A 72,089-nucleotide genomic window follows, 5' to 3' on the forward strand; every position below is an offset into this window, starting at 1 on the left:
TCCGTCAATGCGCTCGTCCAGCTCGATGTTGCTGTTGTTCTCAGGGTTGGGTAGTCGGCTGAGTGTGTCTGCCAGGACCATCTGGTTTCCTGGTCGATACGTGACCTCGTAGTTGTATCCTTGTGTTTTTATCAGCATTTGCTGAAGCCGTGGCGGGGCGGCATGCAGTGGCTTTGTGCATATGGTAACGAGGGGTTTGTGGTCTGTAACTACAATGAATGACTTCCCATACAGGTAGGTATGGTATCGCTGCATTCCATAGACTATGGCCAGCATTTCTCGCTCTATGTTGCTGTACCTGGATTGGCAGTCGTCCAGTGTCTTTGAGCCAAAAGCTATGGGTCTTTTGTTCTGCACTAATGCCACACCCAGTCCTCTCTGTGATGCATCGACCTCAAGTGTCAGAGGTGTGCTTGGATCATAGTACTTCAGGCAGTCTTGTTTGTTGATAACTGATTTCAGGTCCTCAAAGCTCTTTTAGTGGTCAGTGTCCCATGTCCAAGGCACGTCACTTTTCAGCAGCACCCTCAGTGTGTGTGCTTTGTCTGCGAACTTTGGGATGTAGGGTGACAGGTAGGTCAGCATCCCCAAGAATCTGCTCAGTTCATCTTTGTTCTGGGGTGTCGGCATTTTCTGGATGTCCCTGATTTTGGCTGGGTCAGGTTTGATACCTTTGTCTGTGTACAGGTTGCCAAAGAATGAGATGCTTGTCTGTTTGATTGTGCACTTGTCACTGTTGAACACAATACCTGTCTTGGCTGCTCTCTCCATCAGGTTGGTCAGGTTCCTGTCATGCTCCTCTTCGCTTGCTCCGTAGACTGCGATATCATCGGCTATGCTGACGACACCATCGAGCCCCTCCAGGATTTGGTCCATCTTTGCCTGGAAGAGATCTTGAGAGACACTGAGACCAAATGGCAAACGTTTCCAGCAGTATCTACCAAATGGAGTTCGGAATGTGGTTAGCAGTTGTGACTCTTCCTCTAGGTGTATTGACCAATATCCAGCTTTTGCGTCAAGTTTGCTGAATATTTTTGCATTTGCAAACTTCGGGTTCAGTTCCTCCACAGTAGGAATCTTGTGTGGGCATCTCCTAAGGCTGGCATTAAGCTTTTGGGCGTCTAAGCATATGCGAAGGGAACCGTCTTTCTTTGTGCTGTATGCCAGACTCGAGCACCAGTCTGTGTGCTGTTCTACTTTTCTTAACACATCTTGTTCAACTAGATTATTCAGTTCATCTTTCAGTTTGTCTTTGATGTGAATGCTGCACTTACGTGGTGGGTCTATGAATGGTTCAGCATCCTTTTTCAGGAAGAGCTTGGCCTTTCCACTGAAGTTGCCAATTTTGTCAAACTGGTCTGGGTATGCTGTCTTTAGGTCTGCGCTGTTAGATATGGTCATTTTGGGTTTTGTCTGTCTTGTGTTGACTTTTTTCTGGTTTGCATGTCCTTTCTCGGTCACTGCATCTACATTGACAGTCACTAGGTTTAACAGTTCACGTGTTGGCAGCCCAACTATGGCTGGCCCTGGTACGTCTACAACATAGAACTTTGCATTGATCCATTTGGATTCTTTGTACTGGCATGGAATGTCAATGGTGCCTAGGCAGGGGATGGCGTGACCACTGTATGCAGATAGCCTCCTGTTGGTTTTTTTCAGTCGTTTCTGGGTGCATGCATTTTCACCGTACATCTGCTTGAAGGTACGCAATGGGAGTGTGTTGCCTGACGCACCTGTGTCTATCTTCAGACGTAGTGTGTATCCACGACCAGGTAGGTCAGGTGGTGTCACCTTCAGGACTGTGTACGCCTCCTCTCTGGCCGGCTTGCTGTCTATGCTATGCATGCACTTTTCACTGATAGTTATGGAGTGGAACTGTTTCTGGTAAGTACTTTCGTTCTCACTGTCTGTTTCACTGCTACTCTCTACAGCATGTATGCGAGTCCTGCTCTGTTGCTTTTTGTCTGTATAGGTTTTGTGCTTGTGCTGTTCGTCTTGTGGTGTGTGGGACTTACTTCCCCCGCTCCTGCTCTGGCTGGAGTGTTCCTGGCGCTCTCGTTTGGCCTTCCTGCAGCACCGCTCCCAGTGACCTTTTGTGCCACACGCATTGCATTCATCATCATATGCAGGACATCGACGTGGTTTGTGGCTTCTCCCACAGTTACGACATATGCGGTCCCTGTCCACAGCGTGGATTCTCTCATTGTGTGGCAGGCTAAGTTTGTCTAACTGTTCATTGCCTGCTGTCAGGGCTTCGTATTTTCGTCCCTCGGCCAGAACCGCTGCTAAGGAATATCCTTTTGGTTTGCTGTATAGATCATTCCTCAGGGCATCATGGGGAGTGCTCGCAATAATAAGCTCAATCATACGCTCGTTAAGCTCTTCGTCTGAAAACTGACATTTCTGTGCTAGTGTTCTGGCTCTGGTCACAAAATCATCAATATTCTCATCTGGTTTCTGTCTGTGTTGCATCAGTTGCAGTCTATGGATTCTGAAATTTACGTTCAACTTTAGCTGTTTTTCAAAGAAGTCCCATAGTTTGGCAGGCTTTTTCTTTTCATCATCAGTGAGACCACTGGCGTTCAGTCTTTTTAATCCTTCATCTCCGATTCCACGACATATTTTCCTAGCTTGTTTAGCTGCGCCATTTATTTCTTCATCTTCTAAATACAGAGTCATTTTCTTTTTATACAGCGAAATTGCCTCACCCAGGTCCGGGTCTGACCAATTCATCGTCGGTAGATGCGATGCCATGACGTCTCCTGTTACTAGCTAGCTAGTTAGCTTTGCGGCTAGCTCAGCTCCGGCGCACTCTTGCTTGAATGATGACAGAAATTATCCACGGACAATTTTATCAGTCTATCTTCATTCTTCATAGAGAGTACTTTACCGCTGCCACCATGAAGTAATACTTGGGGTAGTATTGGTCGAGGATCAATGACCACACCGGGTTATAGAACTCAGGTTTAATCGTGGCTCAGTAGGCAGACGTAATAACCATACATGGTAGTGGTGTAACCATAATAACAGTCCGGGTAGTACATAACACCTAGTGTAGTTCCAGTGGATATACATGGCGTTATATCACTACAGGCGGGAACTGGGGGGAATAGCGTGATCCTCCCATGCGCTACATCCGCCTGGTGAAACTCCTCACTGTCAGGTGAAAAGAAGCGGCTGGCAACGCCACATGTATCAGAGGAGGCGTGTGGTAGTCTGCAGCGCTCCCCGGATCGGCAGAGGGGGTGGGGCAGCGACCGGGATGGCTCAGAGAGTGGGGTGATTGGCTAGGTACAACTGGGGAGAAGAAGGAGGGGGGGCATGGAGGCGAAGGCAAAATTTCTTACACCCACAAGCAGAAAAACAGTATTGTAAAGCTCATACTGTGATGCATAGCAGAACCGCTGTGTGTTTGTCATACATCGCTGTGTATTACATTGTGTATCTATAGCTGTATATGATTCCATAGATATCATCACATAATAGATGATGACGGAAAACAAGAAAGGTCATTTATAAATCCCGGGCATAGGTATATGCGAGTCCTGGTCATTGATCTGGATCTGAGGCCGAGCAAAATCATGTGATTTGGTTTAACGATGTGATGTATTTGGATGAGCGTACCTGTGAATGGGATTTTGCATATACCCACTGCAGCATGGCTACGCACCGTCTATGTAAGTTATTACTCTAACCGTGTGAGTTTTTGTTTTTCTCCTTCCACCACACACCTAAGAGGGTGGACTTTAGCTTCTAGCAATCAATGTAAAATAGCAGCCCGTGAGGGCCGGGCATCCTACCAATGCGGGGAACACTCTTAATAAAATCAAATCAAACAATCAAATCAGTCGGTGGCATGTCGGTGTACGTTATTCACGAAGAATAAGCCACAATCACTGACACAGTTACGCTGGCCTTAGGGTCATATAGTCGGGTAAAAAGTAGCCTCGATCATCATCAGCAGTCTTACTCGTCTAAGTGCGACTGCATTTGAAGGATACTCAAGTACCCAATCCCCGGGCTTCTGATTAGTGAGCTATTATATGCTATGTTCAAACCCTAGCACCACTTAGATGGAAGCTGCAGAGCTTCCACGGGCAGTGGTATAATGAGAACGTGGAGATCAACCTCGTGTGTGGTCTACGGATACACAAAATGAGTAGCTTTTTTTGCAAATGTTGCAGCACGTCGCTACACAGAGCCTCGTCAGGATTTCTGCTCTCTCTCTCTCTCTGTCTTGCTAATGGTGGGAAGTTTTAAGGGGATGGTGCTGAATCTGAAGACTAAAGCCCAGCTCCCTGGTTGTGTAAACCTCAGGCAAGGTTTTGCTTACACTCTGCTTTATCCGTGAAGCTTTGCATTGCCTCTTTCATCTCCACGCAGCACCTTGATGCTCCACGTGTCATTAGCTCTGTGGAAATAATGGGTGATTGGGATAAATGGGTATATGCACTGCATTCTTGCTGTGGCATACCTGGTGTGAAGGCGCACACTGAAGCCACTCTCTGTATAAAGCAGTTACACAAATCCAGAAGCCTCATGGAGCTTTATCGAAAGTTCAGTCAGGAAGACTATCTTTTGCATGCATAGACCTGTAGTTATAGTTATCTATCTATCTATCTATCTATCTATCTATCTATCTATCTTCTCAGCAGACGTTATCAGCCACCACCACCAGTGTCTGGACTCCATGGGGGGGGGGGATGTATTATGCTGCTCAGGGTTGATGCCCATCCATTAAAAAAATATCCCCGTTGATTCTAAGTGCTGAAAGCTTTCTTGACATGTATTCATTTCCACTAAATAATCTGTTATGGTAAATAATCATCTTTACTTCATTCACCACGTCTCTCCTGATTGAACTGTTTTTAGTAAGATTCCAGGGATTGGAAAACTTGGAATTAATATTATGCAGCACACAACAATCTTCTATATAATAAGGTGATGAAGTCAATGACTGTTGACAGTGGATAGCACAAGTCCATGTTTGAGTTATCTTTGTCTCCACCACAAATAAGCTGTTCACCTTCTAGTTGAGGATCCGTAATCGGGCTCAGTGTATAACACTACAGAGCCCGATGCTTAGTATGTAAGCATCACATTATATAAGCATAATATATACTGAGCATTATATAAGCATAATGCTCAGTATGTAACACATAGGTGTTATATACTGAGCATTTAATAGAGATAAGCCTATACTGCTGGAATGGCTCTCATTTGGCATGCAAGTGGAGCTGCTAGATTGGCATTGCATCATATTATATGATATTTTATCGGTCATCTTTATTATACGTGTTAACTGAGGGAAGAGCAGATCCCTGCTCTTAATTTCTGCAATTAATATGTCCTTTGCGCTGATTGAATGGGATTTTAATAGCTCTGGGGAAAACTGTGTGAAAAGGGGAAGGCAGAAAAGGAGCCGGGGTATCCCCCGCCATTCACCGCCCCCCCATCTCTCATAGACTCCAAGGTTTTCTAGTTAAATATTGATAGCACCTGCAGCCATCCAATTATACCGCAAAGCAAACAGACACATTCAATAAACAACTCTCTGTCTGCTGAATTTCATGTCAAGAGAAAAATCCATTCTCATTTTATTGATGAAAATCAAAATGTGCAATACAAAGTAGAATGACGCATATTTGAAATAAAGGGATCAATAACACCGGCCTTGCTTATTTTTGTATCCCTGTAGGGGTTTATTGTAAAAGCCTATGGAAAAAAAGGATGCTCCAAAGTTAATACCAAACTCTGACAAATTTCTTACGGGGATCTCCCCCTTGGCTTTTAAGGCAAGCTGTTTGAGCTGGTCTGACTTATTGTCAGCTATAATACATGATGTGTCCCATAGGGTCTTCCTCTCCATAAACTCTTTCCCTTCATTGAGTTTCAGCCTCCCGTCTCCAGCATGCTTGTTAAATAGACACACACATTAGTTTAAGTCATGCTACCTCCGAAGCCACTAGCCTGCCAACCCCAAGCTCCTGCTATTCTTTTAGCCTGTCCTTGTGTGTGTGTGTGTGTGTGTGTGCGTACGTGCGCGTGCACGTGCATGCATGTGTGAGAATAGGCATTGCTGGTTGCATACATTTAACCTCCTGTTCTACCCTACAGTAATCGGTGCAGAAGGATGTACACTTTTTTTCCCTTTTTCCAGCATCACATTAATCGCTTGGTGGATAAAAGAGAAAAAGACAGAGGAGAGAGATATACAATATCTCTTTTTTATCTATCTATCTATCTATCTATCTATCTATCTATCTATCTATCTATCTATCTATCTATCTATCTATAAAACAGAACTATACAGTATGTGTATGAATGTGCCTTAAATTTTAAGTTGTAAGTTGCATAAAATCTACAAGTTGAAGCTACGGCCTGCAGCTCTTCTCTCATTTTGTTTAAATTACTGACACCTATGGTGATATTGGGAACCGTATTGTTGTTTGACCAAGATCCGAGAAATCCCATGAGTCATGAGCACTTTTCTCACAGCTGGACTAAAAAACATGGTCGAACCTGAGTTTTAGATAGATGTTGATGATGTAGCAGGTTGGTCAACGTCCTCTGCAAGCTTGGTCTGACATGTCTACTGTCAATGTTGTTGTCATCTACTGCGTTGCTTCCTCTTCAAATTCAGTGCTGTCAATCTTTCTTTTTTCTTCCTTCTATTATTCTACACAACCATAAAATAAGGAACTACAGAATCTTTCATAAAATGTTGATGTATGTGGATTTGAGCTATTGTCTTCCATAACCAGTGACAGAAAGTATCAATGAGGACATTTGTTTACAGGTAAATCTTCAGAGTTGTAGCTTTACATGAGGCTGTGAAAAAGATAATTGCTTTAAAACAAAATGACCTCCTAAAAAACTTTGCCTCCTTTTGGTACCAGATCTTGGTACCATACCCAATTATTCAAACACAAAATTTTAATTTAGGAAAAGTGCAAAACCTGTATAATAATAATTTTATTTATATAGCACCTTTCAAAAATAAAGTTACAAAGTGCTTTACAACAAAAAAAGACAATAGATGTAAATAAGATGCAGAACTTAAGATATAAACAAGATTAAATAATATAGATATTTACAACAAATACCATCAGTTAAAAGAAAGCCATAAGATAAAAGTGAGTCTTAAGAGGAGATTTAAAGGAGGATACTGAGTTTGCCTGTCTGAGATCTCCAGGTAGGGAGTTCCGCAGCAGAGGGGCCTGAACAGCAAAGGCCCAGTCCCCCTTAGTGACAAGTCAAGACTTTGGAACCATCAGCAGGGCCCTGCTGGAGGATCTCAAGCAGCGATCAGGCTCGTAGGGAATTAGCAGATCACAGATATAGGCAGGAGACAGACAGTTCAAGGCTTTAAAAACTAATGGTAACATCTTAAAATAATTCTAAAACACAAGTAACCAGTGAAGGGCAGCAAGGATTGGTGTAATGTAGCCATGTTTCTTAGTACTTGTTAAAAGCCTGGCAGCAGCATTTTGTATCAACTGCAGTCTTTGGATGTTTCGCCTGCTGATACCAGAATAAAGTGTATTGCAATGTCATGTCTTCAAGAGATAAAAGAATGGATGAACTTTTCTAAGTCTGCAAAACAAAGGAATGAACTGATCTTTGTTAACTGCCTCAGTTGGGCAAAGCAGGACTGCACCACTTTAGTCACCTAAGCATCAAAGGACAATTCTAAGTGAAAAATAAAACCTAGGTTGTGGACCTCTTTTTAACATTATTAGACAAGACACCCATAGTAGAGGAGAATTTTTTAATGCTAAAGCATACAAATAAAGATAAAGCATAGTGCTGGCCTCCACAGGGAGCAGTTATAATTACATCAGATTTGGAATCATCGTGGCTATGGAAATTGATATATTTCTATGCATGATTTGCCCTAGGGGTAGCATGTATATGGTAAATAAGAGGGGACCTAAAATAGATCCCTGGGGGACCCGACAAAATAGAGGAGCACAAGAGGAGGCGGCATCTCCAAGCATTACAGAGAAGGACCTGTTTGACAGATAGGAGATTAACCAATTCAGAGCCACATCACTGATTCCAACATAGTTCTTCAGACGGCTGATTAAGACATTATGGTCCACTGACTCAAAAGCTGAGCTGAGATCAAGGAGAATTAAAATGGAGTACAGGCCACTGTTGGCTGCAAGTGGCAAGTCATTGGTGACCTTGACCAGAACAGTCTCAGTGCTGTGTAGTGAGCAGAGCAGAAACCAGATTGAAAATTTTCAAAGTTTTGATTTTTATTCATAAAAGAAATCAGTTGAGTAGACAATTTTTCTAAAAATCTTCAATAAAAATGGCAGCTTGGAAATGGGTCTAAAATTACTTAGAATAGAGAGATCTAGTGAGGGCTTCTTTAAAAGGGGGTAAAAAGTGGCATGTTTAAAATTGGAGGGGAAAATACCAGTAGACAGAGAGCAGTTGATAATGGATAAAATATTTGGACCAACTGTCTGAAACACAGCTTTTAAAAACTAAGTGAGAATGCAATCTGAATGGCAGGTGGATGATTTTGAAAGTGCTTTATATGGTTGACAGAGATTTCACTAAAGTGGGTTAATGTTGAAGGTGGGCAGGAGTCAACATCAATCTCTCTGAATTCAGTGTTAAAGTGCTGTCGAATTGCCACTATTTTGTTACCAAAAGTAATTAAGAAAGTAATTAAGAAAGTCTTCACATCTACAGTGGCTTGCAAAAGTATTCATACCCCTTGAACTTTTCCACATTTTGTCACGTTACGGCCACAAGCATAAATATATTTTATTGGAATTTTATGTGAAAGACCAACACAAAGTGGAACACAATTGTGAAGTACAAAGAAAATTATACATGATTTGCATTTTTTTTTACAAATGAAAAACTGAAAAGTGCGGTGTGCAAAAGTATTCAGCCCCCTTTTCTCTGAGTGCAACCAATTGCCTTCAGAAGTTGCCTGATGATTGCTGAATGATCGAATGTTGACCTAATGACTAAATAGAGTCAACCTGGCTGTGTGTAATCTCAGTACAAATACAGCTGTTCTGTGACGGCCTCAGAGGTTTGTTAAGAGAATATTGGGGAGCAAACAGCATCATGAAGTCCAAGGAACACACCAGACAGGTCAGGGATAAAGTTGTGGAGAGGTTTAAAGCAGGGTTAGGCTATAAAAAGATTTCCCAAGCTTTGAACATCTCACGGAGCACTGTTCAATCCATCATCTGGAAATGGAAAGAGTATGGCACAACTGCAAACCTACCAAGACACGGCCGTCCACCTAAACTCACAGGCCGAACAAGGAGAGCACTGATCAGAGATGCAGCCAAGAGGCCCGTGGTGACTCTGGACGAACTGCAGAGATCCACAGCTCAGGTGGGGGAATCTGTCCACAGGACAACTATTGGTCGTGCACTGCACAAATCTGGCCTTTATGGAAGAGTGGCAAGAAGAAAGCCATTGTTAAAAGAAAACCATAAGAAGTCCCGTTTGCAGTTTGCCAGAAGCCATGTGGGGGACACAGCAAACATGTGGAAGAAGGTGCTCTGCTCAGATGAGACCAAAATTGAACTTTTTGGCCAAAATGCAAAATGCTGTGTGTGGCGGAAAACTAACACTGCACATCACTCTGAACACACCATCCCCCCTGTCAAACTTGGTGGTGGCAGCATCATGCTCTGGGGGTGATTCTCTTCAGCAGGGACAGGGAAGATGGTCAGAGTTGATGGGAAGATGGATGGAGCCAAATACAGGGCAATCTTGGAAGAAAACCTGTTGGAGTCTGCAAAAGACTTGAGACTGGGGCGGAGGTTCACCTTCCAGCAGGACAACGACCCTAAATATAAAGCCAGGGCTACAATAGAATGGTTTAAAACAAAACATATTCATGTGTTAGAATGGCCCAGTCAAAGTCCAGACCTAAATCCAATTGAGAATCTGTGGCAAGATCTGAAAACTGCCGTTCACAAACGCTCTCCATCTAATCTGACTGAGCTTGAGCTGTTTTGCAAAGAAGAATGGGCAAAAATTTCAGTCTCTAGATGTGCAAAGCTGGTAGAGACATACCCCAAAAGACTTGCAGCTGTAGTTGCAGCAAAAGGCGATTCCACAAAGTATTGACTCAGGGGGGCTGAATACTTTTGCACACCGCACTTTTCAGTTTTTTATTTGTAAAAAAAAATTAAAATCATGTATAATTTTCTTTGTACTTCACAATTGTGTGCCACTTTGTGTTGGTCTTTCACATAAAATTCCAATAAAATATATTTATGTTTGTGGTCGAAACGTGACAAAATGTGGAAAAGTTCAAGGGGTATGAATACTTTTGCAAGCCACTGTATCTGGGGAGGATTCAACTGGCTGCCTAAGCAGGGGACCAATCACAGAATTTATGGTTTTAAAAAGGATTTGAGGATTTGTTTGTACACTAAGTGGACAGTAGAACTTCTAGAGAAGCAATGGCGACACTGTGTTTATCCTTTTTACATTCCTGTATTGTCTTTTTAGAGTCCTTATTTCTTCATTCAACCATGGCAGAGGACAAGGTTTCGGCTTCTTTTTTTTTAATCCCCCCCTTTTTCTCCCCAATTGTACCCCGGCTAATTACCCCACTCTTCCAAGCTGTCCCAGCCACTGCTCCACCCCCTCTGCCGATCTAGGGAGTGCTGCAGACTACCATGTGCTTCCTCCGACACGTGGAGTTGCCAGCCGCTTCTTTTTACCTGACAGTGAGGAGTTTTGCCAGAGGGACATAGTATGTGGGAGGATCATTCCTCCCAGCACCCCCCCCCCGAACAGGCACCCTGACCAACCAGAGGAGGCGCTAGTGCAGTGACCAGGACACATACCCACATCTGGCTTCCCATCTGCAGACATGGCCAATTGTGTCTGTAGGGACACCCGACCAAGCTGGAGGAAACACAGGGATTCGAACAGGCAATTTGCATGCTGGTAAAGGTTTCAGCTTTTAATATCTAACTTGAGCTAAAATATAAATATATTTAACAGCAAGAGCTGTCAAAAACACTGACAAGCTCTTTTATGGTGAGGCTATATTGTTCATTGGTATCAAAAACATGTTTGAGGCAGTAAAAGCTTGACAGAAGTGAGGAAGAGAGAGTGAATTCAGGGGTGGGAGCAAATAGATGTGAGGGGTTTGGAGTCAGGGGAGAGGAGTAGAACCTGGAAGAGCACTGCTTTGTAATCAGAGATGGCAAAATCCACAAAATTTACATCATCCACACAGAGATCAGGGGAAAGCACAAGGTCAAGTGTGTGCCCTTTTTGTCATGGCTGTAGATTAAGATTAAGATTATGATTGCATTACTGTAATTCCCATTGTATATCACCAATGCAAACAACACACATGCTAGATGTAATGAGAACCATGCACTAGATGGATTGAACAAACTCCTAATATCAGAACCCAAACTATATTTATAGTATTTCATTTAGTGTGTCCACTTTCAAGTAAACATTACACTTGGATAACAGAGGAAATTATGTTTACAACACTTTAGAAATTCATATTGCTTTTTTTATTGGAATATGCTGCTACAAACTTTAAATGGCTTCATGTTCAAACAAATGAAACATCAAAACACATCTTTCTTTAGGTGCTCGGTCAATTAACTACTGAGAGCAATCCAATTTAGGACTATGCTGAAGAAATTAAAACATAGAAAATGATCAAAAATGAGAAAAGACTTATTCTGATTGATCTTGATACTTCAGTTTCGATGCCATAATTGCTTCTACTAACAAACTCTTTGTCTACCCCTCATGTCACCCAGGTGGTATGATGGACTACTTTCAATAACAGTGCCACATTTTAATCAGGCTTGGACGCAGAGTCCTCCCTCATAAAAAGTCTGGAAAAGATCCTAATTTTTTCAACACAGAGACTACTCTTTACTGGGATCTGGTCCAGATACAGTATCTACCTTGCACATTAACACCCTCCCTGAAATCACTTAGATACATAGTGTGGCTGCTTTTGGTGTGTTGAATACTACTACTGCCACTACTACTACTGCCACTACTACAACTACTACTACTACTACTACTACTGCTACTACTATGACTGCTGCTGCAGCTGATGGAACTTGTATTACTGCTGTTATAGCTACTACTGTAAGGCAAACATAAAACCAACTAAAACAGTAACAAGGGTAGGAGAAGATAATCAAAGAATGGCGAGCAGCAAAAAGGAACAGATATTACTTTGTTAACAGCTGGAGTGAGGTGAGTGCAAAGTGGTTGTTTGGAAATGTTAAGGGTATGAATTATGGTTGCCAATACCATGTAAGCTACCTTGATGGGGGTGCTGGAAAAGGTTTTGTTTACCAAGTAAACCAATATAACAAAAATGCAACAATAGTACAAGTTGTACCACAATGACTGAGCCAAAGGGAAAGAAAGGCAAAGCTATTTTGCAACAACAAGACACACGGATTTCTGTTAGTGGACTACAACATTTGGGCCACTCCAAGATGCTCTGAATGGGCTCTGCTACACAGCTAAACAACACCTAGTTGTCCAGTGTGGTTATGGGAGTCTGTGAGTGCGGCTGTAAAATACGATCAGGTTCTTTCATAACTGAAGAGTGTGTGAAATTGGCCAGGTTAGGCACTAAAATGAGGACTGACAACCTCTTTGCCGAAAAAGAGCATGTGAAGGCCTACAAGTGCTTACATTGTTTGTAGCATCACTGCTCCCTGGCAAATCGACTCAGCCCGCCTGTAGCTTTCACAAACTTTCGCTTCAGCAAGCATCAAAATACTGTGAATCCAAATGCACATTGCACTGTGAATGAGGCCCCATCTGGAAATAATAAGATGCCTTTGAAACGGCAAGCATGGGAGGCATCTTATGCAGTCCCTATAAGAGCATTTGGAAGGAAGCAAAACCCCAAATACAAAAGTAGGATGTGCCGGATCAGGTTATATAACTGAAGAAAGGACTTAGGGGCCAGTAGGTGAATATGGGTTTACTTATGGGGCTTTACAAATGATTTCATCTGTTTGACTATGCTCATAAGGTAGATGGCTCTAAAGAGCACCTTATGGAAATGATGTGACATACATACAACTTTTTTAGGCAATATTATGCCCCACAGTGAGTTAACAATTTGTTAAGTGCCCCGAGGGCAGACTTTGCCTTGTTTTACTACTACTTTAGGGATAAGTATAAAGCCTTTTGGCAACCAATGGAGAATGCTTAAATTTGACTGATGGGATCAAGATTTTAGCACCAGTTGTAAGCTTTGTTCTTGTATTTTATACCAGGAGCTGCTGTAAGACCAAACCGTGACATCATACAGTGAGTAAAAGCAAATGACCACAACGCTTCTCACCACTTCATCTCATGATCAACCTTATATCAACAACCTCCTCACATTTATTACGCGCTACAGAACGAGAGTAAATTGTGTCTCGCTTTAATCTCAGGAGAAGAAAAAAAAAGTCTGGTGAATATTGATGAAGCTACATCTTTGTTACAAGCTCTGTTAGATGCTGCTCTAATCAAAGCCTTGCCATGCTGCTAGTGTTGTAGTTTGGTTGATGACAGTCCTTGGAGGATTAAAGCACATCTCCCCTTTGGTCAGAGTCACTGTTGTGAGTCTCCCAATTCAGTCAGCCGTTGGGGGAGAGAACTATCTATGTCATTGATACCTAGCCTCCTGTTGTTTCATGCTAGGCATGTCTCTCTGCCTCCCCGGCTCATCCATCACAGTAAGTGTGAATGGCGGACAGGGACAGGGGGGATCAGAGGAAGGCTACTCCTCAGCCTCCCTTCTCTCACTACACACTTGGTAATCTGTGCCAAGGTTTCTCCCTCAATGGAGAATGGAGACCTTGTGTTTTGCCGCTCCAGATGGGCAAATGAAACACAGCACACACCACTACAACTCGCTACAGTAAGATAGATGGTAAGAGTGCGAGACGGACCAAAGCCGGATAATCTAGTCTTGTCAAAACACTGTGATAATGATGTAATAAATCATTCAAATGCACCGTTAATAGCCAGAGTGATAAAAACATCAATTTTAATTGCACAGTTGTACAACAAAGTCTTAAACAGCATACACTTGACACAAATGGAACCAGGTGACAAAAGGTACAGGTTTTGAGACACCATTGTCAGTGGCAAAGAATCAACACAGAACATTACACAGAAGCCTCGCTGCTGATTAGCTACAAAGTTTGGTTGCCTCATATTCCTCATATTTTGGCTGCCTGGCACTAAAAGCTTGCAGGGCGGTGAGTATCCTGGTCACGTCTGCGCTGGACAGTTTGAGTCTATGGCGGAGAAGACAGGCAAATAGGTCCATGTGCTGAGCCCCTGGAGGCGAGAGGCGGTTGATCCTGTAGCGCAACTCCACCAGCTGCAGCAAGGCCGAATCCTGTGATCCCTGAGTGTATGGATAGTCTATCTGCAAAATCAGGTCCTGGATTGCCTCTGGGTCAAAGTGCATGCTGTATCCAAAAAGCTGCATGTTGTTGACTTTCATGTATGCGATGTTGTTGGAGGGCTCTGTCGCCTCCAGAGGCTCATAATACACTGAGCCATTTCTGTTTCCTCCCATCACTACCCCAGGATCCCTGATACGGCTCCTTAGGTAGAAATGAACAGTCTCAAAAAAACTCTTCCATCTGTTTCCCAGAGTTAATGTCCAGTTATAGCAGTCCAAAGGGATATCCAGCTTGGTCCTCTCCCAGTCAGGGTATCCGTGCTGTCCTATGGGCATTGTCCAGCTCTCTGAATGACTGCCTCCAAAGGGATTCACAAACAGGGAAAACGCGGGGTCCAGAGTGCTGTTTTTAGTGAGGCACACCTGAAGGGACAAACCGAGGAGCATGTGAACACGGTTGGACTTCACTCTGTTACTCTTCAGCGTGAGCAGCATCCTTTTTCTCCAAGACGGGTCAAACCAGGTGTTCAGACGTACATCATTGCTGACAAACACAGCGTGCAGGGTGATGCGTGGTTCACGTCGTTGCAGGAGATAGCGCAGCTCCAGGTCCTGCAGGTCACGGTCACTCTCCAAGCCCAGGTAGGGCTCGGTGGGGTCGGGCACGGTAGGCCGACAGGTTCCTTGGGTCAGGGTGAAGCCCGGGTTGCAGCTGGAGCAGCGCGTGTGGTTCTCTGCTGAGCAGGAGGCACAGCGGGGGCCGTCGCCCACAGAGCAGGGTATGAGACCCTGACAGACAGGTTGGTGGTAGGGACAGGAGCAGCTACGGCTCCCCTCATTGTACACACCGATCTGATTGTTCTCGCTGCAGTACAGGATGGACAGGACATAGTTCAACCAGTGGCGCTGAGGCCTGGGAAAGAAACAACAATTGCGTAAGACATGTCAAGGTTTGAATGCTGCCATATTGGGTATTGCAAAAATTTCATTTCATTCACTCCTCTAAGGAATCCCATTTTTGTGGCAATTAAATAAATCAACATGCCTTTATGATATAAATCAGTGTTTCCCAACATAGTACTCAAGGATCCCCAAGCCTGAAGATCCCCCTCCCCCCTTTTTCTCCCTAATTGTACTTGGCCAATTACCCTATTTTCCGAGCTGTCCCAGCCTTTGCTCCACCCCCTCTGCCGATCCGGGGAGGGCTGCAAACTACCACATGCCTCCTCCGATACATGTGGAGTCGCCAGCCACTTCTTTTCACCTGGCAGTGAGGAGTTTCACCAGGGGGACGTAGCGCGTGGGAGGATCATGCTATTCCCCCCATTTCCCCCTCCCCCCTGAACAGGCGCCCTGACCGACCAGAGGAGGCACTAGTGCAGCGATCAGGACACATACCCATATCCGGCTTCCCACCCACAGACACGGTCAATTGTGTCCCGGAGGTAACACGGGGATTCAAACCCGCGATCCTTGTGTTGGTAGGCAACGAAACAGACCGCTACGGTACCCAGACGCCCCCAGGCTTGAAGGTTTTATTTGTAACCCTGCTTGTAGTTACCATCAATCAGCACTTAATTGTGTCAGATTTGGCACACCTGACATAATTAAAGCAACATAGTGTACATTTTCTATTAATTTATTAAGATCTGGTGTGTGTACACAACAAATTGACTCCTCTGGCACTTCAATAGACCCCTTAATTCCACTTTTAAAGCCCCAAATGGCCTGATGCGACACACATGATCAGCATTATTGCAATACCAGTGAATGAGATATGATCGTTTCTTCGCGCATGGGATACGACGCTCACTAAGCGGCATGATAAATATCAACGTGGGATTTAAGATGTTTTTTCTTCAGCAATGGACCACACATATGTTGCTGCTAACTCCATCACCAAAATGCCAATAATTCTCTCTGGAAGAAGTCTGCAGAGAAAAAAATATCTAAAATCCCACGTTTATTATCATTTCCTCTGCGTGAAGAGACAATCATGTCTAATTTGCTGGTCTTGCAATAATACTGACCATGCGTGAGGCACCAGGCCATTTGAGGCGATAGCAGTGTTATTAAGTAGCGCATTGAAGCACCAGAGGAGTCAATTTGTTGTGTACATAATACAGATTTTAATAAATTAATAGAAAAATTGCACAATGTCGCTCTAAGTGGTATAATATGATTGGTTGGGTAACTACAAGCAGGCCTTCCTATGCAGGTTTACAATGAAAATCTGCAGGACTGGGGGTCTTTGAGGACCGGTTTGGGAAATACTGCATATATTGCTGCTTTTATTCATACGATCATTTATATCATTTATCATTTAAATGAGTTAATACATTGTGAAATAAATTATGGTCAACTCATTACTATAAGATACCATTTTACCCTACTCATTTTCATCACAACATTTTTACATTTGATTTCATTTTAATTGCATATGTTTTATTTGACAATGGCATTTTTCAAAGCACTGCTTTTATTTCATAATGTTACATTTCTAGACAGGGAACCTCATTTTATTTTTACCCTTTTCCATTTTTCATTTCATGCCAACACTTTGTTTCAGAATCGCCCTTTTCATTTCATAATCATACTTTTAATCTATAATCTACATTTAATGGTGTTGTCATCTGTCAGTCAACAAGAGCAGGGGGAGGTCAGACAAGATCATGTGGTTGCTCACACATTCAGGCCAAAGCAACGGTACACCAAATACTGCTCATTAGACAGGCAGAAGTGTTTTTGAGTTGACGCTTGGGTGAGAAGTGTGTTATTTGATGCCATGGCTGAGGGCTAGAAGTCTATTTCTGAGTCACTCAGAAAGGTTGTCAACCAGTTGGATGCGATGCCTTCGCCTCAGTCTTAAAGACGACCGTACCCCCAGCCTGTTGCTGCTGAAGCTGGCACAGACCCAAGTCCTTATCAGAATAGTTTACCAGTAACCCCTGATGCTGCCTGAAAGATAAGCATAACTGACACACAAGTTTGCTGGGGGGTAAGTCTGGCATCAGGAATACACTGCCGGATCCAGGCAAAGTAATCAATCGCAAAGTATTAGCCAATTACTTAGGAATGTGCTATTTGGAAAATTACCATTATGAAATTAAAGTAGTGTCATGAAAAAGCCATTTTGTAGTTTGCAGCTGTAAAAATAATACTTAATAGTGAAGAAATTTGTTAACTTCCATTCGTCCACTATCCAAACTGCTTATCCTGCTCTCAGGGTCATGGAAAGTTGGAGCCTATCCCAGCAGTCATTGGGCGGCAGGCAGGGAGACACTCTGGCCAGGCTGCCAGTCCATCACAGGGCCGACACAGTCACACACTTTAACACCTCGGGACAATTTAGTACGGCCGATTCACCTGACCTACATGTCTTTGGACTGTGGGAGGAAACCGGAGCACCCGGAGGAAACCCACGCAGACACGGGGAGAACATGCAAACTCCACACAGAGGACGACCTGGGATGACCCCCAAGGTTGGACTACCCCGGGGCTCGAACCCAGGACCTTCTTGCTGTGAGGCGACTGTGCTAACCACTGCGCCACCATAAATACAACATTTAAAACTAAAGTCTTCTTTTTTTGGGGTGGGGGGGGGGGATTTTCCCCTTTTCTCCCGGCCGGGTACAATTGGTGAAAATGTGTTAACATGATTATTTAAAAAATGTACTGACTCATATATATTACTGTATTTTATTTCATTTGTACTTATTGCAGCATTTAGTCATATCATTTATATCATAAAAACAAATAATGTATTTGATTTTGACAAAAATTGAATTCCTTACATTTTTTCCATGTTATTCCCACTAAAGAAATTCTATAAAGTGTACTTTGTTCAATCACAACTCACACTGCAGTTTCTCAGCATTCTCTGTGAATTACAGTACAGACAAGAATAAATGCTCTGTCTTTGCCAGAGGGTCCTAGACTCAGCTGTCGTTGCAGAGGCTACCTAAGATCACAATGAACATTTTAATCTGGTGAATTTCCCCTGAGTGGCGCAGATGGGCGGTAATGGGTGGATGACACACACACACACACACACACACACACACACACACACACACATACAGACACACACACTTTTTCTTGCAGCTCTTTTCTTTTTTTCCCTCTTTTTTGAATACTCACAACTGAATGACAATACAGTTAGAGTGCAAATGAGTGGCTAATTCAACATACAAGCATTGGACAATGTTTCATGACACGCAGAGAAAAATGGTCTTTGAACCATGAAAAATGCATCTCATTTTTGTAAATCTTTTTTTTTCATAAGGAGAAGGGGTGTAATAAAGATCTGAAATTGGATGGTGGGCTAAAGACACGGAGCTGCTATTTGATTGCTCATCTGATTGATTGTGTCATTTTCTTCTCTCCCGAAATGGCAGTCAAAAAAAGAAAAGAAAAAGAGTTTGGCTTGTGCTTCCATTGAGAAATGGGTGCAAGAGGAAGAGCAAACAGCAGCCACAACAGTAACGCTACATTTGCATTGTGAGGGTTTGTGGCAGATGGCAGACCACACGTCATGATTTTCAATATTGCATTTTTCAGTATTAATGTCAGTATACTGCTCCATCACTGCTGCTAACTACCATGTCTGAACTGAAATTGCTGATATAATTCATACTTTTTTCAGGATTGAAGCCAAACTGTGTTTAAAAAGAAAAATGTTTGTACCCAAGTGTGTGCACATGCACTGCTTGGCTAGTCTCCAAATGAAGATATGCTTGTAAAGAAGTGAGAGTTTTGTCCCTAAGACCATTCATTTTTTAAAATTCTGTGCAATATTTCCACAAGAGAAGTTTGAACTGTTTTGGAGTGCGGAACTTATTAAATCATTTCGGTAATATATAGAATAACCTGGGCATCAAACATCTCCAAATTAAACTGAAAGCGATAATAAGTTTGAATTTTTACCAGTGTCCACAAGGTGAAATCTCAAATTTATTAGATGCAGTTTGGCAAAAGGAGGGCTTCAAATGTAATGTTGCACAATGTGCTTTTGTGATTGCCTTCCCAAGAAACTGTTTGTCATGGATTTTGTTTAAGGTCATAAGGTCATTAGGAATGAGGGTCTATCCAGAAGGGCCGTATTTTATTAAAGAACCAAGAGCTGCCTTAACCTCTGGATGTGATGCATAACGGAAAAAAAAGAACAAAAAAATAAAATAAAAAATAAAGCTGCTGAAGAAACCAGGTTGTTAGATGAGAATATTTTACATTGATTATAATGCAGTTTACACCTGCAGGGCTATCACGGGGGAAAATGCCAGTATGTCTGCTAGGTGAGCATTGATCCCACTGCCCCCCCCCAGATGGAACAAAGCAAGTGCCTTGCTCCTGTCAGCACTTCTCACCTCACTCCACAACTCCTTCTCCTCAAGTGCCTTTCTAATAAGTGCCTTCTCGCACCGGTGGCTTTCTCTTAGTGCTCCGCGCATAAATCATCTTCACAATTATACATTTTGGGGAGCACTTCAGATTAGCCGGCTCCCGTATTAACATTCCCTCTCCCTGCTCTTCTTCTCTCACTTCTTACCTCTCCCTCTGCAGGACTATTTTGGGCTGCGTTCGGCATCTCTTGCTCAGGCTGAAGAGCTTGTTAGCAGTGCGGCGGGCCTTGGTGAATAACTGGTTGCTACTGGTCTCAAGCTGCCGGTAGCGCTGAAGCAGGTTGGCATCCAGCTTCCACAAGTGCTCCACGACAGATGTGTTTACATCGTAATGGGTTGGCAGTGTCTCAACGAAGTTTTGGAACTCCTCTGGTAGGAACAAAAGATGAATAAGTAAACTTTGGCTTTGGCCGAGAACCACAGGGTAACGTTGACTAGAAATCGGTCTATTTCTTATTGTTTTTTTTGTTGTTGTTTTTTTTTAGAATATCCCCCTCTTTTCTCCCCAGTTGTATCCGGACAATTACCCCCTCTTCTGAGCTATCCCGGTCGCTGCTCCACCCCCTCTGCCAATCCAGGGAGGGCTGCAGACTACCACATGCCTCCTCCGATACATGTGGAGTCGCCAGCCGCTTCTTTTCACCTGACAGTGAGGAGTTTCACAAGGGGGACGTAGCGCGTGGGAGGATCACGCTATTCCCCCCACCTCCCCCTGAACATGCGCCCCGACTGACCAGAGGAGGCAGTAGTGCAGTGACCAGGACACATACCCACATGCGGCTTCCCACCCGCAGACACAGCCAATTGTGTCTGTAGGGACGCCCGACCAAGCCGGATATAACACAAGGATTGAAACCAGTGATCCCCGTGTTGGCAGGCAATGGAATAGACTGCTACGCTTCCTGGACGCCCTCGTCATTGGATTTCTTTTGTTGTTTGGTTTTGTTTTGTTTTCTCAGAAGAATATCAAAGTGTAGTATTCCCAGAAAGTAAGTTTGGCTGTAAATTTCTCTGATTGCAGTCAGAGGAAAGACTTTCACCGTTTGTCATTTCTGTCAGGAGATCTTATGTTATTCACCACATGTTGGCAGCACACACCATCAAAGGAACCATGCTTTAATTAGACATGAGTGTGACTAAAAGCATGAAAAGGCTTTCACTGCTGTCATCAGTCTATAAGCAATATGGGTTACCATACTAGCTAGAAATATATATATATATATATATATATATATATATATAATTTTTTTTGTCAAATGGTAACCAAAAAGAAGTAAAAACAATCTCAATTGTCAAATGTTTTATGGGAGAAAAGAAAAAGCAAAACCTTTTGATCACTTGCAAAAGAAAAGTTTCTCAACTGTGACACAGGCACCTCAATTAGTGTCTTATCTCGCCGTTAAAACAGGAGCTCCACTCATTACATGTCAGCACCTCCTTATAATGCCTGTCTGCACTCTTCCACATCATTTGTTTTGCTTTGAAAAGGATAACTCAAAAAGAAAAGTCTTTCCCACAACCACAATGTATAAACTCCATGGGAATATGTGCTTTAACAACCTGTTTCTCCAGCACATTGCTTAATTTTTTCTTTAAACATTTTTCCCCTTTTCTCCCCAACTGAATTTTTTTAGCCAATTACGCCACTCTTCCGAGCCATCCCGATCATTGCTCCACCCCCCTCTGCCGATCCGGGGAGGGCTACAGACTACCACATGCCTCCTCCGCTGTATGTGAAGTCGCCAGCCGCTTCTTTTCACCTGACAGTGAGGAGTTTCACCAGGGGGACGTAGTGCGTGGGAGGATCACGCTATTGGCTGCTGCTGCAGTTACAAAAGCGCTATATAAATGCAATCCATCAATCCCCCCCCCCCCCGAACAGGCACCCCAACCAACCAGAAGAGGTGCTAGTGCAGTGACCAGGACAGATAACCACATCCGGCTTCTCACCCGCAGACACGGCCAATTGTGTCTGTAGGGACACCTGACCAAGCCGGAGGTAACACGGGGATTCGAATTGGTGATCTCCGTGTTGGTAGGCAACGTAACAGCCCACTATGCTACCTGGACACCCGCTCCATTTTTTTTCTTATTATCAGTTTAACTGGTAGATCTTTTGATTCGTAGTCTGACAGAGAGCATAAGAAAAACTCGCAGGTGGAAAGCTGAATAAAGGTTTAATTGCTTACCGTTAGAAAAAAATCTTGATGCAAGCTCAATGATTAATAGAAAGATGTCAAAAGCTTATTTTCTTTCCACTATAATCCCTGCTAAGTACATTTCTACATATATATTGACATTTTCAACAAACTCTTAAATTGTCACTGCCACCGCCAGCTAACTGCAGTGGCATTTAGAAGACCAGCTCACCAGATTCCTCAAAGTCCTTGTTGGTTAGTCGCCAGCTTTCTCTAATTCGCACGAGGCTGTTCTCCAAAGCTTGCAGGTCGGTATGAGGACAGTTACACTGGGGGAACGCAGGGCCACACTGGCACCAGCAGTCACCCATCTGGCACACAAACTGGCCCTCAGATTTACAGCCGATGTAGTTGAGGGCAGCTTGTACAAAGCGGCTATGTAAGTAGGCTGGCAGGATGACTTGTAGCCCTGCGGAAAACAAGAACGGTAGCAATGCTATCACAATGGCGCCCAGCGGACTGGAGCCATAGTTACATAACAATAACAACTACACTACTACTGCTAATGGTAACAGCAATAATAGTAATAATGGTATGGCACATGTGTAATCAAGTTTCTAAGATGCTGATGCTTGTTGAAGGATGTCTACCAGGAGAAATGAAATCAGATTCATGCATGGCGACATTACTTTTTTTTTCCAATAAGAAGCATTTTTTTTTCATGCTTCAACCATCACCTTGTATCACCTTACCCTCTTCACTCCATTTAAAAAACTTTTTTTTTGAGGGGGGGGGGGTTTCTCCCTTTTTGTCCCCAAATTGTATCCGGCCAATTACCCCACTCTTCTGAGCTGTCCCGGTCGCTGCTCCACCCCCTCTGCCAACCCAGGGAGGGCTGCAGACTACCACATGCCTCCTCCGACACACGTGGAGTCGCCAGCTGCTTCTTTTCACCTGACAGTGAGGAGTTTCGCCAGGGGGACGTAGAGCATGGGAGGATCACGCTATCCCCCCCCCCGCTCCCCCTCCCTGAACAGGTGCCCTGACTGACCAGAGGAGGTGCTTGTGAAGCGACCAGGACGCATACCCACATCTGGCTTCCCACCCGTAGACACGGCCAATTGTGTCTGTAGGGGCGCCTGACCAAGTCGGAGGTAACACGGGGATTCGAACCAGCGATCCCCATGTTGATAGGCAATGGAATACACTGCCACGCTACCCGGATGTCCTCCCTTTAAATATTTAACCTACCATGTGGCTCAAGGTTACCAGAGATTAGAAGAGATGAGAAATAAAAAAAAAAGACGACGACAACCAATCAAACAAACAAACCACAACAACAAAAGACACTGGCTTCCTTCATCCTCAAAAAGCATTCATCATTAATAATGCAAGTCCTCATTAGTGGGTTTGCAACAATGTAGTATAAGAGCGACAGGGAGAATAGAGAAAAACAGCTGTCTATCTGTTGTAGTTCTCTTGCACCTCCTCCACAATTTGGGACATGCACTATACCTTGGAGCTGAACCTTGTTCTCTGGACTGTGAACCAGCACGGAGCTGACGGTGTCCAGGTTGTCATAGTTACTGCATCCAAGCGGTCCAGTTCTGGTCTCCGTCACCTGCGTGAGTAGACATTAAAGACGTGTCAAGATCCCACGTGGTAATGACTTCTGATTTGTCATTTTATCGTGGAAGAATTTTGACTGTTGTCATCGACACGTATTCGTCTCACCTGCCAGGGCAGAGGTAGACATCACGTGTGTTCATGTTTGCCACATGAGATACACAAAAAAAATGAAATAAATAAAAATGGTAAATCTTTTTTTTGGTCAGCACTTGGTCCGATGGCTGAAACCAATCACTGTGATAAAACACTCAGTTTCTTGTCTATTCGCAGATTTTGATTCATCTTACCCTGTGTATCTGGGAGAAATACTTGTAAAGGAGGAGGTTTACGCATCAGCTGTTCATCCGTGAGCGATGAGTCACTCTAAAGTAATACTGAATATGTTTGCATCTTGAACGCCTCCTTTTGACAGACAGAATAATTCTGTGTGATCATCAAGTAGTAATCAACATTTCTTTCTTCATTTCACTTGGAACTGCTTCACTTTTCAAGGCACATCATAGCCAACAGTTGCTCAGACTGATGTTGAACTTAAAAGTTGTAAAACATTTCCCGGGAAATCGTCTCAAAATAGCACAGGTTTGAGCTCGAAACCTTCCAAACATCTTTCACTCAAACACTTACCGCCATACGTGTTTTTAATGAATACCATATGTAAGAGGTGATGCTGTACATTCCTCATAACCTATTCACTTTTCCCTCTCTCTCTCTCTCTCTCTCTCTCTCTCTCTCTCTCTCTCTCTCTCTCTCTCTCTCTCTCTCTCTCTCTCTCTCTCTCTCTCTCTCTCTCTCTCTCTCTCTCTCTCTCTCTCTCTCTCTCTCTCTCTCTCTCTCTCTCTCTCACACACACACACACTCAGGTCTTCAATCTGTCTGAATGCCGCACGCTGCAAAGTGGTTAATGAATGGTAGCCAGCTTGTTCCAAAATTAAATGGATAATATCTCTCATCTATCATGCTGATGCATAACCATAGGAACACACTCTTGGTACAGAGGGGGCACTTGTCTTCATTAACGGCTACTTACTATAACATCCAGGTATGTCCCTCAGGCTGATTAATGCATACACTCTCATACTTTAATAGCCACTTCAAATGGGAAAACGTTTGGCGTTTTATGCTAACGGTCAATAAAACTGCCGTTCTGTTCTGTTTCTTCACCGTCTTCATCTGCAAGTGGTGTTAAAGTTTGGCACAATGCATGGATGTGGGAGCCTTTTAAGAGCAGGTGTCATTTGAGAGGGTAAAAAAATCCCCACTGCTTGTGGTATTGCAATGTGTTATTTGAGCATTATAAGATTATTCGGTCACAATATGTGCAATGGGAGGGTGGCAGAACAGATGCACCGCTCTCTCAGAAGTTAAGAGCAAGCTATCTGAAGGATGCTCTCTGAAGGAAAGGGAATGTAGTACTCAATCCCAGTTCTTTGTTCACATATTAGCATTTTTGTGTCAATATATGGCCAAGTGAGGCGAGCCAAAAGGGCAAAACGAGATGTGCCAGCTTTGCTGTACTCTTCCTTCCTTCAGTCTCTCAAGAGAATTTGCTGCCAAGCTATTCTTGTTAAAACTAATTTGTTTTTAGTACCCGTTCAGCAATGGACTAAATAAATAAATAAATGGCCAAATCAGTGTGTGTGTGTGTGTGTGTGTGTGTGTGTGTGTGTGTGTGTGTGTGTGTGGTTTTTTTTAGGGTCCCCCCCCCTTTTTCTCCCCAATTGTGCTTGGCCAATTACCCCACTCTTCCGAGCCGTCCCGGTCGCTGCTCCACCCCCTCTGCCGATCCAGGGAGGGCTGCAGACTACCACATGCCTCCTCTGATACATGTGGAGTCGCCAGCCACTTGTTTTCACCTGACAGTGAGGTGTTTCACTAGGGGGACATAGCACGTGGGAGGATCACGCTATTCCCCCCAGCTCCCCCTCCCCCCCGAACAGGTGCCCTGACCAACCAGAGGAGGTACTAATACAGTGACTAGGACACATACCCACATCCGGCTTCCACATCTGCACACAGCCAATTGTGTCTGTAGGGACGCCCGACCAAGCTGGAGGTAACACGGGGATTTAAACCGGCGAATTTGTAATTTGTTATATTGGGCTATACAAATAAAATTGACTTGACTTGGTAGGCAACGGAATAGACCACCATGCCACCTGGATGCCCCTAATCTGTTTCTAAACCAAAGTATTGCCTATGCACAGTAAAACCAGTAGAAAGCGGGGATGCCAGGATGTAACTGATTAGAATTAGAAGTGAAATACGGAGATTAATACATGCATCCTACAAAAAATACTGAATCATAGCATGAGGCGATATGTAAAATATCATAATCATGATAATTACACAATACATATCTTACATATGCTAAAATACCATGTTTAATACTCCAACCAAGGTTCACTGGGCTGCTCAACCATTGAGCTGTTTTGCCATGTAAAATGTAATGTCAGACCAAAATTACTTTTCAAATATTACTCCCTCAGAACTCATTTTGTGAGAAAGCTGAGGCCAGAGATTTGCATTGTCATTAATTCATAGAGCAAAATTTTGCATCAAGAAAAGAAAATATCCAAATTTAAGCCTGATACAATACGGTTGAAAGTTGATAAATGGTAACACTGAATTACTGCCCAGCCCTACGGCATCACTGACAACATCTTATTCCTTATCAATAAAGCACTGCACCACCTGGACCCATCCTACCTCACTGATCTCCTTCTTCCCCACAACAAACCCGCCCGTTCACTCTGATCCGACTCCACCACTCTCCTTTCTATACCAAAAATTTAGCTCCGTACTTGTGCCAACAAGGCACGTGCTTATTCTCTGCCCATTTTCCGTTTCCGCCCAAAAGCCCCCCCTGTTCACTGGACCTGTCTACCAGTCTACCTGTTGCCACCTGTTCCTGGCATAAAGGGCTAGGACCTAGCATTATGCTTAGAGTTATTATAAGGTTGGTTTAATATAGAGTTTGGGTTTCTGGTATTTGTTTGTTTGCTGTTGATTGATTGTTTGTTTTTCTATTGCTTGCATTTTCCCATGTTCCATGTCTCCGGTTTTTGTGAAGCAACTTTGGGTGTCAGAAAAGCAGCATAGAAATTACATTTAATTGTTTACAGGCAGAGAGAAAATGGCCCAAAAAAACCTGCAATTCCTCCAAGTAATGCTATTAGCCGACACCTCCCATCTCTGTCTGCATAACAGTTCACATTATTCTTCCCTATAAGACTACTTATGCTAACAGCCCACCCATGCACATCAAATAACTCCACTTGACCCATTTGACCCCAGCCCAGTTAAAACTCAACACCTCTGACCCTTTCCCAGCTGAAGTGCCGGAGGTGGACAAACCAGAAGCTGCGGCAACATTGCTGTTGCCTGCAGGCATACAGCACATTGTTTTTCAATCTCCTAAAGGTTGCGGCGTATATTACAGCTTCCTTGACCTTAACATACCCGTATGGCCGTCGACGCGATCTGGAGGTGGTGGAGCCTCCTCAGAGTAGTCTCCCTGTCAATGAAGTAGGAAGCCGCCAGCTGGTGGAGGGCCTCCAGGGTCACTGGCCCCGTACCATTTAAGTTGCTCTTACCGCTACTGCTGACTTCAGCTCCCGGGGAAGAAGACTCCTGGCTCAGCTTTCTTTTGTCCACAAAAATCGTCAAAGACTCCTCCCCTGGTGACAGTCAGACAGAGGCAATAAGAGCTTCATTAGGCCAAACAGAGCCACACTAATCACAGTTCATTAGCATCTTTTCAGATAGTTTTGGAAAAGCGTGAGTGATTAAGAGCTGCAGGGGAGCTGAGGGTTTGTGTTAAGCATATGATTAAGCTGGGGCTCTGAATCTATCAGGCTCCTCAGGAAAAGAGAGATGATTCAAAATGACTCATGAGGCCCCCCTTAAGATCTTGCACTTGTATCTTGTACCAGTTTGTAATTAACTAAAAAGTAAAATTGTTCTTTGACTAACTCCACTTTTCTGAAAAGACTTAAATGAATTTCAGGCCTTAACAAGTTTCAATTATCACACTGCGCACATAAAAAGCTCACACTGAACCAAATTTACTAGTTGTCTTTAACTATTCTTGCGTTTAATAAGAAAATAAAGAACACGAAATTGGACCAACAAGTTCTACTTAACAAGCTTTGTCGACACGGTTATGATAAAAAAAATTTTTTTAAAAGCGAACGCATATGGCATGTGAGAAAGTGGTACAGTACAACTTTGTTTTGGGGGGGATCCAGTTTTGGGGGCCGTGGTGTTTTGATGTAGGGTGAATAAGAAACATCAAGCACTTATTTCTCTTTCCTCCTCCAATTACTTTTGCCATTCGAAGCTGGAGGAAATCTTATCTTATCTGGCCTGTTAAAAAGAAGAGGCTCTATCCAGCGACAGTTCTTGTGTGCTTTGTTGTTTAGAAGCAACGAATTGCCAAATATGTGAAAAAAAAACATATGAGACAGCTGTGTGAAGGTGGCTTGCTTTGAAGCTCACTGCACTGTACTATACTGTGTTTTAACCCAGCAACAGCACTGCTGGAGATCCGGGGCCTCCATCCTTGGTGCATCTAATTTTGAGCACTATCATGATGCTTACCCAAAGGGCTCATTATTGCACGGAGCCCTGTAAAAACACTTTCTCATCAGTGCCACCCTTGATTGTACCTCCTAGAGTAGCTGAGAGAAGGAGGTGGGTCCCGTATTTCTTGATTATGCTCTCCGTGATTGCCTGGGGGCTTGGCCGCCTCCCTAGCTGGCGAATGGTGCGCGTGAAGTCGGGGTCAAGGGGCAAAGCCAGGCCACTGTTGCCACGAAAGCTTTCCCGCCTCTCTACTGCCAGACTGTTGACCTTCCATCGACCAAACTCCCTGAAATTACCACAACACACATGCACACACACACACAGACACATGCACGCATAGACGCGCACAGAGATGCAATCACCATTATATGTTTTTCACCAGCACTTCTTTCTGAAAGTGTGTGGATTACACTTTTCATGGAGCTGCTTATTTTGTACAGAGTTTTGTCATTTTGTATAGGCAGATGAATGTTACTCCATGGGGAAGGTTTCAACACCAAAAAGACACTTTTAAAACTCTCCAACTGTCTCATTTAACTTCCTAAACTTATTTTAGGTGTGCCAAATGTCATCGTATCAATTCTAGACACTCACTGTACCCTTGTGACCACAATAAGACACATCCAGGAGCCACTGGCACACTCTCTCCCTGTCCTGCCATCAGCCAAACTCTCCCACACCGATGCCTGCTGCGTACTTCCCTTTACTCCTGGGAGGCAATCAAATCACTGACATGAGAAAATGATCAGCAAGGAAACAACTGGGGAATCAGGACAGAGTTGAGCGTGTCATTACTGCCAATCATCATAACAAGGGACAGGTTAAGTGGCTCTCCCAGGAGAAACAGATGGCCACTATAGATGAGCCCTAAGGTTTAGCCTACAGCCAATTCACAGACATGCATACATGGGAAATGGAGACTTTGACGTAGGAACTAACTTAGACGTGTACAGTTTTCTGACCTGAGGGAACATGTAAATGAAATCAAAACACATTCTTGGCAAAAAAAAAACCCCCAAAAAACAAAACAAAACAAAACAAAAATAAAAAACTATCGAGGGAACAGCGATAAGGAGTGGACTGTCAGTTTAATCTCTTCCTTTGCTATATGTCTGTAGGCAAAGTGACATGCGGCATGATGTTGTTTTCTGCCTCTGTGACTGATTGAAGAACGTGTGAGGATTTACTGCAGCCCCTTAAGCCAGCACACATGAAGACATGCTGTGTGCAACACTTAGAAAGCTGTGCCAAATATGAGTATGGTATTCTTTTAATGAAGAAAAAATACACATGACCTCCTACTTAGGGCTGGGCAATATATCGCTATTATATCGATATTGTAATATGAGGCTAGCTATCATCTGAGATCTTGGATATTGTAATATCGTGATATGACATAAGTGTTGTCTTTTCCTGGTTTAAAAGCCTGCATTACAGTAAAGAGATGCAATTTCTGTACTTATTAGAGTGTTGTGCCTGTTATGTTATTTGTCTCTACCTGTTTTGGACATCATATCCACATTACTAATGAGTGTTTATCAAAGGTGTCATTGTATGACTATTTTGTGAGAGCACCGATAGTCATCTCTACAATATCGTCATAATACTCATATTGAGATATTCGGTGAAAAACATTGTGATATTTGATTTTGTCCATGTCACCCAGCCCTACTCTTGCTATATATATATATATATATATATATATATATATATATATATATATATATATATATATACATACTATATATAGCGTTTTTTCCCGAAACCGTCAATGGTGTTGTGAGTGCTCCACTAATGTGGTGTGGAATATCAACACGGATACAGGAAAAAAGATTTTAATATATTGCAGTACATGTACTGCAATGTATTAAAATATTTTTTGTGAAAAAAAACATTAGCAGCTGATGAGTGCATGGCGCACGAAACAGGCCTATACTGCAATGTATTAAAATCTTTTTTTCTGTATCCACGTTGATATATATATATATATGTATACACACACACACACACACACACACACACACACACACATATATATATATATATATATATATATATATATATATATATATATATATATATAGTGTTTTTTCCCCCAAAACTGTCAATGGTGTTGTTATAAGGCTCAACTAATGAGGAGCAGAACACAGATACAGGAAAAAAAGTTGTAACACACTGCAGTACAGACCTGTTTCGTGCATCGCGCACTCATCAGCTGCTAATGTGGTTAAACAAAGAATCATACAGTTTACGACCACTTTAGCAGCTGATGAGTGCGCGATGCACGAAACAGGTCTGTACTGCAATGTATTAAAACTTTTTTCCCATATTTTGGTTGATATATATATATATATATATACACACACACACACACACACACACACCACACACACACACATACACATATACAGTGCATCCGGAATGTATTCACACCCCTTCACTTTCCCCACATTTTGTTTTGTTACAGCCTTATTCCAAAATTGATTAAATTCCCTTTTTTTTCTCATCAATCTACACACAATAGCCCATAATTACAAAGTGAAAAAGGTTTTGTAGACATTTTTGCAAATGTATTAAAAATATAAAACTGAAATATTGTATGTACATAAGTATTCACACCCTTTGCTATGACACTCAAAATTGAGCTCAGGTTCATCCTGTTTCCACTGATCATCCTTGAGATGTTTCTACATCTTGATTGGAGTCCACCTGTAGTAAATTCAATTGATTGGACATGATTTGGAAAGGCACACACCTGTCTATATAAGGTCCCACTGTTGACAGTGCATGTCACAGCAGAAACCAAGCCATGAAGTCAAAGGAATTGTCTGTGGACCTCCGAGACAGGATTGTATAGAGGCACAGATCTGGGGAAGGGCACACATTTTTTTTTTATAGCTTTGAAGGTCCCGAAGAGCACAGTGGTCTCCATCATTTGTAAATGGAAGAAGTTTGGATCCACCAAGACTCTTCCTAGAGCTGGCCGCCCAGCCAAACTGAGCAATCGGGGGAGAAGGGCCTTGGTTAGGGAGGTGACCAAGAACCCGATGGTCACTCTGACAGAGCTCGAGCATTCCTCTGTGGAGATGGGAGAACCTTCCAGAAGGACAACCATCTCTGCAGCACTCCACCAATCAGGCCTTTATGGTAGAGTGGCCAGACGGAAGCCTCTGCTCAGTAAAAGGCACATGACAACCCGCTTGGAGTTTGCCAGAAAGCATCTAAAGGACTCTCAGACCATGAGAAACAAGATTCTCTGGTCCGATGAAACCAAGATTGAACTCTTTGGCCTGAACGCCAAACGTCACATCTGGAGGAAACCAGGTACCTCTCATCACCTTGCTAATACCATCCCTACAGTGAAGCATGGTGGTGGCAGCATCATGCTGTGGGGAAGTTTTTCAGCGGCAGGAACTGGGAGACTAGTCAGGATCAAGGGAAAGATGAATGGAGCAAAGTACAGAGAGATCCTTGATGAAAACCTGCTCCAGAGCGCTCAGGGCCTCAGACTGGGGCGAAGGTTTACCTTTCAACACGACAATGACCCTAAGCACACAGCCAAGACAACGGAGTGGCTTCGGGACAAGTCTGTGAATGTCCTTGAGTGGCCCAGCCGGAGCCCAGACTTGAACCCCATTGAACATCTCTGGAGAGACCTGAAAATAACTGTGCAGCGATGCTCCCCATCTAACCTTACAGAGCTCGAGAAGATCTGCAGAGAAGAATGGGAGAAATACCCCAAATATAGGTGTGCCAAGCTTGTAGCTTCATACCCAAGAAGACCTGAGGCTGTAATCGCTGCCAAGGGTGCCTCAACCAAGTACTGAGTAAAGGGTGTGAATACTTACGTACATGCAATATTTAAGTTTTTTTTATTTTTAATAAATTTGCAAACATTTCTACAAAACCTTTTTCGCTTTGTCATTATGGGGTATTGTATGTAGATTGATGAGGGAAAAAAAAGGGAATTTAATCAATTTTGGAATTAGGCTGTATCATAACAAAATGTGGGGAAAGTGAAGGGGTGTGAATACTTTCCGGATGCACTGTGTGTGTGTATATATATATATATATATATATGTGTGTGTGTGTGTGTGTGTGTGTATAAAAAATCAAGTGAGTCAAGTAAAAGCTGATGATTGCTTATGGCATGAAACAGGCTTGTACTGTCTCATGCAGAATTTACTTGACTCACTGGATTATCTTGCTCGTTATTTGTTGAGCACTTTCCCTACCGGTGAGTGTTTTTTTTTAAACATAGTTATATATATATATATATATATATATATATATATATATATATATATATATATATATATATATAGCGCTTTTTTTCCCCCTTTTTTTCCTGGAAACTGTCACGACCCTGAGAGCAGGATAAGCAGTTTGGATAATGGATGGATGGATTGGTTGGATGTATCACATGTATTCTTTCAGCCACAAGAAGGGAAGCACATTTTCGGTCAAATTCTGCAGTTACACTGAAAATGGCCCATAGCTTTTCAGTTTTACATTATTAGCTTAACTTTCACATCAGCAATAGTTCTGTAAAAGCAGTAATTTCTGTAAGAAAGGGCGGATATCTCATTTTGGAAGGTAACTCTTCAAGTAGACTGCTGGTCAGATATGCTAGCTGGCAACTTGAGGGTTGCAAGTTAGACTTTTCACACATGAAGGTCAGACAAATGCGAAGGAAAATGGCAGCCCCCCGGACTTACAACAATTAACAGTCCCTTCGCAGGGGACATAAACACCCAGGGTTTGATACACCTCTTCCTTTATTGTCAACACAGTTGTGCATGGCAAGTATAACTATTAGACAGGTGCAACATCAAACCAGAGCATTACCATCTTTGTGCACCAGGTGCTTTGAAAATACAGAAATTTCACTGACCGAGATTAAACCCAATATCCTGCTCCCACTAGGTAAAACAGGAGATGCCAAAAGATTACTAAAATGACACACTGACCTTTTCTAATAATGCACCTAAGGTAAGTACATGTTGTAAAGAGTATTTCACAATGGTAAGAGATTATTATAACATCTAACAACATTATAACAGTTAAGCATTCACCTCTCAGTGGAAAGCATGCTAGAAATCATGCTTTCCTTCTTTTTATCAGCAGTGAAGACTCACATTACTGTGAGTAGGGCATACAAAACTCTAAACCAAAATGCTGTAAAGCTCTGTGAGGCATTTTATAGTCCTCTATATGAATGTGACTTGATTTTTCAGTAAAACATTCCGACGTTCTGGTAATGCAGAAATGTAACAAGACAATATGGTGATCCAAGTTCAGTTCATAGCATCACAGTAGCAATATAGACTCGTGTGTGTGTGTGTGTGTGAGTGCGTGTGTGCATTTGTGTACGTCAAGTGAACTCTGATTATGCAGCGGCCAGTGATCTTCTGCTGTGAAGTATGCAGAGATCCAATTAAAATGCACTGACAAGGCAGGTCTGGTTAGGCAGCAGTGTGTCATGGCAAATCTGAAAAGCTTGACGCTGCTAGGAAGGAATACTGAGACCAAAGCAGCAAGAATCACTCTTTCCAGCCTCAAGGGTAAATACCAGGGACTCTGAATCGCACAAAAATTCTAACATTGGCCACTGTATGATCATAGTATTATACAAAATAGGTTTTGAATCCATTTCTTTTAGGGCTATTTTGAAACATCAGCAACAGTGGATTTTCCTGTGCTCACAAGACAAAGGCCAAATGTGGTAATGAGGTTTTTGCTGTGCTGTGCAGTAGAAGTGTTTAAACTTATTTTGCAAAAAAAAAAATGCTGCTTGTTGAGCATGGCTTGAAGGGTACAGAACTTTGCAGCTGAATGTGCCCTCTTCAAAGTTTTTGAGTACAATGCCCTCTTTGCATTCCTTTACCCACACGCACGCACGCACACCAGAATAACTTCTATCACAATAAGTTCAAATTCACAATCAGTTTTAAGGCTTTTACACACCGGGGCCATGACGAAAGAACAACACGAAAATGCCAAATATTCACCTGCGAATATCAAAACTATTCAGGCTACGGTCACACATGCGCCTGCCTAGGCGACATTCGTATCTTGTCGTGTTGAACGGGGCCAGCACAGGATGTGACGCACACGGAAATCAGTTTGCAGGTTTGTAGTCCGTTTGAATAGACCACTGCACTTCCGCGTTCGAACGTTAGACCGGGGGGGAGCTAGAGGGGGATAGAAGCCGGCAAGTTTGAACACGGTTTAAATGGCTAACTATGTCGCTACGTTGGCTGCTGTGGACAAGAACCGATATTTGCGAAAAATTCGCAGTATCTGTGGCCAGTGTCCTTTCAATCGAACAGGGGAATGGGTTAATAACCCCACTCATGCATTACACCTTGAAATTATAAAAGGCAAAAATTAAATCACACAACATGACCTAGAGCAGCCATGGGGAAAAGACATAGGAACTAGGCTACATTTTCAACAAATGTTTGCATTTTATTCAATTATTACTTTTTACTAGATTACACATGACTGCATACAATGATGCATGATATGCTACTCAATAAGGATGACATAATAATGTGATAACAATGTTTGCATTTTAGCTGGGTAAGGGAGACCGGGGTAGTTACCCCTTGTTTCTAGGAAAGACAAACAAAATTGAGCATGTGACCAATTATTCAGGGGGGAGGGACCATTTTATGATTTTTAATGGATAAAAATACATATGGGTTTGAAGAATGTGATCCCATTCAGACAGGTTTAGCTAACTGTGGAATTCCATATAGCCACCAGCTCAAAATGTAGAATAGACGTAACCTATTAATAGCTAGTTAAACTAGCTAACATTACCAGTGATGAAGTGCAGACCGCAGACGTAAACATGTTTGCTGTCAGGATCCCAAAGTTGTCCATCCTTGTCTTTCCTTCTGATCGCCTGGAGCCATTTCAATCGTTTTTCTCCCTCTTTCTGCCTTTTAGGCAATACAACAAAACGAATATTTGGGTTGTTTTCCTTGTTAACAGTATAGTCCACCACACAGCAACTTTTGGGCATCGTAGCTACGGCTAGGCTGCGTATCTAATACAGTGCGGCTTGGCGGCTTGGGTTTTCTATCCCCCTCTCCTGGCGTCCTGTTGTCAAGGTACCCGGAAGTGTTCCGGTGGTCTATAGTTTTCGGTCACACAAGAGCGGTCGTTGGTTTTGCGACGGGAAAGTGTACACTGAAGTCCAGAGATAATTCTCACTTGAACATGATATCATAGTTTTATGGACAAATACAGAGGAAGAACATTGGTGTACAAGTTATATAAGGTAACATATTTGTCCATCCATTAGCCAAACCGCTTATCCTGCTCGGGTCGCGGGGATGCTGGAGCCTATCCCAGCAATCATTGGGCGGCAGGCGGGGAGACCCTCTGGACAGGCCTGGCGGACATATTTGTATACCGCGAAATAGGAGTTGATGTTATTAATGAATTTTCCGTTTATTCACGTTCAATGCCTGTCTTTCGACTCACAACCAGTCAATCAGCATCTCTTGTGGGGCAGTTAGTAGTTTTCATGGGCAATGTCATACAGTACTGGCTAGTTAGACACAGCAACATTCAAAATCTCCGTCCTCGCTCGCTAAGAAAACTACAGCCAATTACAGCCGGGAGGGGGGGGGGGTCAATCACACTCATTTGCTATTGGTTGAGGCTACAGATTAGCCGGTCAAAGTTCACCAAATTTGAACTCCACGCGAGGTCAAGATCCCCCCCCCCAAATGTTCCCCCTTTTTCTCCTCAATTTATATTTGGCCAATTACCCCGCTCTTATTTTCTTTTCTTTTTTTTTAGCCGTCCCGTTCGCTGCTCCACCCCTTCTCTGCCCCGATCCGGGGGCGCCCCGACCGACCAGAGGAGGCGCTAGTGCAGCGACCAGGACACGTACCCCCATCCAACTTCCCACCCGCAGACGCGGCCAATTGTGTCTGAAGGGACGCCCGACCAAGCCGGAGGAAACACGGGGATTCTACTCGACGATCCCGTGTTGGTAGACAACGGAATAGACCGCTACGCTACCCGAAGTGAAGATGCGAACCCGGAAGCGGATGTTTTATTCGCCCCTTCGCTCGTTTAGAATGAAAGTGAACGGGAGGCGGGTATTAGTCAATGCTAATTTCGCGCATGTGTGACCCTAGCCTTCTGTCGCAATTTCGCGACGGGGACGAAACCCGGCAGGGTACAGGTACGGCGTTGCGGTGCGCAGGGCTCTCCTCTTCTTCGGTGTCGCGGGAATTGGGGGGGGGGTGTCCCTGGGGGGATCCCGCTCGTTGCCGGTCCGGCCCCCGCCGGGCGCACTTCCTCCGTTGGGGTGCGCCGCGAACTGTTGTGGGTCGGCAAAGAAGGGTTGTCTTGCCACCAGCTTTACTCCATTCAAAAGTAAACTCCGTAAGCTACTCACTATCCTGATAACCTATTTGTTCAGCGATGCCCCTCCACACATTGTCCTTGAGTTCATGTCTTTATATTTTTTGTGTCCTTTGTCATACAATACAGGGCGATGAAAGACAACAGGTCCGCCATTGTCATTAGGAGTCGTGACGTGCGCCCGTTCCGCGCAACGTGATTGGTTGATTACTTTATTCAAGGCGCGAAAGCTCAGAAAACTCGACCTCTTTCAAAAAAAACATCGCTTTTTCGCTGCGTAATATTCGTGATCCGTGTGAAAGCAAAAAAATATATACGAACTTGCGGATTAATCGCGCGAAAATAAAACAAAACGTCCCCGCTGTGTACGAAGAAGCTCTAAAGGCCTTTAGAGTGTCTTCCACTCTGCGGGCTGCCAATGTGTGTAAATTATTTTACATGTGAAAATATGTGGTTACGCTCTATTTGATTTGTTAAATCCCCTTGAGTTAGGAAAAACCCTCAATGTTGGGGTCATTACTGAGATGACCATTATCACTATTTTGGAGGGTGAGACAATGGAAGCAGCTACAGTCACACGCACGCACGGGCGCGCATGCAAACACACACACATAGGACCCCCCCCCCCCTTCCTCACCTGTAGATCTTGTATCTGGTGCTAAAGCCTTGCTGGTATCTTTCTACCGACTCTGTGAACTCCAGAGATTGGTGGAAGGGCCCTTTATCCGACAGCAACCATCCCAGGGAGCCGGAGACACCGTCATTGGGTCCAGCGGGGGCTCCGGCCCCCGCCGTTGCTGCTGCTGCTGCCTTGGTCCAGCAGCAGAGCCACAGGCTGAGAGCAGCCCACTGCCATAGCACAACCAGAGACAGCCGTCTAAGACCGATTCCCTGACCGCTCATGCTTCACCCAGCGACACCTCATTCTCTCCAAACTTCACCCCTGGTCCTATAGCAGGTTGACAGACCCTGAGGGATTCAAGATTTTATTTTATATATTTTTTTCAGACTTGATTGATCAGATGTGCGGAATTACTGCACAAAACCTCAAAACAAACAAACAAAACAAGCAAACAAACAAGCAAGCAAGCAATCGAAAAACTATTTTACTTTATTATTAGTGTGACGTATACGTACACTAAACTCAATACTCGCGCTTGACTCTTGCATCAAACATCACAGAAGCCCGCTGGAAAGGAAACTGTATATTTCCAATCCGATAAACACGATCGCATCTTTTAAGAGTGGAAATATGGCAGCGGGGTCTCTTACCTGATTTTGCAATGGGACATAAAAGAAATGCGTATCAGAAATAAGTAAACTCTTGGAGCCGTAGCGTGTTGAAGACCTCCCGCTTTTAGAGCTCCGGTGTTTTTGGAAAAAGGAAGAAAAAAAATCTTAAGCTGCAGACCGAATCGAAATAACGGGGATTTCTCTCGCATCAGTGTTTAGACACAGTCCAGCGTCCGCGCGGCTACAGATGGCAGGTGCTCTGTTTAAACGCAGGCTGCTCCAGCCCACACGGCGAGGAGAGGAAGGTGTCAGTCCACACGGCCACCAATTCCGCATTCCCGAAGTCTTTCGCTGATGTGTGTGTGTGTGTGGGGGGGGGGGGGGGGGAAAATTAACGTGCAGTTATTTATTTATTTATCTATTTATTTATTTATTCCCACGCCTGTTAATATAGTATATGCTCCTACAAGAATAGCTCTTGTGGTGGGAAGCAGTAGTTTCTGTTCTCCATATCAGCCGGTGGATGAATGAGACTGGTTTGAGGGGGAGGTTTTTTTTCAGATCATTAAGGCTGGCAAGTTCCTTGTATGTGCCTCAGTTTGTGAAGTGCATTCAGCTTGTGAAGAAAGTCTAATTGCTATGATGATGAAGATGACGATGAAGATGACAATGATGTAGTTCTATCAGGGATCTTTCATTATCATCCATCCCCATCATCTCTGACACAATTATTCCATCCTCATCATCATTTGCTATCAGCATGTGTCCTCACTTTGAAGATAGCACATGTAACGTTTTACCAGTAGCCTATTATTAGGCTAATTATTTCCCAAAAGTTTTCCCTTCCACTGCTGTGCTTCAATTTCAAACTAGATTCAAAGTCAGGACTGTGACAAATTAGCTTGTATGGGCACAATGACATATTCAGTTTTACATCCATAGCAGTGTTTACTCCACAATAAATTACAGCGGAAATCACCTTTGGTCTCGGCGTCCCCCCACCGCGAGGGCTGCCAAAAGTCAGAGATTTACTCCAGAAAATCTGTGAACTGCTACATGTGAGAATTATGTACTTACACTCTGCTTGATTTGTTGCGTCGCTGTGAGTGAGGAAAAACCCATAATGTAGGTGTTATCAAGATGATGTACACCCTTTTCACACAGCGAGGGGTCAGCCTGCAGTAGGAGCAGCTACAGTCAGTGAGCTGTGTTGTTGACACGCGCGCATGCTTGAACGCACGCACACATGCGCAGTTTTCCTACACTAGTGAGGTCCCTCATTTTTGTGCATTAATTTCTCTAGCCACGTATCAGAGCGACATGCCTAACTTTAACCCTTACACTAATTTTAACTTAATCCTAATTCTAAACTTAATCCTAAACCCCATGCCTTAAACCTAAAAAGTCAGGACCGGCCAAAATGTCCTCACTTAGCAAAAATGTTCCAACTCCTTTAAGTTAAAAACTCAAACTGGTCCCTACAATTACCGTATAGCTGAACAAGAACACGCACGCACGCATCATTTTCCCCTCTTTGTAACATCAAAACCCACTTGACACAGAGTTGACATGGATTTCAGACAAATGAAAACAGATTGGCATTAAAAGAAAATTCGTCTCCCAGGAGCCCGCACAGGAGGCCGGGGGAAGGATGTCTAATTAGACTCCCAGGTCTAATCCCCGGGGAGGACAAGCAATGCCCGACGACCAAACTCTTTTGATTAGCGCTCTTATCGTTTATGGTACACATTGCCAGGAGAGCACTCTGCTTTGCTTGTTTTTTTTTAAGCTTATCTTGTAATCTTCCTTGTCATTCAAACCGAAAAAGCGATTGACAAGGGTTGACCTCTTCGCAGCCCTGTGTTAAATGGGCTGCAAAGAGAGAGTCTGGTTTCCGCTATTCTGTTGAATCAATAGTCTGCTCCCATTGATTCTCCTTACTTTAATGTTATTTGGCAAGTGCCGCCGAGAATGTCAGGGGACTTTTCATTCTCATTCAAACTCAAATTGAGACAGTCAATTCAATAACGAGGGGTCACGTCTTCGCGGCCTCGATAGCTATAGTCACAATCGCCGCTGACACGTGCCTGGACAGTCTCAATCAACTCGAGGCAGCTCCCTTTTAACTCTAACCAAGGATGCAATTTTTCTCGTAACCGTCTGTCAGGGGGATTTGCCCACCCCGCTAGCCGATGTTGGCCTGCTGCTGATCCCAGATGACATGGACGCGTACAACTGCGTGCACAACAAAAGGAACACATTAAAAATTCCAACTCTCCTGCAATTTGTGCGGGGAAAGGGTAGAAAAAAAATAGAAGGCGTCCAAATGAGCTTTTCCCTCAGGGCTGTAGACTGTTATGGTTCCTGAAATCTGGGTCTTTGTTGTCTGTATGTACAGCAATTGAAAAGTTGACCCCCCTCCCCTCCCCTCCCCTGCTCTTTCCTCCACACTCCTTTGCCCCCCCTTTCACGCTCTCTATCCTTGTTGCCTACTCCTGACATGTGCTCCCTCCTGTCCAACCCCCTCCCACCGGCACTTTGCGTCTTCCTCTCCTTCACCATGCGCCATCAGCTCCCCTGCTTCTCCTCTTCTTATTCTGTCTCTTCCACCACCCCACCCCACCCACCCACCCCCGCGCGCTCACCCCTTTTCTCTTCTCTACTGCCTGCTGAGTTGTACCGGGCTGGTTTTCATTTTTCTTTCTTTCTTTTTCTTTTTTTTTTTAATGCGCTAAGAGTTGCCTGCAATACAGCCAGCCGTGGCAGAGGTAAAATGAAAGCGTGGAGAGATTTTGAATGGCCAAAGCACAATTCTCTGTCCAGAGGGTTGACGTGAGTGGGCTTGATGTGGCGTTGGTGTGAATGTGGCCGAGTCTGGCTTGGAAACATGCGATGTGTCAAAACAATCACAAGGAAAGAATGACAGGTTGTTGTTTTTTTTGCTTCCTGCCCTTGGTACGAATTGACGAGGGAAAGTGTGTGTGTGTGTATGTGCGTGTGTGTGTGAGCATGTGTGTGTGTTTCTGTGTGTGTGTGCGTGTGAGCAGCGTTGGTGATGGCAGGAGTTGGGGGAGCAGGGCACCAACACCTACACCTAATGGTACGATGCGAACACTTTGGCATGAAGCAGGACTGGCTTGACATTTGATTGTAACTGAAAGGGGGGAAAAATGTTGTCGTGCTTGGCACAGTCTCGGTTAAAGTGATATCGAAATTTTTTGAGTTTGCTCATGAGCACTGTTATCTCCCAAAGAGTAATGTGCCGGGTCCTCTGTTTCAGCTGATAACATATTACAGCTCTCCCCTGACTACACATTTGTTCTGCTTGATAATTACTTATTCGGCGCCGTTATTGTTGAAGATTGAATTGCAGCTGATGACTGAAGTGTAAAATAGATTATGGGCCACACTTATGCTGTGTGGCCATTGTTGTTTCAAAGTGCCTGCAAATGGAAAAGCGATGCAGCTTGGCAGGTGATGAATGTGTGAATGAGGATTAGGTCTTGGCTGTGCCAATCCCATTTACCCTGGAATGAAGGTAAGTATTAGGACGTTCCTGTTCTCGCGTACCATTTAGACCTCATAATCTTTGACTTTTATTTTTTTATTTGATATTTTCATTTAATTTCATCAAGAAAGTTTCATGTCAGACCTTCAGGAACACGTATTGGCCAAACTCTGGCACTCAGATCAAACTTATTATAAGCAAATGTCTCATCATGATAATAATAATGATAACAAAACAAAACAAAAAGTACTCCGTAGCTAACCTAACTAAGCCGCAATATTTAGAAGAGAGCTCAACCTCCCTGCGACACCGCAACCTGAAAATGAAGATCCACCTATCTACGCCTGAAAAGTCAAACAAAAAGCAAAGTGTCACGCCCAAGAACAAATGAAACGAAAAATGGGAAGGGAAACAAATGCACAGGCAATACCCAAAAAGAGTAGGTGAGAAAGATGTAGACCAACATATGACCAGTCAATGGCTCAAAACAGCTGGGCTGAAATCTGAAACAGAGGGCTTTAACATCGCTGCCCAAGACCAGGCCATCAAGACCAACTACTACCGGAGCAAAATTCTCAAAGATGGCACAGGCCCAGCGTGCAGGATATGTGGTCAATTCCAGGAAACCATTGACCATATCGTGGCAGGGTGCCCTGAGCTGGCCAAAACTGAATACCAACAAGGCACAACAAGGCCGCCACATACCTGCACTGGAACAGCTGCAAAGAATTCAACATCAACACAAAAGAAAAACGGTACGAGCACAAGCCCCAAACAGTAACAGAAAAAGACGACATCACAATCTTATGGGACATGCCAATACAGACAGATAGTGAGATAAAGGCCAACAGACCAGACATCATCATCAAGAACAAAAAAGAAAAAAGCTGCCTTCTCATTGACATGTCCATCCCGACTGAAAGGAACATCTCAGTAAAAGTAACTGAAAAACTGCTGAAATATAAAGACCTTGAAATCGAGATTGAACGAATGTGGGGAATGAAAACCACAACAATACCAGTAGGAGCCCTGGGACTTGTAAAAAAAGGGATGGAGAAATACACCCAATGGATCCTGGGTAACATCAGAATACAAGAACTACAGAAGATCGCACTACTTGGAATATCTCATGTCATAAGAAAGGCACTATCCATCAAATAGACTTCTACCTCATTCTAACCCGAGGCCCAAGGAATGGGCCCGGTTATTATGTTGTATCATGGCATGAAGTTAAAGGAAATTTGTATAATAATAATAATAATAATAATAATAATAATAATAATAATGGATTACATTATAGTGCTTTTCTAGACACCCAAAGCGTTTACATGGAAGAGAATATTGAACCCTTTTAGGGACACATGCACATATCTTAAAGTGTTCATAATAAATTCATATAATACATTTTCGATTTTCTATGAGATTTCATATCCCTTTCTATCACACTTTCATTTTATTCCATATTGCAATGGGGGCAATAGAAGGTAACGGTGGGATAGTAGGTAACGGAGCTAATAGAAGGTAACAGGGTGGGATAGTAGGTAATGGAGGTAATAGAGGGAAATAGGGCGGGATAGTAGGTAACAGGGGTAGTAGAGGGTAACGGTGGAATTGCCACCACAAATGAGCAAATGGTGAATAGTAAAAAGAATTCAAAACCTAAAGTAGATGATTCAGGTGAGTATATTAAAAATCCTACATTTCAATCACCAAACATAAAAGTAGGGAAAACTAACCCCTGATCAAATACAAGGACAAAGATACAGTAACAAAACACACACTCAGAGGCCACTTAATTAGGTACACCCATCTGGAATTGGGCAGAACTATCACCCTATCACCTCCAGAATACCCTAAACTCTTTGTGGCTTGAAGCCACTAGAAATAGTCCTTATGGATTTTGGTCCATCTGCACTCAATAGCATCACACATGTATTATCACATTCATCAGCCTTATGTTCATGCTGCAAACCTCCCATTTCACCTCATCTCAAAGGCACACTATTAGATCGAGATTTGGGAACAGATTGAGATGCTGTCCCCAGATAGCATATTCCAACTTGTAGACCACTGGAAAACACTGAAGTCACTGTCATGTTCATGGAACCAGCTTATGAAGAGGCATGTTTTGTGACATGGTGCATTATCCGGCTGGAAGTGGCCATTGGACAACAGGTAGTCTGTGGCCATAAAGATATGCACACGGTGAGTAACAATGCCCGAGTATGCTGTGGCATTTAAATGACGCTCAGCTGGCATTAAGGTGCCTCATGTGTGCCAAGAAACCATTCTCCACACCATTACACCAGCAGCAGCACACCAGCCTGTGCTGTTGACGCAAGCCAAAAGTCACGGATTCATGCTGTTTACACCATATTGTGACCCTGCTATCTGCATGTCACGGCGGAAATCGAGATTTGTCAGACAAGGTCATGTTTTTCCAATTTACACTCATCCAATTTTGGTGATCCCAGGCCCACCGTAGCCTCCTTTTCCTGTCCTTAGCTGACAGGAGTAAAACCGGGCTTGGGCTTCTGCCGCTTCGAGGTTTCATGTGTTGTACATTCAGAGCAGAGGTGTAAAAACCAGGTCCAGAAAGTAAATGTCCAAACCGTATATTTGCTCCAACCATGTTACTAAACCAGCTGATTTCATTAAGTAGTCTTCCCTGCCTAGTTGAGGAGTGGTGTTGACTAGAATCTGCTGGTGTAGTGCATTAGTGGAGCAAATACATGGTTTGGACTTTTACCTTCAGGACCTGGTTTTTACACGTCTGATTCAGAGCTGGCCTCCTGCACACCACTGCTGTGAAGAGTGGTTATCTGAGTATTTTAGATCTTCCTGTCAGCTTGAGCGCATCTCGAAATTTACTAATCTCTCTCATTAACAAGGCGTTTTCACCCAAAGAACTACTGCTAACTGGTTGTGATTGGGGTCCCCCCCCTGCACAATTCTCTGTAAACTGGTCAACACGCCAACTTCTGGAGAGTTACCATCCTGCTGGTTTTCACTCCAGCCCTAATTTAACACATCTGACTCAATTAATCAAGGTCTTAGTATATGGACTTGTTGCTTAGCTGATTCATTTGATTCAGGAGACGGATAATTTGTGACTGTAAGAGCGGACAGCTCCGTTGGACCACTTTGGAGAACTGCTGTCTGTTGGAGTGCTATTTGACTGTCGCTGCCGTGTCTTCCGCGCTCTGCCGAGCGTCCATCACCCCCCTCGTCCTTCTCCCTCTAAATCAGTGATACTCAAAGTGTGGTCCGCGAGCGCCCCCAAGTGGTCTGCGGGAGGATTGCAAAAAAATCGTGTTTCTCAAATCACCTTCATCTGCGTTCCAATGCAAAGTTACGAGTACAGCTGTTTTCTAAATGTTTTCTAAATTAAAAGTGAATCAAAATGTAGCCTAAATAAGCCTAAGAATTTTGTTCAATTTGTCTAATGCAAACCTGCGTTTTGAGTCATGTCTCTTCGGTTAGCCTGTGTTACCTAGGTTACCTAGTTAGCTTCCATTCCAATAACAGGATTTTCATATCAAAGACCTCCTGACTATTGTGAAAATTAAGTAGAATCTAACAAAGAGTGAAGTGAACCGTTCAAAATACAAACATCATGGATCGGTGGCTGAAGAGAAAATCCGGAGAAACGACGAACAATGTAAGCAACAAGGGGCAAAGACTTCCTTCTCACATTGAGCGCGTCAGTGTTAGCATCGAGTCCCATAGTGCTAACAGTTTGCAGCAGGAGCTAGCGCAACACTCTGAAAAAGCCACTGCAAAAGTGAAACGTAAATACAGTAGCGATTACATTCAATTTGGATTTTTCTGGACTGGAGATGTTGAGGATCCAAAACCTCATTGTGTTGTGTGCTATGACATATTAGCTAATGAAGCAATGAAACCTGCCAAACTCAAGCGTCACTTCGAGTCAACACACAAGGAATACGCCTCGAAACCTGCGCAATTCTTTGAGAGAAAACGTGAAGAGCTTGAGCGACACACGAGAAAGGAAGCCACACAGGTTTTTATGCCGCAGGGGAAAACGCGAAAGCTACCGAAGCCTCATACAAGGTCTCCCTACTCATTGCGAAAGCTGGCAAACCTCACTCAATCGGCGAGACCTTGGTTAAGCCAGCTGCAAAGGTTATGGCCAACATAATGCTAGGGGAGAAAGCGAGTGAGGAACTTTACAAAGTACCTCTGTCCAATGATACAGTCTGAAGTAGTTCCAGTGGATATACATAGCATTGTATCGCTACACAGTCAAACAGCGAATAACATCCATGGCTGCAAATGTCCAAGATCAGCTGGTGACACGTCTGCGTCAGGGTCTTTTTTTCTCTCTCCAACTGGACGAGTCCACGGACATCGGTAACGAGGCTATTCTCCTCTGCTTTGTGCGGTACATACATGCGGGTGCTGTTCACGATGATTTTCTTTTCTGTCAATCCCTACCAACCAACACCACAGGAGAGGCGATATTTGAGTCCCTAAATAACTTCATTGTGCAGAATAACATTGATTGGAAGAGGTGTGCTGGCGTGTGCACTGACGGTGCCACGGCGATGACAGCCAAACACAAGGGCCTGGTTACGCATGTACGCGCTGTCGCTCCCTCTGCCGCATCGACGCACTGCTGTATCCACAGAGAGCAATTTGCAGTAAAAAAAATGCCACCCTGTCTTAAACAGGTTTTGGACGAGGCCGTAAAAATTGTCAACTTAATTAAAAGCAAGGCACTGAACTCACGTCTTTTTAAAGTTCTGTGTGAAGAAATGGGGAGTGAGCACACAAGACTTCTTTTCCACACAAAGTTCGCTGGCTATCGCGTGGTAAAGTTCTCACCCGCCTCTTTGAACTACGCGATGAAGTCAAGCTGTTTTTGCATCAAACTGATGAACTTTACGGCAGAATGCATGACTTTCAAAGGCTCGCAAAACTAGCCTTTCTTGCTGATGTGTTCAGCACGGTTAATAACCTGAATTTAGCACTGCAAGGAAAAGCGGTCACGGTTTTTACAGTGCAGGACAAAGTTAAAGCCACTTGCATCAAAATGGATCTGTGGTGCGCGCGTCTTGATCGCCAGGAGTTTGACTGTTTCCCAACTCTAGCCGATTTTGTCCTCGAAGCTGAAGAGGTTCGGGATAGCAACACACTTGCAGCCTTCGAGTAACATTTGCAAGGCATTCACACGCAATTGGGAAGATACTTTCCAGAATTGGATGTGGACCTTGAATGGATCAGAAATCCATTTGGAGACCAACCTCACATTTAGCGCGTCAGTTCCAAACTAACAGCACGGAAGGCGGATAGTCTTGTGGACGTTGCATCAGATGGAACACTGAGAATGGCGTTCAGAGAAAAATGCTTGACAGACTTCTGGGTTCTCATCTAACCTGAACATCCTGAGCTGGCTGAGTCTGCTTTGCAAGTGTTAATGCCGTTTTCAACCACCTACAACTGTGAAGTTGGGTTCTCCACACTGGTTGGTTTGAAAACCAAGCAGAGGAACAAGATCGATGTAGCCCCCCTGTATGAGACTGAAACTCTCTAGTGTGGAGCCAGACATTGAGTCAGTGATGCAACAGCAAAAGCAACAGCATTCCTCCCATTAGTTGTTGACTGCTGCTACCTGTAAAGCTGTGATGCTTATTTGAAATGTGTAATTTCATAGCTTCACAAGAGCCAGTACAAAGATTTGATTCCTATTAAAACGAATTTTTGTTAAATTAACATTAATAGTTCACTCTTTTAATGATGAATTCACATTGAGTTCACCCTGACAGTGGTATTTCAAATAAATTCCCATGTTTTATTCATCACATCACAACCAAAGGCAATAGCTCTGAACAAAATTAATATGAAACAGTAATTACACATACATCTCACAAAAATTTGAGAACCCCTGCTCTAAATGTTCCCTGGATCTGTGAGTACTGAGCACCTGCTTTGTGTTTTGCTTGCGTGACCAAGTGAAGCGGCCACTACAGTTTCTAGGCATCTATACTCCCAAGCCACGACTCAGGCCTGCAACGGGGGTTTGGTCTACATGTGGGTTTACCATAGGTTGCAGAATGAGTATGTGTGTATGAGTGTGGGCCTATGATTGATGTTATTTGATATTATTTTGCATTTATTAATATTTGGGATTTAGTCCTATTTATCTTTATTCATGATGTGAATTTGGGAAATTCTGTTTTATATAAATAAATAGTCTACCATAATTTGGTGTTGTATTTAAAGAAAACGTGATGTGTCATAGCATAGCTCATGGTAATTCATGTTTAATAATTTCAAAAGATAGATAAAAATCAGGACAAGAGACAAAACCAAAATCCAAGTGATATATCTTTATTGTATTTCATAAATTTATTTGGAGGCTCCGCCAGTTATTTTAGTTTAAAAGAGAGTACCTTTTAAAATAGTTTAAGAGCATATAGGTAATAGTGCCATTTATTTTGAAACTGTACTGTACCCAGGCCCTGCCCGCAGTATTACTACACATAGCAGATTTTTATGTAGCTACATGGGACGGGTGTTATACACACACACACACACACACACACACACACACACACACACACACACACACACATAAATATATGTATATATATAGCGTTTCCCCCCCCCCGAAACCGTCAATGGTGTTGATAGAAGTGCTCAATTAATGAGGAGTGGAATATCAATACAGATGCAGGACAAAAAACTTTTAATACATAAAAGCACGAAACAAGCTTGTACTGCTATGTATTAAAAGGTTTTTCCCGAATCTGTATTGCTATATATATATTGCTCATTTGTTGAGCACTTTCCCTACCATTGAGTGTTTCTTTTAACAAAGTTATATATATATATATATATATATATATATATATATATATATATATATATATACACACACACTACCGTTCAAAAGTTTGGGATCACCCAAACAATTTTGTGTTTTCCATGAAAAGTCACTTATTCACCACCATATGTTGTGAAATGAATAGAAAATAGAGTCAACACATTGACAAGGTTAGAAATAATGATTTGTATTTGAAATAAGATTTTTTTTACATCAAACTTTGCTTTCGTCAAAGAATCCTCCATTTGCAGCAATTACAGCATTGCAGACCTTTGGCATTCTAGCTGTTAATTTGTTGAGGTAATCTGGAGAAATTGCACCCCACGCTTCCAGAAGCAGCTCCCACAAGTTGGATTGGTTGGATGGGCACTTCTTTGAGCAGATTGAGTTTCTGGAGCATCATATTTGTGGGGTCAATTAAACGCTCAAAATGGCCAGAAAAAGAGAACTTTCATCTGAAACTCGACAGTCTATTCTTGTTCTTAGAAATGAAGGCTATTCCATGCGAGAAATTGCTAAGAAATTGAAGATTTCCTACACCGGTGTGTACTACTCCCTTCAGAGGACAGCACAAACAGGCTCTAACAGGTACTATTTAATGAAGATGCCAGTTGGGGACCTGTGAGGCGTCTGTTTCTCAAACTAGTGACTCTAATGTACTTATCTTCTTGCTCAGTTGTGCAACGCGGCCTCCCACTTCTTTTTCTACTCTGGTTAGAGCCTGTTTGTGCTGTCCTCTGAAGGGAGTAGTACACACCGGTGTAGGAAATCTTCAATTTCTTAGCAATTTCTCGCATGGAATAGCCTTCATTTCTAAGAACAAGAATAGACTGTCGAGTTTCAGATGAAAGTTCTCTTTTTCTGGCCATTTTGAGCGTTTAATTGACCCCACAAATGTGATGCTCCAGAAACTCAATCTGCTCAAAGAAGTGCCCATCCAACCAATCCAACTTGTGGGAGCTGCTTCTGGAAGCGTGGGGTGCAATTTCTCCAGATTACCTCAACAAATTAACAGCTAGAATGCCAAAGGTCTGCAATGCTGTAATTGCTGCAAATGGAGGATTCTTTGACGAAAGCAAAGTTTGATGTAAAAAAAATCTTATTTCAAATACAAATCATTATTTCTAACCTTGTCAATGTCTTGACTCTATTTTCTATTCATTTCACAACATATGGTGGTGAATAAGTGTGACTTTTCATGGAAAACACAAAATTGTTTGGGTGATCCCAAACTTTTGAACGGTAGTGTATATATATATATAAACTTTGTTAAAAGAATAACTGGATTTTATATATATATATATATAGTGAGTCAAGTAAATTCTGTAATTCTTTATATATAAACTTAGCACAAAAAGTAAGGAAATTTGTGTATGGTAGATTATTTCTTTGTTGTAATAATGCTTCTTGGCAATAAATCTTATATCAGGCACCTGATTGTCAGCACATGGGGTACGAGAAGCTCAAAACAAGAGTCAATAGCAACAGCAAAATAAGCTGTTTTGCATTGGCAGAGAAGATTTGGCAAAATTTTAATGGGCACAACCCACATACTCAGCTCTGCTGCTCATCCCACAAATGCATGTTCCTTACAAATGTGGCTCCATTTAAAAGGGAAATAAACGGGCTTTCCAACGGTATAAGATTTATTTCCAAGAAGTATTGTTACAACAAAGAAATAATCTACCAAACACAAATGTCCTTACTTTTTGTGCTAACTATATATATATATATATATATATATATATATATATACACTCTTGGGCAGCACGGTGGCGCAGTGGTTAGTGTGGTCGCCTCACAGCAAGAGGTTTCCTCCAGGTGCTCCGGTTTCCTCCCACAGTCCAAAGACATGTAGGTCAAGTGAATCGGCCGTACTAAATTATTCTTAGGTATGAGTGTGTGTGTGTGTGTGTGTGTGTGTGTGTGTGTGTGTGTGTGTGTATGTGTGTGTGTATGGGCGGGCCCTGTGTGATGGCCTGGCGGCCTGTTCAGGGTATCTCCCCGCCTGCCGCCCAATGGCTGCTGGGATAGGCTACAGCATCCCCGCAACCCTGAGAGCAGGGTAAGTGGTTCGGATAATGGATGGAATGGATATATTCTCATTCTCTTGGCTAAACTATATTTCTGTTGATAGAAATTACTTCCTATAACACTAGTGCAGAGGATTTTATGGACGATGTTACGGCTTACACACAATGCATTGTGGTATGTGTAGGTGCTGTGGGGAAGATTCTCAAGACTCCCAAAATTCTCTGTCACTATAGTACAGACTACAGAGTGAGGACTTCATTACTTCTTGAAGTATAATGTTGTTAATCGAAATCGACTATATTACACATCGGGACTGATTGCTTAATACACAAATCTATCAGTGAAATTTCCCTTTAATATTTGCAATGGCCTCTCTCCATACAACCTTGGTCCTCCAACAACATATGACCAGTGAACTACACCACCACCCCCCCCCACACACACACACTCAGTACACCCCTTTAATTTCCATCTCACTTCTCTCTCTCCTGAGTTCTCCACTCCATTCCTCCTCGACTGGTCTTCATCATTCTCACAGGTCTCTTTGTTTCATTACACTCAATAGGCATTCTTCACTGTATCCCCATGTTGACTTTCCCCCATTTGTACTGCTCTTTGATGAAGTGCCAGTGGTTCTTCAATTGGGCATAACACCTGCTTGTCAGCTAACCAGCTGATGTCTTCGCATGGGCTAGACTAGAGGGATTTGTTTACGACATTGTGATGTGTGCACTTCACCTGGATGTTGTCTTCTTCATCATTCATTATGATACGTATGTAGCGCTTGTTGTCCTGTAGACCACTGGTTCCCAATCTGGAGGGGTTGGTAGCCCCAAGGGGGTCGCGAGGTAATTTCCGGGGGTTGCCAGAAGGTTGTGGAGAAAAAAATAAATACAATAACATATTGTGGCAAGCCGGCGTGGAAGAATGAGTCGCGAGGCAGAGATCTCTTCAATCGCAACTCTCGTGCCCCATACACCGCACGACCCCGGGGGTGCTATTTTATTTACATCAGCCAGAACAGACAACAACATAACGATGTCCCCCCGATGTGACAACTGGCGACATCAGTCCCAGTCACGGTCCTACAGTCAGTCAGTAAACGGTCTTCTACTTAGTCAGAGTCGAACCCCCAGAATAAAAACACAACAATAACCACAACATGAACACATCATTAAAACACAATTTTAAATCTAACATTAACAGTCCCATCAGCCATTGCGCTCCCCTGATTATTGTGGGGGGTTGCGACCAGTGGCGTAACCAGGAATATTTTTGTAGGTGGGCCTGAGTGAAAATGGGTGGGCCAAAATTTTCCAGCAATAATCCTTCAAACAAGACGCAAATTCGAACACATTACAGCAGTAAACACATAACACAGGTTGTTAGTACGTGACCAAGAAACATTCTAAAACGTTAATAAAAAACCCACTTAAACAAATACCACCCCAGTCATTCTCGACAGGCTCTGCACAACCATTTAAACATCACTGAGGAAAACAGCCCGACTCGGTCTAAAAGATCATGATACAACATGTAAGCTATAGGCCTATAGTACACGTTTTACAGCACAATGTGTAGACGCCGAGGGCGAGCGTTGAAGATCGAGATTATTTCATCATAGTCCAAAGAGTCAGTAAGTTCCCTTTCAAAGGACAACGGGGATAGATTGTTGAGGCGTGCAGTTAGCATGGAAGATCTTAGACATGTTTTGATACGGCCTGTAGTGGAGAAGAGTCTTTCAACAGTACATGAAGTCAGGGGAATGGTGATCATTGCCCTTAACAGTCTGTTAATGTTTGGGAAAACGTCAGAGTTGCAGCTGTCCAGCACTTCAATGAGGGATGGGTAACACTGACCCCTCTCCACTTTACGACGCAGTGTCTGAATGAAAACGGTCCATTCCGAACCCCCAAATTTACCAAGTGCAATACAATGGGGGGGGGGGGGTTTGCTAGCCTGATGTTTCGAGCATGCCTGGCGGAGGTGCTTCCAATCTACAAACCCGCTTCGAAAAAACGTGTTTTCCATATGGGGCTCGGGGAAATGCCTACACATTTTACAGAAAACAGCGTTCCTTGCTGAGCCACTTAAATTCTTCATACCACTTATGGGAAAAAGAACGTAATTTTCCTGAAATGTTGGTTGCGGGGAACACTAATTTAGGCGGCGTGGGTGGCTCATCCACAGCAGACAAATCTGACGGTGGCATGGTCAAGGGAATCGTCTCACTGTCGTCAGAGGGGGGAGGAGAAGCTGCCTGCAACGGAGAAGCTGTAGCCTCCTCTGTCGTTCTCTCCGGCGGTATCTCACTCTCATTGGGCGGCTCAGTCGGTGCTGGAGCAGGTGTGCTTTCCTCCTCCTCCATCCGTGGCTTTTTAAAAAAGCGGAAGACTGAACTTTGTTTCGCCATTCCATAAGTTATGGCTAACTATTGGCTATTGGCTAGTTAGCAGCAGTGAAAAATACAGAGCGTGATGGTATGCGCGCTCAGATTTTGCAGTTCTACGTACGTAAAAGGGGCCGGCCTACGTGCTTGTAAGCCAGTGTGATTGGGTGGGCCTGGACTTGAAATGGGTGGGCCTGTGACAGGCCAGGCCCACCCGTGGTTACGCCCCTGGTTGCGACTCGAAAAGTATGAGGACCACTGCGAACCATTTTCAGTTATTTATTTGGACCCCCCCCCCTTTCTCCCCACTTGTACTTGGCCAATTAACCCACTCTTCCGAGCTGTCCCCGTTGCTGCTCCACCCCCTCTGCCGAGCCGGGGAAGGCTGCAGACTACTACATGCTTCTTCCAATACATGTGGAGTCGCCGGCCGCTTCTTTTCACCTGACAGTGCGGCGTTTCACCAGGGGGACGTAGCACGTGGGAGGATCCCGCTATTCCCCCTCCCCTCCCTGAACAGGCGCCCTGACCGACCAGAGGAGGCGCTCGTGTAGCGACCAGGACATATACCCACATCCGGCTCCCCACCCGCAAACACGGCCAATTGTGTCGCCCGACGCCCGACGCCCGACCAAGCCGGATGCAACACGGGGATTCGAACGGGCTATCCCCATGTTGGTAGGAAACGGAATAGACCGCTACGCTACCCGGGCGACCCATTTTCAGTTATGTGATGTAATGGCCTATGGACACCTTGGAGACTCAGTGGTGTCATTCCATATTGTTAGTGCAGCATCTTTGACACCTGACCTGGATGCGTCTGTAGCTTGTAAAGTTATTGTTAATATTGTTTCACATCACAGCAGTGGCAGTCCTCCACTCCCTTATCTCGCTGGCAGGGAACGAGTTACGCTTAAGTATTTGATTCGTCCTGGAGGACCACTCATCGGTTGGTGTAGCCCAATTCTCCCTTTCACTGCAGTTAAAACAGAAATACAGGTCAGCTTGATTTCCAGTTTTCACCTTTTTAACCCTAACGTACCATGTCACCATATCACAACTTTATTAAACTTAGATAAACATTGCAATACCTCAGGACACAATTATTTGAAGTGTGTGTGTGTGTGTGTGTGTGTGTGTGTGTGTGAGTGAGTGAGTGAGTGAGTGAGTGAGAGAGAGAGAGAGAGAATCAAAATACAAGGCTCAGTATTTCGATTTAATCTTATCCACAGTTTATTGTTAGGATATAGACATCTCGGAAAGAGAGATAATTACAGTAACTTGGATTTTGACTGGGGTAATGTTTTGTATTTTCTGTCTAATTGCTTGCATACGATAGGGCTCATAATTGTGAGAAGTTGTAAACCGCCTTTGTAAGTTCCACATTTGTTGCAAAATGATCCACTTTTTTGCTTCTTTTTGGAAGTAATTTTTCGTGGTTTGCAATATTCAGAATGCGACAGTCTAATCAACTTCACAGTGCATAGAGTGTGGTTTGATGGATATCCACGCGACACAGTAATGCGCAATGAGTTATGACAGTTTTGACCTTCAACTTCACAACATCACTCGTCATTTATAAATGACTTTATCTGCCACCGTGTCTACATGGCCGCACGCTGAAACATTCTGGTGTATCCTTGAGAATACGTGGCACAATCCCTCCTTATTTCTCCACGTTCATCCATCATTGATCCTTCATCATTAATCACATCAGCAATGCACCAGGTACAAAAAATAAATAAAAAACAAAAAAACGGTACACTCCACCTGAAGACGGTGAATGACGTTCTCCTCACCAAAACCCCAGCATTAACAATGCGTGTTTGCGTGCTACAGGATTGCTTAGACAAAACTAATTTACGATTTGATTTCCACCACTTCCCCACCACCACCAAGTCGGTATTTGCTCTGCGCACGTCGTAAAAACAGTAATGTGAGGTGTTTGATGAATGGAAAGCCTACATGGACGATGGTCTACTTGAATGCTAGCGTGTGACTAATGACTGCACCAGTCACCTCAATGTCATTATTCAAAAGACATCAAGCAACTTTTGGGGGAAAGTGGGTCACGAGAACGGAGAACTTTGTGAGTGGCACCGGATAGATTTGACGTGTGGGGCCAGTTGTGTCACCGTATTCAGCGTCCGGGTTGGCTCTCCACGCCCTGACAAATCTCATCGTTGCTACCATAAACGTTCATGCTGATGTTAAAAGACCATTGGATGGTCGAACATCACGAGAATGGATGGGAAAGGTGGAATCTACCTCGGGCTCAGGAAAGTTAACAAATAGTCCCTCGTCGTGGAGGAGTAGGTCATGAGTACATGTTTATATGCATATGAGGATCGCTGGCACTCTTTATATCCCTATGAAATTGGGCAGCAGATGGTGATAAAATTTATACATTGGCATAGTTATTTCTCCGGTGCATGCAACTCTGAATGTGTGTGTCTGAGAGAGAGAGAGAGAGAGAGAGAGAGAGAGAGAGAGAGAGAGAGAGAGAGAGAGAGAGAGAGAGAGAGAGAGTGCTTGTTTGCACATTTACAGGAAACTCAGTTTGTGGATGCGTGTGTGAGAATAAGAAGCACTGTTAGGAAGATGAGAGTGCCAACCGCTCTGTCTAATCATCCTGTTTTCCACGTATCTCGGAAAAAGAAAGTCAACAAATGGAACCTTTATGAAGGTGGTCAGCAAGCGATGTTGATAGTATATAAAATGGTCATATAGACTCAAGAAATAACAATACGCGAGTGTTTCTTACACCACAGCTCAGTGTAGATTCTCTGCTTGTCAGACCATTACAGAGACTGCAGGAGCCTAGTATCAATAAATGGCTGAGAAGGAGGGACTCTAATCCACACAGTATGTCTCATCTGCTTAGTCACTTGGATTAGTCAGACATTCGGGACAGCAGCAGTACAAGGGGAACAGCTAATGGAGATGCTTGGTGTCCTTAGTGCTGTGACCAATGCATTTTTGGTAATTATCTGTTTTTTGTTTTTTTTTGGTTTTTTTTTCAGCCTGAATCTGAGCCTATCAAGATCTTAGATAAAAATAAAACAACATAGCAAAACCTGTGCCAGGGAATGAACAGGGGGATGAGTAATTTTTCTTGCAGGTTAATTCACAAGATGTCTCCATAGCACGCAGAGAGCGAAATTATTACTGGAGAGCATCGTGCTCACTCAACACTTAACGGGTGCCGTCGCCATCAAAAACAATTCCTGACTCCACAGATGAATCCCCCCGGATGAAAATAAGTGATGTGACCCAGAGGTCAGAGAAAGGTATCTGTCGCAGACTCGTAACATAATGACATGTCCTCAGATATCCTGGAAAGAATGGAAATGGTGTGCACCGCTTAATTTGAATCATAATGTCTAGGTACTAGTGTGCGTTGGTCACTTCAATAAAAACACATTTGCTGAAATGCTACAATAAAAATAGTATCGATACTGTGACTGCACAGATTGAGTGCATGCTTTTTAATTTGTCTTGATTAGTGAGTGTAGCAAGTGTTCATGCTCGGGCGTCCAGGATTGACAGCCTGAAAGCTAGCGGAGAACTCACCTGTGAAGGTAACTTTAATGATCGTTTCTGACAAGAATAACAAGCGGCAAATGGGAATAAACACATGGGAATAACTTGAGAGAGATTCTCACTTTAAAGGCGGCAAAATATTTATTGGGGTTCCGAGATAACTTGGATCAGAAACAGATTTCCTTTTTGTTGATATAACGCCCTGAGCAACAGAAAACGTAAGTGTGCTTGGATTCATCAGCCTCGGTTCTCGCTGTGCTTTAGCATCGCTGTGGTGTCCCTGCAGTGACTCCAGTCAAGAGGGGAGCCAAACTTCAGCCAGCAAGCATACCGATACCATCAAACAGATAATGTCGTTCAAGCGTTTGCTATTTCAGTCAAAAGGTTGTCCCCCCCGGCCTTTTCTCCCCAATGGGGCAGCGTCCGAGTGATGTCACAGCATCACTGTCGCTATGGACGCGTCATAGGAAGTCAGACATGCGGAGCACGTTAGACACTACAGCATGGGTGTGTTTACAACACCAACTCACGTATATGCTACCATCGGTGAAAACGGCAAAAAAAAAAAAAATACGCAAAAAACAAAGATAATTACGACAAACTGCTTACTTCTAATGTAGTCTAGTGCATCTGATGTCTGACTTCCGTTTGCTGCAATGCTTCCGCTTCCGCTTCCGCTCGGGAAGGGCTAAAAATAGCTCATGGACGCTGCCCCATTACACTTAGCCAATTACCCCGCTCTTCTGAGCTGTCTCGGTCGTTGCTGCACCCCCTCTGCCGAGCCAGGCAGGGCTGCAGACTACCACATGCCTCCTCCGATACATGTGGAGTCGCCAGCTGCTTCTTTTCACCTGACAGTGAGGAGTTTCACCAGGGGGACGTAGCGCGTGGGAGGATCATGCTATTCCCCCAGTTCCCCCTCCCCCCTGAACAAGCGCCCCGACCGACCAGAGGAGGTGCTAGTGCAGCGACCAGGACACATACCCACATCCGGCTTCCCACCTGCAGACACGGTCAAGTCAAGTTAAATCCAGTCAATTTTATTTGTATAGCCCAATATCACAAATTTGTCTCAAGGGGCTTTACAGCAACACAACATCCTGTCCTTAGACCCTCGAATCGGATAAGGAACCACTCCCTAAATAAATAAATAAATAAATAAATAAGTCTTTAACAGGGAGAAAAAATAGAAACCTCAGGGAAGCAGCAGAGGAGGGATCTCTCTCCCAAGATGGACACCGTGCAATGGATGTTGTGCTGACACAATTTACATAATACAATGGAATTATAAAATATTTGAAGAATATGATGAGCAGGATACCAAGCAGTGTCCAGACACCACCGGAAAAGCCCAGTTGTGTCTGTAGGGATGCCCGACCAAGCCGGTAACATAGGGATTCGAACTGCCTACCCTTGTGTTTGTAGGCAATGGAATAGACTGCCACGCTACCCAGACGCCCCAGTCAAAATATGTGTGTCGTTTCTTGCTAATCCCATCATAGACTTCGTATAGGTCAATTTGTCTGACCGTCAGGGAAGAACACAAACTGGATGAGGAGAAATATGTATTTTATTTTTATTTTTTGATCCCCCCAGTTGTATCAAGCCAATTACCCCACTCTTCCAGGTCGTCCCGGTCGCTGCTCCACCCCCTCTGCCGATCTGGGGAGGGCTGCAGACAACCACATGCCTCACCCGATACACGTGGAGTCGCCAGCCGCCTTTTTTTACCGGACAGTGAGGAGTTTCGCCAGTGGGACGTAGCGCGTGGGTGGATCACGCTTTTCCCCCTAGTTCCACCTCCCCCCTGAACAGGTGCCCCGACCGACAAGATGCGCTAGGGCAGTGACCAGGACACTTACCCACATCTGGCTTCTTACCCACAGACACGGCCAACTGTGTCTGTAGGGACACTCGACCAAGCCGGAGGTAACACGGGGACTCGAACTGGCGATCCCCATGTTGGTAGACAACGGAATAGACCGCTACGCTACCCAGACGCCCGAAATACCCCTTGGATATCATTCTAGCTAATTCAAACTCAAACCTATTTCTCATGCAATTGATAGAGCATCATAGCATGGAAAGTGTATGTATGTACACACTACTCCTACCAATAACTGCATAACGAGTTGTCATTCCAGGTTATGACGCACTCAGAGCTATAAAGTAATCATGAGATCTCAGAGATGAACATATGGTGTAATGAACCATTGTGTTGCCACAGAAGCTATAAAACCCACAATCTGTTAATGGCGAAACTTGGACATCAGTCACATTAAATGCACAATTTTCCCTGCCCATATAATCCAGATCTTATAGACACTGACTTCTGGAGTCATTAAAATTTTGCAGTAGCCATTTTTTTATGATCTGTTTTCACATCTTACATGCACATCACTCAACTCAAATATCATTGTAGGCTCAGGGAGATGATGTCCACTGGCGGGGGGGGGGGACGAACCCGCCCGGTTGATGATACTGCAAAGTCCATTAGCAAAATGACATTGTAAAGGATATCAATATAACTAATTCAAATAGACAACTTATAATTTCTAAAAATGGCCATAGAGGATTGCTTGGCATCGCTCTGCAGAGGGGATCTGTGCACCTGCAGTATTTTTGAGTCTCCGTTGCGTCAGATCTCTATATGTCCCTCTTTTACTGCACATGGTTTATTATCATTTACCATTTATTATCTCTCCTAAAAGTGTTTTAAGCTGTACGTTTGTGGTTGGAAGGGAGCCAGATCAGAGATGGGCTTTTCTTTTGGTTTACATTAATTCACTGAAGCTTTTTATTCCCTTTTTCTTCAGGCTATGGTTTGGTAATAAATTGGAAGAAACACTTTAGGTGTTTGCTTGGTAAATCCATGTTCTTAAAAGACTAAAACGAAACCAAAAGATTTAAAAAAGGATATTTTTTCCAAGCTGAACGTGGGCTCTCTAGCCTCAGGGTGTATATTTCCCAATGCTATGCTTTTGTCATCTGTCTCGTTTTACTCAGCATTAACAGAGTGTATACAATTTCTTTGTGTTCAGATACTTCAAAAAGAGGAAAAAAAATCTTCCTGGGGTCTTATCAGTACCAATAAGACCCAAACATATCTTTAAAAGAGGCAAACAGACTTCCTCATGCATAACAAGCTTTTTATTGACTCATGTACCATTCAAATGCAAATCTATTTTCATCATTTTTTGGGGTTTTTTTTTTTTTTTTTTTTTCCTGGTTAATCAAAGTCGTTGTAATCAGCATCATCTGTATTCTCAAGACTATGTAGAAGCCATCAGATAATCCGAACCTGCTTGAATTATTGGGGATTGAAAGACAGCAATGTCTGAAAACAGCCTTTATTTGTGGTAGAATAATTAGCTTCGGCAGGCTTCTGTAGTCACAGAATGGTCTTTTTATTTCTTTTTTTGGAACCCTCCCCCCCCTTTTTTCTCCCCAGTTGTACGCGTCTAATTACCCCACTCTTCCAAGCCGCCCCGGTCACTGCCCCACCCCCTCTGTCGATCCGGGGAGGGCTGCAGACTACCACATGCCTCCTCCGATACATGTGGAGTCGCCAGCCGCTTCTTTTCACCTGACAGTGAGGAGTTTCACCAGGGGGACACAGTGCGTGGGAGGATCACGCTATTCCCCCCAGTACCCCCCGAATAGGCTCCCCGACCGACCAGAGGAGGCGCTAGTGCAACGACCAGGACACATACCCACATCCGGCTTCCCATCCTGACCAAGCCAGAGGTAACACGGGGTTTCGAACCAGCGATCCCCGTGTTGGTAGGCAACGGAATAGACCGCTACGCTACCCTGACGCCTGTCACATAATGGTCTTCATTAAGAAATGGGCCAACAGTTGGAGGCCCGTCTTGAACTGATGACGGCAGAAAGATCTTTTTTCTTCCTTCTTCTGCCTTCGTTATGACACTTGAGCTTGACTGTTTGCAGATTCTCACAGAGTATTTATCATCCAAAGTGAAATGTGTTTGTTGATCTCTAAAGCTGGCCCACGCCCAAAGACAAAGGAAACCAATCAGTCCCAAAGACGAAAGTGTTGTTTGAACCAAGTGAACCGGTCATCAACATTATTATATGCAAAGAAAACAAACACAAAGAGTAAAGTTCAATGCAAGAATTGTAAACAAATGAAAAAAAAAAAACACCCTTGTGTGTGAAACATAACTCCTATATCAATAGATGGTGTCGGGCCAAATGCCTCGATATATATTTTAAGGACAATTTGCTGAATAATTAATACGTTGAGAGCTCTTAAGAGCCTTCACAGCCCAAATAGTTACAACCATTCATGATCAATACTATGACATCAGACAAAGATCCTTTTTTTAGCCCATATATGAAGCCATTGGTGTCATAGAACTGTAGAATAAATCCCCTTTTTGTTACATTTTTACATTCTCAGCCCTTTCTTAATTTGCCTGCATCATAATACTCCATCACCTTTGATAATGATTGTGATTCTAGCTGCAGTCGAAACCATAGGACTGTGAAGACATATTCGGATGTTGCTTTATTTATTTTTTATTTTGCCAGCACAATGTAGTCGTGTGTGTGTGTGTGTGTGTGTGCGTGTGTGTGCATGCACATGTGCAGGTGTCAATGTGTGTGTACGTATACAAAACATGTCTCTAATTTAGCTTAGTGAAGCATGGGGGCTCACGCTCTGTGCCGGTGTGCATTTCAAAGTTTCATTTGCGCCGCACATTTGGAATGCAGATGAGCTTTAAGACTGATATTTCAGCAGCGGCTGTTTGGCTTTGTCCTAATGAGGTCGCAGTAAATGGGTTTGTATTATACCAGATATGGTGCTTAGAGGCAAGGGAAGTTATTTATTTTCTTCAGGAATATATTTACACAGATGATGAGGTAAGCTTTAATGAGTGAGGACTGGAGATTTCTCCGGTTTACATACTAAGTGCAGATGAAGGTCCTCATTTTAGGTGTGATGGCTCGTGAAACACCGGGATAAGTGATTAAATGCTTTACTTTACTGAACAGTAACGTTAGTCCAAGAACACAGCTTCGCAGTTAAACCCACATTAAAGTAAGTTCGAGTGCCACTCTCCTCAGGACCAATATTTGATCCACCTCCGAGGAGAGATTCTCTCCCATCTAGTTTCATGCAAAGAGACACGCGATGACGCCTTGCAACCAAAAAATACTGAGATGCATGCATGCACACACCTTTGCACGCACACATGGACTGCAGACACAAAGACAGACTCACACTATCTGATCTCAAAGCTGTCTTTCCTCCAACGTGCCTGGGCATCGTGCTCAAAGGGATCAGTCATCCCTGATCTAAGCACCTTCTAACTGATGCTCAGAGTCTCTCCTACAGCTACAAGGCAGGGACATAGAAAATTCAACACATAATGAGTCAGTCACTCCAAAAGGCATGTGAGAAAGTCAGCCGAGTTTTGCACGGTGCATGGCGCCAAAGGGCCCTGAGATGTCTGCCCTTATTCAATAGGCACAGACTTCGACAAAAGACTTGAAGTATATACTCGAGATGCTTCTGAGTTTTATTGGATTTTATCTTGTTTCATTTGTTTAGGGTGCCCTTTTACATTGGTACAGCAGAAAAGCAGAAAATGAGGTTTCTTAACGTTAACAACTTCATTTAAACTGGGCTCAGGGTTCATTTGTGCAGTGCATAAATGCAAAAACAAAAAAAAAACCCCAAAAAAAACAGCCATAAGATACAATGACCAAATAACAAAACAAAAAAAGAGAGAGAAAAACGCACATTTGTAGAGGTGATAGAAATAACTAACACAACCACCCCCCGCGCGCGCGCGCGCACACACACACAAGCAATTTAAACACTTCAGCTTTTTTAATGGTAAATTTGTGCAATGATTAAATATTTAAAATCCTACATTTTTTTTAGTCTAGGTTATTAAATAAATCCCATAATCCCTGTCAATGGTTGATGATGAATCCCCGTTTCACTGCACAAGCGCCATTTCTGCAGTCCAGGATCTGCAGGCAACTTTGCCAGCCTACTTATTCCATGGGCATCTGTGCTGGTTAGTAATAATTATACCTTGGAAATAATCACTAACAGCTACTAGTAAGAGACCTGCAGGGAGGCTGACATTAGCTCTGAAGGCTTTAGTTAATAAAGCAAAACATAGATGAATCAAAGTTATTTCTCTTTCTATGCCTTTTGTTGTGCCCCTCTGAAAACCACGGCTTTAAAGCTATCGATGGGGACAGCAAAACAAGCAAAGTTTCTGTTTCTGGTATGGGAAGATGGCAGCGCAAATTCACATTTGCGGCGGCCTCATCCAGTACCGTCCATGCAGTGTCTTTGTCCACATCTGAGTTTGTCTCTTCGTTTGATGGCCTTGGAGAGCCGGTGTTGGATCGGCTGGGAGAGCCTGGTCTGCTGTGGTGGACCCAGGGACTACAGCCCTGCTCAGAGCTGTGCCCGAAGAAGAAGCACCGAGGGCGGTCTGACAGGACGCGGAAGCAGGGCAGGCTAAGCTAACTGCTAGCCCATTCAGACCGGCAGTTCCGATAACACTGAGGGTGGTCTGGCGATGGCCTGGCCTAGCGTTGACTGTGTTTTTAGTGTCGTCATGTGGAGTGCAGGGAGGTGTGTCGAAGGTGTCTGGCTGGGAGAGCTAGCATTGGATCGGCTGAGGGAGCTTGGTCTGCTGCGTCCAGTGGGCCCAAGGACCACGGCCCTGCCTGGAGCTGCGCCCGAAGAGGAAACACCCAAGGCGGTCTGATAGGACGCGGAAGCGGGGCAGGCTAAGCTAACAGCTAGCCCATGCAGTTCCGACAGTCGACGGCTGGCATTCGTTCTCCTGCACATTGATTTTTTTTTTATTTAGTTTGGATATGTGTGTTCTTGTAGTTTTTGGATATGTGTTTTTGTCTTTGTGTTGCACTGCTGTGGGCTGGGGGAAACAGTATTTCGTTTCATTTCATATATGCAAGTACATGAAATAAAATGTCAAAGTGTTCCTGATGTTAAAGGTTTGTAGAACGAACCCAATAGCGACAACACAAGACAAAGTAAAGCACCAACCTGGCAGGACTCGTAGAGGAGAGCCGGCCGGGCCTGGACAGAAGGGGGAGGCGCTTCAGGCGGAACTTGAGAATAGCTTCTTAAAAAAGGAAAAAACGTAAACTGCTCCTTTAAAGTCCGAAAGGGAAAAAAACACAAACTGCTCCTTTAAAGTCCGAAGGGGGAAAAAACACAAACTGCTCCTTTAAGGTAGAAGTCCAACCGAGTAATAAGATCCACAGTGAGAGAGGAGAAATTAGAATATCAAAAACTTGATCTCAACTAGAAAATCACGATGGGAAAATCCAATGGGGAAAACACAAAGAGAGTTCTTCTCCGAACAAGCTCTCAAGGAGAACTGACACAAGGGAATAATCAAACAAGCAAAAACACGGAGAATACTACAATCTGTACTCCACCGGGAGACACAGAAATGTCACAAAACTCGAGACGAAGAATTTACTCACGGGACTGTTCAGGACGAACTAGCGACGAGTTCTGGAAAGCAAACAAACTTATACTAGAGTGGTTAACGAGTAGATAGGCTGCAGGTGTTTCAGACGCGCCCTTCCCCCGCTCTCATTGCTGGTTGCCAGGTTGGTCAACAGACCGAGCCCTAACACCTGATTCCTGAAAGGAACAACACTAAGGAGGAGGAAGCTATTAAAACACATTTGTATAACTGAATACTCAGTGAAATGTGACTTATACTATGAACTACTGTAACATAAGTATTCTTTAATGCTGGACTGCAAGGTTGAGCCTTCTTGAGGTGTTGAAGATGCAAACTTAGCGAAACTTCAATGAGAGAAGGTTGATTCTTGATAACTACATTGATGTGGTGGCTCAGTTCTGTGTGGTTTAGGTTGTTAAGTGAGAGATACTGCTAGTAAGAACTAGATCGATGTTGACGTAGCGTGATGTCCTCTATGGTAGCCATTAACTGGTCAGTACTTTAGGTAATATATTAGCTTATTGTCAAATATGGTCTTAAATGTAAATGCACACTGTGGAGAATGACCCAGAGATTGTAACATCACATCCTGTTTATTGGTAAATGCAAGGCAGATGTCAGCCATGCAACCAGCTTGCTGGCTACGATGGTGTGAATCTTAAATAAAGACTGTTCCTCGTCCCATCCTGACTCATCATCCTCGAGTTAAGAGCCCCCCTCCGTGCCCCCCCCCCCCATCTCTCTCTCTCTCTCTCTCTCTCTCTCTCTCTCTCTCTCTCTCTCTCTCTCTCTCTCTCTCTCTCTCTCTCTCTCTCTCTCTCTCTCTCTCTCTCTCTCACTCTCTCTCCCTCACTGTCTTCTCTTTCAGAGGTTAGTGAGAGCCATAGACTCAGTGTCACAGAGAGGGAGCATTTTCTATTCACCCGGGGGAGCAGTACAGAAAGGAGGTTTCATTGAATGGAAACAAAAATCTGGCAGTGATTCACAAAGGGCACAATGATGCCACCATAAATGTTAGCAAAGCCACCGAGGCCAAACCGAACGGACAATGGTTACAACTGCCCCGCTCCATCCAGGTCAACTCTGAGAGGGTAGGGGACAAACAGACAAGACAAATGGATGGATGGATGGATAGACAGACAGATAAACAAACGGACAGACAGACGGATGGAGGGATGGACAGACAGACAGACGGAAGGACAGAAAGACAGACGGATGGACGGATGGACAGATGGAAGGAGGGACAGACAGAAAGAGATTGATGGATGGAAGGACAGACAGATGGACGGCTGGAAGGACAGACAAAGACAGACAGACAAACAGACGGATGGATGGACAGATGGATGGAAGGACAAACAGACGGACGGATGGAGAGACAGACTGACGGACCGACGGATAGGCAGAAAGACAGACAGATGGATGGATGGACAAAGACAGAAAGACGGATGGAAGGATGGACAGAAAGACGGACAGACAGAGGACAGGTGGACAGACAGACGGACAGATGGATGGAAGGATGGACAGAAAGACAGATGGACAGACAGACAGACAATGAGAGTAAAGGATTGAAGAAGGGAGAGCAAAAAATACATTTAAAATGCAATCTAAAAAGCAGTTGAAATTGGTCTTGGTGGAGCTTGAATGTCTCCCAGGTTCTTTATGAAGGCTGACTGGGCAGATTATCTAGACAGCCTAGAGGTCAGCTAGAATGTCACGTCTGTCTCTTAGCGAAAAGCCACCAATTCCACAACTCAATAACACAGGAGGCTGGTGTGGTATAACTCACTTCCTAACATATATGAAAATATATGTTGCACTTGTAAAATGGTGTCCTGCTTTTTTGTCTCATAATATTCCAAGACAAATAACAAATCCACTCCACACTGTGACTCTTGCTGGGGGTTTTTTGGGTTTGTTTTTGTTTTTGTTTTTGTTTTTTTTGGCAGCTTTGATGCTTCAAATGAGACATCATTAAAGCCAGTTGGACTTCGATGGAACAAAGTCCTGGAATCACTTTGTCAAAAGATATTTAAAAAGTGTTTCTTGTTGGCTAGAAGCAATATGACAAATCTGACCTCACATCATTACTCAATGCATCATTATCTACCGTTAAAGCGTAATAAGTCTGAAGGTATATCTGCATTGCCCGGAGCTCATACCACAGAGGACCTCAGGAAAAACAGCAAAACAATTAAACATAATGAGAGCTTACGGTCACAGAGCATGGCATCCATTCATGTTCTTGGATGAATACTTAAGGTGCAGGATATCGGTGTCCATTTAGTATCATGTTATTGTCTGCCAAGTGCTTTGTTAGTCAGGTTTAATAAGAGACGTAAAATTAAAGTTTATTTTGCATTTGAAAACGAGTGAACAGATCCCACAATGTGTGCACAGGTTTCACACAGTAAGCCAGATAGCAGTTGTTCGGATTAGAAGTGAAAAAACAGAAGTATTTGAATAGCACAGCCCTTTAAAAAAATGCTCATGATGTTTTCTTTCCACGAGGTAATGCACCACTAACGAAGGAGCGCTGAAAAAAAAGCTGAAGCTCTGCGATACAATGTCTGCTGTATGAGCTCCCCAATACGTGCAGTTAGTTACTGTGTTATGATATGCAAGGGAGTGGTGCAGGGTTCACCCCAAGCTGTGCATTCCGAGCGATAACGGACACTTTCACCAAGTGGTCAAGATGAGTTGGATGCACTCAATCATAGGTTTCCAGGTGCCGGTCAGGAGCGCAGATCTATGATCAGCCAGTCCAGCATGTGAACGCGAGCTTCATTTGACTGGCACAGTTGTGACAAAGAAAGAATTGTTATCGCATGAGTCACCATTTTATTGACTGTGTAAATGGCATGTGGCAGTGGTTGGCGAGGCAACAAGAAACGGTTTGTTCACGTGTCACCACATGTGCATCTGCTCTCGTGACGGATTTAAGATTGGATTTATAGGATGTATATGTGTAGCGAATTCGGGGGGGGGGCAGCCGGGAACCACCTCAGCCGGTGGCTGAGGTCGGTGGTCCGACCCGTCAGCCAAGGGCTAGCGAGTCTAGTCATTTGTGGTTGTTACACTACCCTACCCCCCCCCCCCTTGGAGAAGCGCGTCCCCGCACTTCCGATGGCCTCACGGTCTCACCATCCCATTCTGACACCAATGTAGCGAATTCAGGGGGCAGCCCGGAAACCGCTGCAGCCAAGACACGAAACCTGGATCTCCCGCCCACGGGCGACAACGTTAACCAGTCGACTAAAGGGTCAAGGGCTAGCGAATCTATTTATCCGTGCACATTACAGTACTTTGTAATGGTGTATACAATGTTAAGCCATTAAAACAATAATTATTGACAGATTCGTATATTTATAGAACATGTTTTTTGTAATTCTTTTTGACACATCCGTGGATTCATCCAATTGTAATGCAAAAGCCTTTGCCAACCTCAGTTTCTCTGCTAGTTGCGCCCTCACATCAGATGCCATGTCATCAATACGGCGAGCAATAGTTGTGTCCGACAACGGAATGCTTTTCAGTTCATTAACGTACTCATCATTCCCAAACATTGTTTTGCACATATCACTGGCTCCAGGCAATATTAAATCATCTGCAATTGTGTATGGCTTTTTGTTCAAGGGCGATCCGAAGAGCAACTTGATAGGAGGCTTTCAAAGCTAGCTAGCTCACCAACTTTAGCTAATTGTCTCATCAATGTCTGTTGGCCTTTGAGAGATTTGAAACGGGTCTGAAAGTACCCCACTGGTTTTTCTTCCAAGTGAGTTTGGGTTGTCTCCAAGTGGCACTGCAGCTTTGATGGCTTCATACTTTTGTTTGACAGCACGGCAGAGCAGATGACACACACTGGTAATTCAACGCCTTCAGTCTCTTAAAGGTAAATCAAGATGAGATAATTCTCCGAATATTTTCGGGTCTTCTCTCGTTTGTGCTTAGCAGCAGTTGTAGCATGGCTGTTAGCAGGTGCGTTAGCCCCATCCTCTGAACTTTCGCCGGTGGTTCGTGATGAAGTGCAGGGTCTGTCAGAGTTTCTTGGTCGAGAAGTTACAAAGCGATTCATTGTAGATTAATCGTAAGAATCGCCGTAAACTTAGGCTAATAATACGTACCTGTTTGGCTAATATGGCAGTCAATTATTTCCAGTGTTTTATTGGCGCCGCACATAGTGGTTTAACATAGGCTAGCTAGCTGGTGCTAGGTATTCGGGGTGATCACATAATTGCACGAGGATTCATGGGTACCTTCAATGTTGTAATTTTTTAACAAATAGGAAGATTTATCTTTGCTCATTATAGGTTGTAATTATGTTAATATGTATTTTCGGACATATTGTTGGAAGAAAAAAATTGGAATCAAATAATTTGGCGGACCCCCTGGAGTAACTCTGAGGACCCCCTAGGGGTCGCGGACCCCTTGTTACATAGCGCACACAGCCAACGTTATGAAAAGCAATTTGATCTGTAAGCTGAAGTTGCTTGAATCTCAAAATTAATGAAAGCACTGTCCATGGGCTTACTTACCTGATTGTTTATCTCCGATGTGATGTCACTGGTAATGGAGACATTGAGAATTTTTTTTTTTTAGTGGAACTTGAACAGGGCACAAATACCGAGTCCATACACTTGTATCTGAGAGGGAGCTTTAGGGAAGCAGGATTGTATGATTGCTATGTAACACACACTACTGAGTGTTAATTTAACTCCGAGAGTGTACAAATGGACCCGAAAGGATCCATTTGTACACTCTCAGAGTTAAATTAACACTCAGGGAGTTAAATTGACACTCAGGATAGGCAGAGGACTCAACAGCACGACACAAGAGACAAGGTCAGAGTTCAAAAGTAGCATTTACTGAAAAGCAGGGTTAGGTACACAAAAGGCAGTCAAGTAGACCAAGCAAACAATACCAAAGGAGTAGGCGAAGGCGAGGTCCAGTGAAAAAGCAAGGTAATCAAATCCAATAGCCCAAACAGATGATCCAAAAGGGTTAGGCAAAAGCGAGGTCCGGGGGGGCAGAGCAAAGCTATATATAAGAAATACAAACATTAGAGAATGGCTGGCACGAGTTGACACTAGGCACAAAACAAACTGGCACAGAGACTAAATACACAGGACTTAACACACTGGCGTAACATATTTATTATGGGCCCTGGTGCAAGCAACCCTCATAGACCCCCCCCCCGTCTCTCACTCGCTCACACACACACACCACCACCACCATAGGTGGGCACAAAGTGCTTCACAGCATAAAATATAATAAATAAAATAGAAATATCAAAGTAACAGCCAAAGTTTACACAGATTGGTTATTGTAAAGGTCAATACGTCAACGATTGGCTACACTTCAGAACCACGGAGAGCGGACGCACCACGGACAGAGTTCAGAAACCTAAACAGACGGTCTCTAAATCAAATCAGTCGACAAGGCAAAGAAACAAGTCAACAAAGCAACTAGGCTGTAATGTAATATAGCTAATAGCCTTGTCATTCGACAGTAACAGGGGAGCACACATCAGACTCAAAACCTGGTAGATTGCATGGTTTGGCACGCATTGCAGGCCTGTTTTGCGCAGCAGCTTTGAACATCCAAAAACATTATGGGACAGGCCCTCAGCACCGACCAAACTCAGAAATTCTACAAGCACGGCGGCAAACCAGAAATAAAATTTTAACAGTTTGGCATTGCGGCCCGGAAAACATATTGGATAATCTTATTATTTTTGTCAGTGCCTTTATAACATCTGCATATCTATATCGAATGGCAGAAAGCGATTCGTACCTGGACGACCAACGGGTGGGACATAGTCGTTTTAATGTTACATCTGGGTGCGCTGAGCTGTCTGTGGAGATGATGCCACTGAGCATAGCCCATCTTTTAATGCTGTGCGCAAAAAAGCAATACAAATGTTCCACGTCTTCATAAAACTGCCTCATCTCTGGGATGTTTTTTACGGCGTCATTTAGAGGCAGGTTTAGATTGTGAGCCGCGCAATGTACGTACGTAGCGAGTGGCTCCATTTCTCTTATCCTGGCCTGAACTCCCGAATAAACTCATGTTCGCCGCTCCATCAAAGCCCTGCCCACGACATTTCGATATACCAAGACCATTCTTTGTGATGCAACCGAATATTTTATTTTGCAGTTTCAGTGTCAGATGTCTCCTCAAAACCAAGAAAAGCCTCAATCACTTTGACATCGATTGCTATATCCATCGGATCTCTTACTATTTTGTCATATCTGAACACTTGGCTAAGTTGGTCTCGCTTTGACACATCTTGTGTGGTATCCATAACTACGGAATAAAACGGTGCTTCGTTAATTTCATCAGTGATGGTTTGTTTAACTCGTTGTGACAATATATATATCAGTTCATTTTGGATGGCAGGGCTGAGGTATTTGGTTGACCCCTGAGGCCGCTTGATTAGTTCTTGCAGAACAGGGTCGTAGCTTGCCAGCAGCTCAATAATAGCAAGGAAATTCCCGCTGTTTGGCTGTCCCAACATCGCTCTATGACCCCGAAACGCCAAATTACATGTCGCCAAAGTGTGACATTCACAATGCGCTCTAGCACTCGTCTCCAAAAGAGCGCTGCATTACGCACGTCCTTCTCCATCTGCGCGTCAATTGTGTCATTGAGCTGCCACTGCTCATACACCATACAGGCGCCAACGTGGATATGAGAGGACTCGTGCGTTTCGATCTTTGCTGACAAATGCGCCCAATCATTGATTCCCTTAACCCAAGCATTGTTGTAAAATGGCGAACTACGGTCTCCAAATAGCCAGCATGGCTCACAGTATACCCTGTCTAATTGTGGAGAGTATCAAAGCCAGCTGCGGGGAAGTTTAATACCGGCTTTGGTAGTCTTGTTATAAAACACCTCGGCGAAACACCGATTGTTTTGATTTTTTTGGGAAAGGGCCGCGGGATTTACAAGAACCTGTGTTTATGATGTAACGTTTAACCTTGTCATCCTGCACATTCTCTTCAAAATTGCCCCTATCTGCCGAGTATGGTTGTCTAGGCTGCTGCGGTGTCTCATCCTCCTCAGTCTCTGCCTGGTCCTGCTGTAGCTGTTCTGCCTGGTCCTGCCGAGGCTGTTCTGAACTGACATGGTGATGGGTCCTGTCATTTATTTCCCTTGTCATTTCTGTCTGGCTGCTAGTGGTGGGGGTGCTCACTTCAGCAGCTTCTGAGCTGTCATCATTGCTGTCTATCTCGGGCTGGTTAGGTCTGCAACGAAGACAATAGACATTTTTTAAGTTTTAAAAATAATTTTAAAAATCAAGTAATTTATGAAGCTACATTTTATGAAGCTACATACAGCCAACATTGCTAGCTTGCCAGCTAACGCTTTCAACATGCTGCTCACATAATTGAACATCGCTTGAAGTGCTGACGGCTAACTACAATTTCAGCTAATAGTACTTTTGTTCCTCGATTTCAAACATTATAGTAACCACACTAGATTACGGTAACACAGAAATCCTAGGCTACTAGAGTTAGCTTGCTACTCTACCTCCGAGGTTTCTCCGCCGCCGGCGGTAACACTCCAGTCTGTGCCGAATTTTCTTCTCGCCCATTGCCATCAATTATACTGCTCTTTAAGAAAAATCCATCCAATTTCTTGAGTTTTGCTGTTCTTTCCTTTTTTCCTTGCTCTCCTTCCTGTTTTTATATCCACTTGTATGTGTGTAACTCATGCTTGCTTGCTTGATTTTATTTTTCTAACGTTACTTAGGTAGGCTAGATAGGTAAATGATGCGCGCGCTAAACAAGCTATCATCACATGCTCAAAACAGACACGTAACATTGGACTAGGACAATGCATGCAGAAATATTGACGCCCCCCCCCCCTAGCGATGGGCCCTGGTGCCACTGCACCGGCTGCACCACCCATATTTACGCCAGTGACTTAACAAGAAACAGGTGCTTCCAATCTGGACGAGGCATGCGATCAAGCAGGAGGACACAGAGTAGGGAGTGGCACTTCTAGGGCACAGAGCGGGGCGTGTCATACTATTTACGAAAAAAATCTGATCAGCGTAGCCACTGACGGCGCTTCAGTTCTCACTGGAAAAACGACTGGACTAATAACAAAGCTCAAAAGCGATTTCCCCAACGTGCAATCAGCCCACTGCCTGGCCCATGGCCCAGAACTCACGGTCCATGATTCTTTAAAATCCACTTTGAGTTGTAATCATTTCGATTTTTTCATTTCAAAGCTTTATGCACTTTATCACCAATCCCCAAAGTGCGCAAGGTTACTGAAAGAAGCTGCAGCTGAGCTGAATGTGCACATTTTGAAAATTGGGCAGGTTTTTACGACCCGTTGGGTGTCGAGCAGTTTTAACACGGTCATGGCCGTATGGAAAGATTCCCCGGCGTTAGTGCAAATGATGAAAAAAGCAAGCGAGGACACAAGTCGCTCCGACCTAGAAAGGAAGAAATATAATGGATGAAGCATCTCG

General features: G+C 43.7%; 1 protein-coding gene across 2 annotated transcripts; it reads right to left on the bottom strand.

The window, feature by feature from the left end:
- Positions 1-14,035: 14,035 nt before the first annotated feature.
- LOC130124002 (BMP/retinoic acid-inducible neural-specific protein 3-like) lies at positions 14,036-37,457 on the bottom strand. 2 transcript variants are annotated; one of them, XM_056293360.1, is made up of 8 exons: positions 37,192-37,457; positions 28,247-28,449; positions 27,208-27,256; positions 27,039-27,174; positions 23,466-23,571; positions 22,183-22,419; positions 19,959-20,181; positions 14,036-15,323 (listed from the first exon to the last, which is right to left on the bottom strand). In XM_056293360.1, exons 1-8 carry the CDS (start codon positions 37,455-37,457, stop codon positions 14,189-14,191), a joined length of 2,355 nt encoding a protein of 784 aa, XP_056149335.1. In that variant the 3' UTR covers positions 14,036-14,188. The 2 variants fall into 2 exon arrangements, with proteins under 2 accessions (XP_056149335.1, XP_056149334.1); XM_056293359.1 differs by having other exon boundaries at positions 27,039-27,256.
- Positions 37,458-72,089: the final 34,632 nt, after the last annotated feature.

Source organism: Lampris incognitus, chromosome 14 (assembly GCF_029633865.1).
Source record: "Lampris incognitus isolate fLamInc1 chromosome 14, fLamInc1.hap2, whole genome shotgun sequence".
Lineage (NCBI taxonomy): Eukaryota > Metazoa > Chordata > Actinopteri > Lampriformes > Lampridae > Lampris > Lampris incognitus.

What these genes read in the sequence shown, in the direction of transcription:
- LOC130124002 (XM_056293359.1), bottom strand. Translation starts at nt 37,457, where the DNA reads ATGAGCGGTCAGGGAATCGGTCTTAGACGGCTGTCTCTGGTTGTGCTA. An exon ending in GAACAAGGTTCAGCTCCAAG is followed by an intron (nt 22,420 to 23,465) that starts GTATAGTGCATG and finishes TGTTTTCCGCAG; the next exon opens with GGCTACAAGTCATCCTGCCA. An exon ending in CAAGGACTTTGAGGAATCTG is followed by an intron (nt 20,182 to 22,182) that starts GTGAGCTGGTCT and finishes TGTTCCTACCAG; the next exon opens with AGGAGTTCCAAAACTTCGTT.